Below are 68328 nucleotides of genomic sequence, written 5' to 3'. Positions count from 1 at the left end.
AAAGGCTTCAGTTAAAGTGTGACGGCTTCAGTTTCGGCGTGGAGCCTTTTTCAAACTATTTTTTTTTCCTACTGTTGCAGTTTGGTCGGAAAAAGAAAAAATTTCGCGGAAAATCCAGCAGCACATCTTCCTCAAAAGAAACCGAGAAGAAAGAAGTCAAAAAAGATGAGGAAGAGGACGAAGAAGATGACGAAGAGGACGGTGATGTTTCCAAATACAAATTGGACGTAAGTGGGGTATTTGTTTTATTGTAACAGTTTATTTAAACAGACAAATCACAGCATCAATCGAATCCCCTTTTGTAGGACGACGATGACGAGGACGAAGATGGAGACTTGTCAAAGTATGACCTGGACGCCAGCGACGAGGACGCTGACAAAGCAGCCAAGAAAAAGGGCAGCCACTCCGATTCCTCGCGCTCCTCCTCGCGCTCTTCCAGCTCCAGTTCTCGGTCCAGGTCCAGGTAAAAGGGCAGAGGTCAAGGGTAACTCCGGGCAAAATGTCAGTATCAGCTCAATCTTCTTCTGGTTCACTGATCAACGTCACTGATGTGTCCTGTAATTTTGTGTTTGTTGGTTTCTGGTCTTTTTGTTGTTGAAGGACTTCATATGTGACCATCTTTATTTATATAATAGTCATTTGTTTTAAAAGGTAGGTCATAGGTCTACTTAGCTTTAGCTCAAACACAAATATCACTGCAGCAGTTCTCTGTCCTCCTGTAAGTTGGGGATTGCCTCACTTATGGGGTCCACTTGTGTTTTACCTGCTGAAATTCTCCTTTTCTAATGTGTAAATTAACCTGCAGTGTTTCTGATGGAAGATTATCTCCTTTTCTTTTCTTTTTTTGAGCGTGAATAGTTCGTGTCCATGCCGTACCACAAGGTCACGGAGCTGTGGTTCATGTTGGAGAAAATATTGGAAAGGTTCTGTCTCTTTTTTGTCTTCCAGGTCCCGCTCTCGCAGCTCTTCCAGTTCCAGATCTGGATCTCGCTCCAGGTCCCGCTCCAGGTGAATGAGGTGCCATGCACTCTCTCTGTTAGAGAGTGTATGTAAGGGGACGAAACGTCCACAACAGAACATTCCCAGATTTAAATGAAAGGGAGCCTGAGGAGGGCTGACTGCAGTCCAGCAGCCCTAGAGATCCAGTTTTGTTCAGGAGGTGATATAAGTGTCACCGTAGTTGGTATGGAGAAGCAGAAGATGCTAGCATTTTTCAGACATTTAAAGGAATAAACACGCGTGACGCTCCTGTGTCGCCCATGCTGACCTCACTGCTTGGTTTATCCCTCCAAAAGATCCAGCTCCAGGTCTGGGAAGGGCTCCTCTCCCCAGAAGAGGTCCCGCTCCCCGTCCTCCTCCCCTGAGGGGAGACAGAAGCGGAGCCGTTCCAGGTCCTCGTCTGGAGGCAGAAAGCGAAGGCGCTCTAGATCCCGTTCGTCCGAAAGGTTTGGGTTTCTGTGGAATACCACGCTGCCACTGATAGTTTCTTATCCTCATTACGAACCAAAACGCTCCCTCGTTTGTGACCGTTAATTAGCCGAGATTGCCTCTCATTCTTTTTGCTGCGTGCTTGAAGCCGAGCGAGCTGACCTGGGTCTTCCCCGTGGTGTGTCATGTGATTTCAGGTCCCGCGGCCAGTCCTCCGGATCGTCCCACTCTGGCTCCAGCTCAAAAAAGAAATAACTTAATTACAGTGTTTTAAACAGGAGAAGGAACTGGAGTACAAGTGCATGACGTGTTTCACGGAGAAAAAACTCCCAACAAAAGCAACTGCAGTCGTCCTGTGTTTCATCCATTTGCATAGAAAAGTCCAGAGTGAACACATGAATCCTGTCTGTCATGATCAGCCACACACAGACCTGTTACTGTACCTAAATGTTCCAAATTAACACTTGTCTGGCGTACTGGTAGACTTTGGCCTGAGAAAACGCTGTTTTCACTAAAGTGTTTTTGGTTTTTAAATACACTAGCAGCGCCACATGATAATAATTGTTATAGATACGGGGAGGGGGCAAATCTTTTGATTTCAAGGTAAGTATTTTGTTTTTGATACTGTTAATAGGTTGCAGTGACTCTTAAGTAGCTTTGTTTTCCCGTGTGCCACGTATTTTTCAGAGCAGCTGTTAAAAATGGACCCTTTGTTTTAAATTACACATTAAAAATGAGGATCGGTCCAACTCTCATGAAATTTCATTTTTCAAAGCAGAGGTGTTAGATCAAGTAATCTAAATAGGCCATCCCATGAACTAGTCACGTCCTCTGGCTTTTTTCTTTTGTTTCTGAGGGTTTGATTAAGTTTTGGCTCTTTTATTTTAACTGTCCAAGCCGCCCCGCTGGCTCTGTTATGAGGAGCCTCAGGTGGCTTCACCACATCTCGGCATGGCTGCTCTGAAAAAACCTCAGTGTGGTTTAGTTTTCCAAAAAGGTATCTGCCTAAAATGAACTCACAAATAAGAATTTAGCAGTCCACATCAAACAAGAATAAATGTCCCAGTTTGATGGCCTAATGTGAAGTATCGATTAATTGGTTAAACATCTGAACTATACACGTGTAAATAAAAACCTGTCAACATCGTCCCTTGTACTTTGTGTGTTTCATTATAACTTTTATATCACTTTTGGCTCTTTGTTGAACATCAGCAATTTGAAATATGCATGGAATTGTTAAAGGAATCAAATTATTGAAACTGTCTCGTGTTTAGACTGGATGGTTTCTCAAACTTTTGATGGTTAAATTACAACATCTAAAATATGTCCTTCAGCTTCTTCCGTTTTGTTACTAGTCAGACGTTAGTTTGGGTGTTGAAAAATATTTCAAATTATTTTGTCAGCATTTACTCTTTTCCTTCTGGTGAACAGGTGACGCTTTTTGTCCTTGAGAGTGTAAAGTGCCATAAAGACGGAAAAAAATGTCTCATGAACTCACACGAGGACTACGTTCAAATTCGATTAATTCATTCAACTTTAATATTAAATCCATCAGGGTTTCACTCCTCTATGACGTGATTATTCCAGGCTTTTCTCCTGTTCTCGTTGTTCCAAAGCTGTTTCGAGGGAACCCGACCAGTTCGCCTGTCTGCGCACCTCTGGTCCCGTACGTGAAAGTTTCAACTGAAAGTCAGGGAACTAACTCATAACTCCACCCTACGATGTTTTTAATGAAATGGTTAAAGGCGTCTCTGCGCGCTGTTCCTCCACGTTGCCGGGGATGGTCCCGCCTTCCGTGCGTAAAGGACCCGACGCGCTTTTACGCACCGCACTCCCTCGGAGATGTCTGAGGGTGCCGGACACACGCGTGAGTTCGTCGCTGCGTGTCTGTTTGGCTCGTCGGAAGGATGACCACTCATGCATGTGATTACCAAGCGGACCGACACCCCGCCGCAGGAGGGATGCTGAGCGCCAACGTCTCCGGGGCGAAGCACGAGGGCAATGCCTCCAAGACTTCAGGCTGCGGCTCCGTGTCAGTCGGGTTTCCCATCACCATGATGGTCACCGGCATGGTGGGCAACACGCTGGCTCTTACCCTGGCGTACATATCCTACAGGAAAAAGGAGAATAAAAGGAAGAGGTCGTTCTTGCTTTGCATCGGATCTCTGGCGTTGACGGACCTGTTCGGACAGCTTCTGACAAGCCCAATAGTCATATCAGTGTACCGGGCTGACCTGAAGTGGGAGCGGATCGACTCATCCGGCTTTCTGTGCCCCTTTTTCGGGGTTTGCATGACAACTTTCGGCCTGTGCGCTCTTTTCTTGGCCAGTGCCATGGCCATCGAAAGGGTCCTGGCGGTAACAAACCCCCACTGGTACTCCAATCACATGAAGACCCGTGTGACAAAGCAGACCCTGGCCGTCGTATGGCTTCTGGTGTTGCTCTTCGCCCTCCTGCCCACCATGGGTGTGGGGAAATACACACGCCAGTGGCCGGGGACCTGGTGCTTCATCAGCACCGGAGATGGCGAGGTGTTCGGAAACGCGTTCGCCACCACTTTCGCCGCTCTCGGGATCGTCTCTCTATGCGTGACAGTTTTTTGTAATGTCGTGACCATCCGGGGTTTGATTGTCAGATGCAAGAGCAAGTCTGGAACCTCGCTCTCCTCTAAACAGTGGGAAAGGCTGACCACAGAGACCGTGGTGCAGCTGTTGGGAATTATGTGCGTCCTGCTCATATGCTGGTCCCCGCTGTTGGTATGGTTCTTTTTTCCAGACAACACAGGCTCACACACGCACGCAAACACGCTCGCCACCTGCCATTAGGAGCAATCTATTTAGCCTGGTCCTGTTTGGGGATCTGCTCAGTATGCTATGAGATCATGCATTGTCAGTCACATATTTAATGGTTCCTCCAGGGCTATTAATAGAAGCCCCGGGCAGTGATAGGCAGACCAGTAAGAACCTGATGGATTTGATCCAGCAGCCACTCGGGCTTGGGTCAGTCATATTTTTAAAGCGCTTCAGTGCTACGACGTTGACAAAGAAAAGAAGCAAACAGAACAAATACTGTGAAGTCTTAAATGCGCTGTGGTTACTTTGAATCATTTCATCTGACCTGCACACGCGGGTCAAATCCACTGATGTTCCTCTCATATTTCATGAAGAATGAGTTGATTTCTCTCATGAATAATAGTGAGTTTGGTTCCCGGTACTGATCTCTCACCTGTCCTTCCCTCAGGGTTTGATGTTGAGGATGATCTCCTCCCCGGTCTCCTCCCACCAGTGCAACTCCACGGCCGCCACCAGCCACAACACCAATTTGGACTGTAACTTCTTTCTGACGGCGATCCGCATGGCCTCCTTCAACCAGATCCTCGACCCATGGGTCTACCTGCTCCTGAGGGAGATCCTCCTCCGCAAGTTCTGCCTTGTGGCCAACGTGGTGTCCAACTGCTCCATAGAGGAGCAGAAGGAGCCCCAAACGACGCTGGACGCACTTAACAAGCAGAACCGCAAAGGCGAGAAACCGTTGTAAACTGAGTTGATAAATCCAGCGGGGGTGTGGATTTCTGCCTCCCTCAGGGCCAGAGGCTAGACATGAAAGTGGACACATGGTTGTTTATATAAATTCCAGATGTAACCAAGAACTGACCAGCTGTTCTAACATGCTTTTTTTGGGCTGAAAACAACCTCAGAGCCTCCTAACCAGCATGCAGAAGCAGGACTCGTGCATTTAGCAGCCAGGAACGCTCTTATTGGCACTCCTCAGTGTTATAACCTCGCCCAGGCTTGAAACTACACCCCCCCCCCCCCCCCCAGGGGTCTGAAGCTGGCCATCTTAGGTGGCCAGCTTCATATCATATCTTTCAACAAGATGGAGCGATAATGTAGCCAAATGAATGTGAATAAGTACAAAAACTGTACGATAAAGTTAAACAGACATTGTAATTAGCTTGGCTATTAACCCCTCACCTGGAGCCGGGGTTCGACTGTACAGTTCTTTATTCTGGGTTTGTTTGGTGCCAGTGGTTCAGAAAAGACTAACGTGATATTTTCGAGGCCGCCCTTCATGAAGAGTTGTGAAAGTGTTTTTCGGCATTGCATCCTTATTTTGTTAAAAACAAACAGTCCTTTCTTTCGGCCTCATCGACAGCTTTGGTATTTGTAAATATGGGATTGTTCTGCCTTTGATACCAGCAACGTTGCCTTTGGTTTGTTAGCATGCCACTGCCCGTTCCAACTTTAGGGACAGGTTGATCGTCGTTGCATCGTGGATTTGATGCATGGGGTCTACTTGACCACCTCCTCAACGGCGTGCGTTTGCTGCTGTGGCAACCTTCAGGTCATGCTATCACACCAACCTCTGAGGCTGTCTTCTCAGCAATCATCAGGGGTGCAGGCACACGTCCGCCGTTGCCCTGCCCGGTCTCGCCTTCTGATGTGAACGTGACAACACATGAAATTCCGCCGTTACTGTTACCTGCAACGTGACTGCCTCCATTTTGGATATTATGCCAACTGTGAATGTACAATGTTCTCCGCTCACATGTAAAAACATTCATTCATTTATTCACCCGTAATGGCCGCAATTGAGTGCCCGTTTCACTAGCGTGAGAAGTAATCACTTAAAGTATTACCGCTCTAATTGAGCATGCGTTTGTCTTATTTAAGGCAGCTGCTCAGGTTGCACGACTTAAAAGGAGCATCTGGGCCTTTCTAATCTGTGTATTTTACGCTGATTTTAGATCATATTTCACGTACCTTTCTTGATGGATCCTGTAAAAACTCGAAATCTGTCAATGATGAGGGAGGATTAAATACCTCCTTAAAGAGATAAATGATAGAAAAAAACACAGTGAACGCAAAAAGAATTGGCCTTTTTCTTTTATTAGCTGGTAACAAGCGAGCGTGCAACTCCAGCGCGGGAGGGAGGGAGGGTGTTATTACACAAAGAGCTGAAACAGACCGAAGGATCTGGCCTGGTCAGCCGACGCCATCTCAGTAGAGTCAATAATGCATGATGATGATTTACTGATTGCTTTGTGTGCTGAGAAGGCACCTCTCCATCTGAGATTTAAAGATTTTGGGAGGGGGGGTAAAAAAGAGTGGAATGGGTCACATGTCTTTATTGTGAGATTGAGCGGAAGAACACGCTCAACAGCTCTCTTTGGCCAGATGGATTCCTTTCATATATTTCTTTAACGTTATTATGTGCCCGTCGTCTTCGCACGCTATCGCGATCGCAAACCGGTTTAGTCGACCCGCGTGCATGAGCAGCTCGCTGACGGCTCACGCTCGTCGCTTCATTCCAGCTTTTTATTTTATTTTATTTTTTTAAAGCAGCTTCTAGAGGAACAATAAAGAAGTTCTACCCCAGATGAAGAAGCGCCCGCTGGGCCTACGTCTAAGTTTCATGTTTACAGACGGACTTTGATTTTTGCCAGCGAAGTAAAGAAATACCAGGAAGTTTGTCACATAATTTTTGATTTGTGCCGTGGCTTCTGTAGCAGCTGTGCCCCATTGAGTTTCTGTGTGTGTTGGGCCTTTGTGTTGCTGTGGCATGTTTCTCCTTAAATATTGACACTTGTGTTATCATTAGAGGAGGATGAGGGCCGACCGCACTTGGCCGATGGCTTTGAATCCTACTGTGAGTTTTGCTGTGAAGCTTCACACTAAAATGTGCAATAAAAGGAAATTAAAACCACTTCGTGTGGCTGAGAATTTTATGTCCACGGTTTTCAGGCACAACGTGATGCATTTGACCTTATAGAGGTTAAATCAGCATGTTAAAAGCAATGCATGATGGTCCTGACAGTGGTCACAGGTGGGTTGTGACAAGTTTCATATCCATGTTCTCCAAGTGTGTGTGTGTGTACGTGTGTGTGGGTGTACACAGTCCAAAAAAGCCTGTCACCCAGGGGCTGCTGGGATACCAACACCCATAATGATTTAAGGTGTATTAAAGTCCTTAAATGATTCACAAAGTTGCTGCAAGGAGCATGAAATGCTGCTGAAGGCTGAGCCATGAACAAGACGAACAACATGGACGCAGCCTCTGAAATGTCACCAACAGTTACACAAATAGAAAGAAGAAAAAGAACACAACAGCCAGCACATGACTTTGCTGTTGTCGCCAGTGTGAGTCAGGGAGCTCATTGTTTGGGTTTGTCACACCCCCGGCTCCCATTTCTCTGAGTAAGAGCGCCGCCTGCATCTTGAGTTCCTATTAACGACTTTAGCGCCAGTACTGACTGGTGAGCAGCTGTACTGACTGGGAACGAGACCCATCTGGCCCAGACCGGGGCCGTTCTCTGGTGCTGCATGGTGCACTGTAATGAACTCCAAATGAAAATGGCGTCATGAAAAACGAGAGAGTGAAGCGCGCGGCTCGTTTAGTGTTTTAGGGGAAACGGGCGCAGCCTGATGTGGAAGCATGTGGTCACGGCGCTTCAGATGAGCCAGATGATTGTTTACTGATTGTTTACTGACTATCTGAGCTGCTCGCTTCCATAAACAACAAAGATGTTGATTTAAAAGGTGCAAAAAGGTGAGGAAGACTATGATGAAGATGACGGCCACAGCGATGCTCATCGCTGGGGTAATGATGAACATTATGATGAAAAGGACAATAATAAAGCTGACGATGACAACGAAGTGGATGGCGATTGTGATGATGAAGATGCTGATAATGATGGCGAGGAAAAAAGATGACGAAGGTGATTGCAATGATGAAGATGACGACAGCAGTAACGACAAAAACAGTAACCATGACAAAGTAAAGACAATGAAGAAGATGATGATGATGAGCACAATGATAATGATGATGATGAACATGATGAGAGTCATGACTATAATAGCGACAATGATGATGATGATGGTCTTCCATCTTCATCATCCCTACATGAAGCTCCCTCGTGCCTCTAAATGTCGGCTCCAGCTGAGGAAGATGAAGGCGTGTTTCCTCCGGGTGGCCTGATGGCTGATTGAGGGCCTCTCCAGGAGGAGCAGAGGCCTCATTTGAACTTAACCAATGAAGCTCCTCCTTTGACGGGAGAGACCATCCGGCTTCAGCCCCTGCCCCACAGACTCGGATACAGAGGGGCAACAGAGCATGCGTGCCCCATTCACCGAATAATGGAAGGACGGTTTGACTTCCTGTTCTCAGCCTTTCAGCTAATTTAAGTGTTTTAATCAGCATGAAGAGCCCCAAACACATGATAATAAAGGAATAAATCTATCCCATGAAAGCCATAAAAATGTTCCTTGATTCGTCTTCAAGGCTACTGCCTGATGATGTCACAACAATGTGAATTTGTTTTCTCAGAAGATTCGTGGGAGATTGCTTTTAACTGCTCCTCTGGACCAGTGTCAAATATCTATAATGGGAAACAAAGACATTAATCTTTTTTTCCAGAGTAATTCTTTCAATTAAACGCCAGCATCAATAATCCATGTTGGCATATTGAAAGCAAATATGTTTCCTGGGGCAGCTGTGGGCATTAATGTAACTGTAAATAAACAGTTTCTACATAAATATGTCTCCTCGGTGGGGCCTGGGGCACAGGTCGCCCTTCAGAGGCTCTGTTTGTCTTTTTTATTAGCATGTCAATAAAAAGATGTACGATCATGCGACATGGAGACGACGGCAACGGCGGACAAATCGTGTCCCCTTTTAATGACGGCTAGCAACTGATTGTGTTATATAACTCATCGACAGAGGCAGACTCCATGGCGACGCCCTCTCAGTGACAACACAGGAAGTGGTTCTGTCGCTGGCGTGAGTTGGTGTATTTGCATTATCAACAAACTCTCCCCAGCGTCCTCAGATCACGAGTCTCGTGGGTTGGATCGACCACAGAGCTTTAGCATCCAGCTTGTTTTGAGCCTTTTTCGGAGCACCGCCGGTTCACGCTTATTTACACAGCTGCTTGTAATTATCATCCTGCACGAGCCTCACTGGATACGTGCTCGGATACACACAGCGGCCGCACAGCAGGGATTGGATGGATTCATCTTCCTCCCGGGACAGGAAGGGAAAGTTTGGACTGGTGAAAGTTGCCCACATCATGCAACCAGCAGTTGATGCCGATGGCGGTTGTGGCCGAGGTGGTAGAGCTGGCTGGCTTTTCAAGGTGACCTTGAGCAGGTCGCTGAAGTGAATCAGCTGTGCTACAGCTGTGTTTGAAGGTCGTCCCTGCAAACAGTGTGTGGTCAAATGACTTTTTTACTTTTACTTTTTTTTATGACAGTTTTACTGTTTGATCGATTTCAAAGATCAGCTTCTCAGTCACGACCACGTGTGCAAACAATCCCTCCTCTCTGGAGGGCAACTGATGCCCATCCAGATGGTTTCGCTGAGTCGCTCCCAAACTTTGGAAGGTTAATGTGGATCCACCTGCTCAGTTTCCACCTGCTGCCAAAGAGTGTTACCAATAAAATATTCACTCTTCCCAAAAAGTGGAGACATAATTGCAAAGACGGCAGAGGCCCCACCGTGCTACTGGTTACCTTGAAGAAGAATCCAGACCCTCATCCCACCAGTGTTCTTCAGTGTCCGGGAGGCTGACGGTCTTCTCCTCTTTGCAGGTGAAAGATTCCTCGACTCTGAGCAGTCCATATGTAATCACATGCATCTTTCTTGCAGCGCTACTCTTAAATTGCTGTTGCGGATGTCCTCATAACTATGGTGAAAAATGTCCATAGATTTTTTTTCCTCTCAAGCATCCCTGGCTCTCTCATGCACAGCCTTACCACCAACAGTTTACCTTAATTTAGCACAGCAATAGCCAGCAGGCTAAGACACAGCATAACCCTGACCGTGATGAAGGTGCTTTCCCTTTATTACCTGTCTAACGAGAGGATAACTTTAAACCCGGCCCATCCATCCTTCCTCACAAGCACCAGGCCAGAGGTGGGAATAGGCTCAGGGTTTGGAGGGAAACCGATAAACAGGCTCAGGGAAAGACCACGAGGTGGCTCTGAACCCAGAACCTTCTTGTTGTGAGACAGCTGGGCTGACCACGGCAACGCCTAGGTGATAGCATAATGGGTAAGAACCCAGCAGTGGAATGTTTTTAGTGCCTTATCGTCTTTTTTCCCCTAGTAGCACAGATTTGTTAGTTTGACAGCAAATTGACCAGCCTGCATCTATAATTCAGATTTCTTTAGGTTTTAATGGGATTTCCAATATCGCTGCAGTCACGTATGTTCTCGCTGGGACTGCAGGCAGCAGCAGTTCTCCTGCTCCTCCCCGGGGGGGTAAACGCAGTGAATTTAGCCGTAAATGACATTTTCTGAGCGCTAAATGCATTTTCGCTCTTGCTCTATAATGCTGCACGGTGGAACCGCAGGAGGTCCATTTTTCTTGCTGGGGAACAACAAACAAGTCACGGCGCCAATTTCCAAGAGCGCCTGCAGCAGTTCGGGCGGTAAAACGAGCAGCCAACCATTAACGAAGCTAAAGATTGATCCAGCGGAAGTTTTGCGTGAAGGAAAAAAAAACCCAGCTGTGATTGTTTTCAGGGCTGTGATCTCGGGGAGGACGAACTCGCCCGTCGAAGCGGCGGGCAGTCGCTCCGTTCAAGCGAAGTGTATATCAACTTCAAAATCTAATAAAACATGAGCTCTCCGATGACCTCAGAAATCAGCCACGTATTGTCTTATAGACGGTGCTTGGGGGGGGGGGGGTTGTTGGTTCAGAGGTTTATGCTCCTTCTGCAACATCACGATGAAAGAGGTCAGCTTGTGCTTGTGTTTCTGGTTTTAAGGAGGGCAGTTTCAGCCTGGTCACACGTCCATGACACTCTGGAGAGGTTTGATTTCACTGCATAATAAATATTTACAGCATAGTTATGAGTGTGTTGAAAATGTATTAAAGAGAAATGAACAGATTGTCCCCGTTGTCACGCATGCAGGGACCCAGAGCCTGACCCCTGACCCCTGGACATGGGGCATCATGGTGGAATTCAGCAGAATTTCCTGTAAAAACCCACAACATCTGCGTCCTCCAGTGAATCTCGTGTGTCAGTACTTCAGATCTTCACACAGTCTGACACACACTCCTTGTTCTTTCACACATACTTGCTGGTGACTTCTTATTTGGAGTTGCTTTTTTTACTACAGATTTTCTTCCTTCTTTGCTGTATTTTGTCGCACTTTTCAGTTCAAATGTTACTTATTTACAGTGCATATATGTGCAGACACTGTGTGTATACAGAACACTCAGTTATCTGTGTTCTTCTCCCAAGTGCCAAGTTCACAAATAGCTCTAAGCATAAAAAAGGTTAGAAATTATCTGGTATGCAGGATTTTAAGGTGGCCCTTGGATGCATTTCCTGTTGATTCTGACACAGACTGGTGCTGAGAAGGTGGTTTTTAATCTTTTGGGTTGGGGGGTTAGTGCATTTTCTGCCTGTGTTTCCACAAACAGCTGGAAACCGATTGATTATCGACCAGGAAAGCAAATGAAGGAACGACCGTGAGGTGAAATGTTAGCAGATTCAATCCTAGCACAAACAGCAAATAATCATCTGCGTAGCCTGATAATAATGAATTGGATGAAAGAGGGGCACCTGTCATGCTTATCCGATTTAAAACAACCATGAAAGTGGAGGAAGAAGTCATTTCTCTCTCTGGGTCCTGATAAGCTTCACCCCCCATCCCCCCCCCCCCCCCCCCCCCCCCCCAATGTAATAAATCTGTGACTCACTGACAGGAAGTTGAGCTCTTTTGAGATGAAATGGTGCAGCTTTGGCCAAGAATCACATCAACTATCTGAGTTTATCTGGAGGAGGACGATCTGTTTATAATGTGGAAGAGATTTCAAAATTAAATGTGGTGGCTAAGTGGGGGGGAAGGGGGGGATTCCTCCTCATTAGCTGAAGTTTCAGCCGGATGCCTTCGAGCTGCTCGTCACACCTCCTTTATTTCCTGCATGAACCCAGTATTAGTTAGTTTAATGGCGTAAGTGAGGGCAAAAAGATGAAGTAAATCAGAAAAAAGAAATTGAGCTCAGGTATCTCCTCATTATTGAGACCCTCATTTCAATTGGTGGTGATAATGTTGGAAGTAAATACATCATCCTCCCGTTATTGAAATCAAACAGGTTCAGACTTTGTCCCAAGTTCATTCGGGAAGTTTCCCGCTTCAAGTCTTCATCAAACCGTTTTTGTGTACAATTTCCCCAAAGTTCCACTGGCAGATGTTCAAGGCCGCCGCCACTCCTTTGGAATTTTAGCCACATGAATCCCAAACCTCAGGGTCTCTGTGCAGTTTGGGCTAAACTAACATTGCTGTGGCCTCAGAGCCGATAAGAACATTTCAAGGAGGGCAGAAGTATTTAAACCCTCTGGTGACTGTAAACAGGCTGTAAATCACACATGTGGTCAGATTGTAAAACCGATACGAAATTCTCGAGTTCTCCTGGATCCCGTCTACCGACAGTCAAATTTTTGTTATTATTATTGATCTGCATCATTTGCATCCCACTCAGATTCGCCATCTGATCCACTCAGCTCCGTGTCTTTGCCTCTTTTCCCATGAATTAATAATTAAACTCGCCACTGAAAGCCACACTCGATGATGTCGTCCAGTGATTGGAAGCAGATAACACATGCCTGATGCCCCCCCCTTCCCCCCCCCCGGAGTATGAATATCCATCATAACAACGGAAACATAATCGATACTACAGGACTGAAGCGAAGGGAGTCTGATTCCCCGTGAGTGGAGCATTTGAATCAGCTTATCGGGACCACCTTCCTGCACCTATGGTGACAAAAGGAAGGTGTGCCTGTGAGTCCATTATCACCAGCTCCACAGGAAGCTGCAGGTTAACCTCCTAACCAACTAGATTATCTCCACCGGCTGCATGTGAAGCTCCATAAACGTGGATGAAGGTTCAGCAGGAACCTCTTCTAAACATACTGTTAGAGCTCAGTTTACTGTTCTGGTTCCTGGAACCACCTTCCTCTGATTCTGTCATATCTGGCAAACCCTCCATTTCCTGTCTCACGTTAGTTTATCATTTATTTCCACTATAAACTGTGAACTGTGCCGCTGGCTGTCAGATTTGTCTCTGAGTCTGTTTTTTTCTGCTGAGCAGAGCTGCACTGATACCTACTGAGTTCCTGTCAGCTTGGTGGGGCTCGCTTGTGCTCTCTATTGTGTTCCGAGCTTCCTACTGGTGTTGAAATCGAATTTTCCAGCTCAATAAATAAATTAGTTTTCTGGAGATGGGGTGGGGGGATGAACTCCTTTGCTCTGTGTGTCTTTCAAAATAAAAGCATGGGATTACTGCAAGAAAAATGAAGATTTATCCTTTTAATGGAGCTTCCTATTGCTGTTCTTGCTGCTTCCTGCTCTGGAGCAGTTTGGAGTCTCCTCTCAGTCTGTTGTTTGTGTACTTGTGAGATTGTGATTGAGATTTTTCCACACTGGATCTTTTGAACCTGTAGTCCGACTCATCCCTGAGCTGTTCATTTATTCATGAATAAAGCAGCAGCAGATGAAATGTCCCATCTGCCTGAGAGATAGAGCCGAGCTGATGCCGGTGAACAGACAATGATTCGCCTCTCTTTACTGGAACAAGAGAATCAATTAGTCTGATGTTTAGAAGATTCCACAAACGTGACTTCCTTTAAAAGATGAGGACGGCGACTCTGGAAGAATTCTCCTGGCACGGTTCAATGGACTTTAGTTGGATAGAGATCCAATTATTGATTCATAGCTGTGATTCAACAGTTTTTCCACAGCGTTCCAACATCTTCTAAGATGAGTTTTCTTAAGCAGTTTGCACCACCATTCATGGAAAATGCCAATAAAGGGCAAATCTACTTGTTACCGAGCATCAGCTCACACAAATTGTTCAGAACCCGTTATTTCAGCGTTGTTTCTGGATCGGGAGTTTTCATTTTCCAGTCCCCCACCATCATCACTGGAAGATGTTTTTTCCATCATGTGATTCCACGGCTGTAAACATCCTTTATCTTCCAACACATCGTGCAGATTATTCCGCCTAAAACACACAAAAGTGCAAAATAAAAAGCAGATATACCCCAAAATAGAGATATGACGGTGAAGAGTATTCAGCTGTCGCGTAGCTTCTCTCAGTAACTTCAGTCTAATCATTTATCCTGCAGCTTGGCTAAAAACTCAGAAACGTTTTAGCCCTTCGTTAGCATGCACCAGCCATCAGTGAGTGATAATGTCTGTTCTATTGCATTCTTTATGCCGCCTCATCCTATTTCATTTTGGGAAAAGCTATTAGTGTCCACGTCTGAACATGATAAATTACAGAGTTAAAACGATACAAAGGAACCGTCGCAAAGATTATTAAGTTTCACAAACGTGTGTTGATGTTGGTCCTTTTTAGAATGTTAACAGAAAAGAGAGCTGGTGCAGTGTGCGTTCACATTATTCATGATTACGACGCTCGAGTTGCTGCTCTGCAGCCGCTGCCACAGTTTTATTCATGTTCAAAAGAGAAACCCACATGTCCAGTTGTTACCCAGGTCACAGGGGAAGGGCTATGGTTCTGAGGGTCATCAAGAAGGTCAGGTGACCTCCAAGTGATGAATAAAGGGGGCGGGGCAGCAGTCAGGAAGATCAGGTTATAACAAGAAGGTTCTACAACATACATGTTGCTAAGTCCAGTTAGAGTTTACTTGTTGTGGACAAAACATCAAGAAATCTCACATAGTTAAACTTCTCTATTCAGGAATTTTGAATTTTGATCACAAAGAGTTTCCACTTTTTTAGTTAAACGTTTAAATAACAGTACTGATTAGAAGTGATTCCTTAAACTGTGTTAAATCTTCCCACCAGTTTGACCAGTCATAACAACAGTCATAACAGAGCAACTAACAGATTTGACTTAGAAAGAGAGTCTGAAGGACAGAGGATGTGAGAGATGTCCAAAGGGAAACCAGACTGAGACCCTACAGAGAAATAAATAAACAGGGAATCACAGTCCGCCATAAATCCGTGGGAACGATGAGGCCAAATGGCATAAAAATACACGCACTGGCCCAATCTGGGCCCCCCACCGCGGTTATTACCACTTGCAGATCTGGGCAGGGTGGCTCGATGTTCTGAGGGAGGTAAAGGCTATCTTTCCTGCTACGGCTCATTATATCGATGCTATTGGTAATGTTGCGCAGGGACGCCAGCGCCTATAAAAGCCTATTTCTGTCTCTTTAGTATCCAACAGAGCAACCGTGTGGGTCGTGTCCTCACCTCGGCTCTTTATTGAAGACGGATTTCGCTTCTCTCTCTGCTCAGTTATCTTTTTCTGTGTGTGTTTGCTTTCATGACCAGAACTCACAATTAGCATTCATGTCTCAAAGTTGGTGGGTTCCGGGTTCTTGTTCTGGTTTCCTTTTGCATGATGACCTCCGGCCCCGCTGACCCGCTGTATAGTGTATTTTTGTGTGTGTTTCTGTGCCCTCTCCCTCTCCTCTCCTCTCCTCTCCTCTCCTCTCCTCTCCTCTCCTCTCCTCTCCTCTCCTCTCCTCTCCTCTCCTCTCCCTCTTCCTCTCCTCTCCTCTCCTCTCCTCCCCTCCCCTCCCCTCCCCTCCCCTCCCCTCTCCCTCTTCCTCTCCTCTCCTCTCCTCTCCTCTCCTCTCCTCTCCTCTCCTCTCCCCTCCCCTCCCCTCCCCTCCCCTCCCCTCCTCTCCTCTCCTCTCCTCTCCTCTCCTCTCCTCTCCTCTCCTCTCCTCTCCTCTCCTCTCCTCTCCTCTCTCTCTACCCAGCCCCCCCATCAGCAGGAGGGTCCCCCTACATGAGCCTGGTCCTGCTCTAGGTTTCTTCCTGTTAAAGGGGAGTTTTTCCTTGCTTGTCTGGGGTTAGGCCCTGGGATTCTGGAAAGCGCCTTGAAACAATTTTGATTGTATAAGACGCTATATAAATAAAGATTGATTTGATTTTGATTCTCTGCCCTGATGGATTCTAAATCCAATAGAAAGAGAACTCCTTTTAGTTGATGAATGACTTCTGCTGAATGAAGCGGTCCAGTTACAGCAAAGACAAATGAAGCCACTCTGCCAGAGGCCGGCGGACTGAAAGTTTTACTGATTATATGCTGGCAAAGGTTTGCACTTTACTTCTGATGCTTTACTTTATGATGGCTGACAGACAATAACAAGACAGAAATACACGGGGGGGTTCTGACATGTCCTGGAGCCGCCGTGTCGAGGCTGAGCCCGTGTTGAAGCCTGCAGCTCTCGCTCTGGTGGGGAAGCCTGGGGGAGCCGAGACGCTGTTGTCACTCTGCTCCGTGGCAGCTCTCATTCAAGCCGCCGTGGTGGCGCTCGCTGGCCGGCCAATAGCTCATCGTGGACTCCATCATTTCCATAGAAGGTGGCGTGCTGCTGATGTACCTGCTCACAGACGTTCGTCTCCATCGTCTCCATCCTTTTTGTGTTTACCCAGTCACCCGCGAAAGGAAACACTCTTGACTTATTAAAGCCTCGACTCCGGCAGCTGTGGTTAGACAGCGTGAAGGCCCGAGATCCAATAAACCCAGAGGGCAGCCGCCGCTCACCAGTGGTTGGAGATATTCCAATGTACTATCATCGCCTCTTCTTAATGAGGCTCGCAGGAGGAGCCGGAGTCTTTCACAGTAGCAGTGATTTAGATTCCCCTTCCGCCTGTGTTCGTCTTCCACGCATGGACATACACGCCGCTCACGCAGCTCACTGATTTTGACATTAATTGCTGTGAATATTAGCATAAATGGCAGCACAGTGCTGCTATCTGCCAATAAAGATTATGCAGGTTTCCAGTCATCAACTGATCAGTAGTTTTCTCCTCCAGCTTGGCGGAGTTTGTGTTTCCGTTCGGAGGCCTGAGGGTCGGCACAATCCTGCTCCCACTGTCAAGGGGCTACTACTCTCCCCTCCCTGCTGGCATGTAAGAATGTTAGCAATCCTTCTGCTGTTGCGCAACCTGTCCTGTCCTGAGGGCACGCCAAAGTCGACGTGACACGCGGAATGACAACATGATTTAACTTTCATTCTGAGATCCACTGATGGTTTAACAAGTGCAGCTAACACACCCGGACAGTGCAACAGCGAGTGGGTCAGCTCCTCCAGTTGGACTGGAACGGGACCGGACGTCCCGTAACGTCGCGGAGGCCACGGTTTCGGTTATCTTCTGTACTTAGTCACACAAAAATGCGCGTATCTCTGGGCAGATGGTTCGGTGAAGTAATCAAACATGTTTTTATGACCGTGAACCTTTAACTGAACACAACTATGTCAATAATGCCAATAACGGCGTGATGCCGCAGAGTGCCAGGCTGCCCGCTAATTGGCTGACATGGGGTGAAGTCATGGCAGGGCCGCGGCTTGAGCTCTCTGCCTATTAGCTCATCAGATTCAGTAAACACTGAAAGGAGCACTCTGCAGCAGTGCTGCGGTTTCTGCGGAAATATCAGAATCTCCGCTAACAGAGCAGCGGGATAATGTTGTTCCTTCTCATCCACCATGCGTCTCTCGCTTCAGTGAAAAATCCTTTCACGGTCTTCAGATTTGAATTTAAATATTCCAACGTGAACCTTGAAGTTGTTGAGACTACAAGGTTGCTTGCGTAAGCTAATGGGAGATGGTTGTATTCTGACGGACTTCAGAGAAGCATAGCAACACAATCGCCCTGGCAACAAATGATAGGAGGGCAATGATTAGCCTGTCAGAGCTAAACACTTTGCAGTTTGCCCAAGCACACGAGGATGGAAGTAGGATTTAATGGAGCAGCTACGGCGATCAATCAATAAAGACCGGCGTAGAAACTATAAGCCCAAGTTGTAATGAAATAAATGTCACCTGTCAAAGTTGACCACTGCCCTCAATACAGTGGCGGGTTTTTGATTACAGGATGTTCGGTGTGAGCCTGTGACTGACTGGTGCGTTCAATAAATCATAAAGCAATTATGTCTACAGTATACAGATGACTGGTTTTGAAGATGGAGGTCACCAGGTTTAGTTAGATCAAGGCAGGCCCAATGAGGGTGCGATTAATGCTAGCACTTATGCACCTCATCACTTTTTTCCATCTAGGTGTGCCAGTGCATGTATTTTTTATATACTTCTTATGTTCAGAAGTCTCTCATCCACCCATCTAACTCAGTTATACCGGCGGCAGAATTGACCACTCTGTAAAAGTAGGAGGTTTATTTAACTTAGGGGAGGGCTTTGAACACTTGTGCGAGATCTTGGCGCGCCTCATCTTCTGCATCCACTAACGTTGATGGGTGCAGGAGCCGCAGAACTGACCCAAAGGTGAACTGAATAGCAATGAGCCCAGGCTGCACCAAATGGAAGCTAATTGTTTTAGCTTGTGAATGCCAGCGAGCTGATTGCCGAGGAGACTGCCTGAAAACGGGATGCTCTTATCTGTAAAATGGATTTGGCTCACCGCCAATAAAAATGCCTATTATAAAGGAAATGGAGGTTGGCACATGTATACGGTTTCCCTGCAAGGACTCTAGATTTGGGTTTAATACCATTAACAGAGATGGTTTCAGTCCATATCCGCTCGCTGTGAAGTCCATTTGACTAAAATATTGATGATGTAGGATCAAACTGGAGCCAGGCAGGACGTTTTCCATTCCTGAGACGTGCTATTGAGGCCATAACCTTCGCCGATTAATGTCATGCATGTTAGCATGTATCACAGCCTAACGGCAGAACTCCCTCCATCCTCCTAAAGGAGCGACTGCAATAGGGTTTGTGTTTCAGTGTGGCTCTGTTCCCTGAAAATCAGCTTTCCCTCCCGTCTGATCAACTTTCTACTTTCATTAACACCCAATTTACAGGGAGTCCAATCAGTCAATGGTGTCGATAGATGTGGAGCTGGAACTGGTTCTTGGGGTATTACGAATGTGCTCAGACAGAACGAACCCAGTCAGCAACTCTCGAACATGTACACACCACTTTACATCTATCTTATGTCACTTTTTCCAATATTAACCTGCCTGTTTTGGCCTCTTTGTGTAATAATTGTATCAGGTTGGTTTTATAGCCTGGTTCAGCTCCAGGAGTTGCAGAAACCTGATATGCTGGAGTGTTTCTGAAAAAACCCTGAAAAAGAGAGGGAGCGAGCCTCGACCGAGCAGAGGATATAATCTATTTAAGCCACGTGAGTTGCCCATTGACTCACTTTTATCGATCCAGTTCTCCGTTTGTTTCTCTTAAGAGCTCGAGGTTTGGAGATTGATCAGCGGTGATCCTGGTTCACGTCCATTCTTGTGTATTCTGATCCTGATCCGAGCATTAAAAAAACAAAAGAAAAAAGTGGCCGCCCAGCATCCGCCACTTCTGCAGCTGCTCGTGCTCCTGTTTAAACAAATTAGCCAAAAGCAACACCAGGTCTGTTTTACTGGTGGCTGCACAAGCACGTTCATAAAATCATCCGTATCAATGTTCCGGAGCACGAGCTGGCGTGCTGCTTTGTTTTGGTTTTTTTTTTTACCAGATGTCTCCTTCCAGGCAGGGCCAGATGAAGACAGACGGAGGTTTATTGGCTGTGTCTGATGAAGATAATGGCTGTTTTTTCTGTCACACTGCCAACATCACACTTAGAGAGTTTTGGTTTCCATAAACGGTAAATTACTCAGCAAACATGCTGTTATACAACACTTCAGTTGTTTTGTCACATTTATTGTCAAGACAAGCGGGAGAGTGTTAAATCTGGACCATAAAAGCTTATTCCAATATATTTCAGTACAACTATGAGGGACCAGATATGGGTTCGGTAATAAACACGCTGCCAATATCAGAAGCGACCCTCTGATGAGAAATATGTTTCAGTGTTAAAAACAAAACAGACACACACGACTGGTTGAGGTTGGAGTTAAGAGTTTACTGAAAGTTGGTTCAGGACAAAACCAAGTGGTGCTGGAGGCAGACAAACACGGTCGAACTGGAGCAGGCTGGGCGGCGCGAACAGGCGTCCGAAAGGCGACCTGCAGGAGAGCCTGACGATCGGTCCAGAACTGGAACCAGGAATCATGAAACTTGCGTTCAGAGTTTCAGGAGCCAGGATGTACCACGGGGGTTAACCAATTAGGAACGTGGACCGGGCTTTTAAAGCAGGAGGCAGGTGTGGGTGAGTAGCTGGAGATGAGTTCCAGGTGTGTAGATCACCGACGGGAGAGAACCTGGAAGCAGCCCTGCCCAGCCTGGAAGTAAACAGAGAAGAAACAGAAGGAGGGGGAGACACTCGGGAGCAGCTAACAGGTCTTGGGAGGGCAACAAGTCAACAGCAGGAACAGAAAAATGACCTCAGCAGGACACTCCCCGGCATGTTTCCGCTTCCTCTATCCTACTCCGGGTTTCCTGGGTGCCAGACGGAGGGTCGCTCTGACCCCCACGGGCCAGCCAGGGGTACTCAACTCATCAGACCCCGTTGTCGGGGTGTCTGTCCCATCTGTCCCCCGGATCTGGGTGTGATCAATGACTTCTGGGACACCAACTGTCCAGGAGCTCATTGACACTCAAATTAGAGAATAGATGGGAAAAAATGGAATTTCCAGCACTTGGAAAGTGTGTTTTTTCTTTCCTGTAAGCAAAGGATTTCAAGAGAACTGCGTGCCAGCGAGACCACGTTTCTCTTGCTGGGAAATGAGAAAAATCCAGAGAAACAAGACAGAAAAGACAAAAGCTTGGCAGGAATACTGATGAGGCTTGGAAACCAAAAGGTTGATGACGATGGTGGGCTGTCCTCCTCAGAGAGGCGACCTGAACGCACCGCTGACCCAGGGTAGTACGACTCCAGGTTGCTCGTGTGTGGTGAGCAGTGCACGTTCTTGCCAATAGGAGACAAAAAACAAGAAATCTTCAGTGCATCTTCGGCAAAAATCAATAAAGAGAGAGAAATAAATAAACACCCTCATCCCCCATCAAGATGTGCTTGTTCCCACCTTTAAAAAGAGAATTTTGATTTCATTCTTAAATACTCGACTTCCCAACTCAGTCGGCCTGCAAGTAAACACGATGCTCAGCATCTAAACGGAGTCTGTGGGATCTCGTAAAGATGAAGAAGAGTAAAACAACACTTCCCTCGAGGAAGAGAACATTCATTTCCCTCCTAAAATAAAAATCAATAAACTTCAGACGACACCATAACTCAAGCAAATCCATTTTTACAGCCTTGAATGTCAGAATTGTCTGAATGATGTGGGGATCTTTGAGTAAATGTACGAAACAAGACGTTTGGGCCTCGACGTAGGGATGTTAGCGCCTCGCCATTAAACTGCTGTTCTGATGGAATGAAACGGCCTCATTTACCTCCGTGCTCCCGTCATACAGACAAATCTTATCATCTGTACATGCTGTACAAGTGAATCATTCGCCTCTGTCGAGCTGTTTAACTGAATCTGGCAGCTTAAACGCACCTCTTTCCCTCTCTGGAAAGGGAGGGAAGATCAGACAACAACCTTGAAAAAGTTGCCAGTCTTTGATAGAGGGAAGGATGGATGGATGAAGAGGGAAATATGCTCCCCGTGACAGCCTGGAGGATGATTGAAAAGACTTTTTATCTCATCGTTACTGACAAGGAGACGGTGAGCGTCTGCTAGATGACTTAAATAGTCCCCTCACTTTGCTCCACTGGGGAACGTTAATGATGATTAGTTGATCGTTTAGGAGATGACAGATTGCTCCAGACTGTCTGGTGTCTCCACTGAAGTGGTTAGAAACATGTGCAATTTGTCGTCTTCTCTTTACCTCCACCCAGATCATATTATCAACAGCTTTGCTATCATATTTTTATCAATATAAGCAGCTCATGTAGTTTAGTCTCGGGCTACGGAACGCCAACATCAGGCCCTCTTCAGCTGTGGAAATAAAACCTTGCACATTAATCGTTAAGTGTAGCAAAGTGATGTATGAAATGTGTGTCTTTTATTGTTTTCTAAACCAATTATGCTTTTTTTCCCCTGTGTCCAGCCTCATCGTGCCACCCATTACAGTGAGTGAGGAAAAGGCAGCATCCTGCACATTCGTCCGTTCGTTAGAGCTTTTCTCTGCTCATTACAAGCACTCAGGAAGACAGATGTGGAAAATGCTTTCAGCTGTCCATCACAGTTGAAAGAACAACTTTGAGCATTTTATTTTGGTCCATAATATGTCCTGGGCAGAGAGACATAAAACAGGAAATGATGAGATAATAAAATAAAAGGAAGTCTCATAACAAGAAGTTTCCAGGTTGAGTTCCTGAATGGGGTTTCTCTGCTGAGATCCAGGCCTACAAATCATCTGTCCTTTCATGATTCCTTTACGGCCTCGCGGTTGTTTTCCTTCACTCAGGGCTTCCAGGAGCTGTCCCATTAAGGCCGTTATGAGCTCGGCAGAAGTAAAGGTGTTAAAGATGAGTTCACCTGGATAATAAAGGTCCCAAAGTGAAGTGAAAGTAGCTCCAGGATCCGATTCACTGCTGGTTTTGGCATGACTGCAGCTAAAGTAGGTTCGAACGAGGATTTATGGCTGAAAATTCACCGTCTGCTGATAGACGCATTTCAAACTAAAACTCATTATTTTGACCTTTAACAGCAGTGAAAGGAAAAACACGGCGTTCCTGTGATTTACTGCACTGTCTTGCTGCGACTCAGGGATCTGTGCAACAAATGATCTGTAAATACATCTCCCCCGCAGGACCCTCCCCACTCAGCTCAGCACGTGCACGTGCACACTCCGGGAGCACGAGAGGCCCTTAATGGGAGCCGTAAATTGCTGTTGTCTTGGACACACATTTAGCACACGTGTGGCGCGCGGTCCATCATTGTAAAGTGGATCTTTTCATTATTATACAAGCCGCATGCAGTAAACAGCACTCTTTGTCACAGGAAACGACCCAGAACTTAGTGGAGCCACCAGGATAATGCACAGAGAACATTAATCAGGGTGTGTCAGCAGGACGATGAAAAGGACGTCTCGACCGGGTTCCCTGGGAAACCCAGTTCCTTTTCCTTTGCTTTCTCTTTGCCATGTAAATTTTTGATCGCGGCGATTGATTTTGTGTCCGTAGGTCGGAGGAGAAACGAGCCAAATTGTAATCGCCATAGCATAATCGATGCTGGCGCGTTTGTTCATTATCTGGGCCCGACTTTATTCTCCTTCGCTCTGACTTTGAGTAAAACGTCAGTGCTAAGTTCATTACCGTGAAAACCACAGCTAACCGCAATTCCTGCGAACAGATCTGACTGTTCCAGCATTGAGCAGCTCCCATCTGCCCTGTAAGTTTAGTTATTCAGGTTTGTGCTGAATGGGCTCCGGTCAGCACCTTTACAGTGCCACACACGTGACATAATGGAGTCCTGGGGCAATCTAACACCACAGCACCCCTGGAATCCAGACCCGAGAACACAATCTCTGATTTTCAAATTATTTTTGGACTAAAAGTCTGCAGATTAACCTGAGATTGATTTGGTCTGGTCCTGTTCAAGGTTTCTTCCTGTTAAAGGGAAGCTTTTCCCTTGCCACTGCTGCCTGTTGGGGCGCAGGTTGTGGGTTTCTGTGTCTGTAACAGACACCATGTAAATAAAGATTGTTGTATTGAGCATTTTGGCAGCTCTTTGGTTTGATTTGTCTCCGACCATTCCGTGAACAGTGACATCATCACGCTGTGACCAGGACCTCCTGTTGACGCAGCTGAACGCTGACACGCAGGTCGAATTAGCTCCACCACCAAAAACAAGGAGAATCAGTCAGGCTGTGGTTCCAGGAACTGTGATGTTGTTTCTGCCTTTTTCATATCGTTTCATTAAAAAGGAATCATAAAGTTCAGCCCAACATCGCCGTTCTCTTTTAGGGGGTATAATTTAGTATGTTGAAAAAGGACTTTCTCTTGTTTTTATGCTTTTACTCTGTAAAAACAGGACACACACACACACCCACACACTTCCATTAAACCTAACTGGTCATTTAAGCTTAAATTGTTTTTCTCCGGCTCTTGTTTAGGGAGTCGGCAAATCAGTGTCATTATTTTGACTAAAAACTAAATGAATACATGAAGTGTGAACTTTATATTTCAATAATCTTCTCTGTGATGGATGTTATGGGGTTTTTCTACCTTCCCTGAGACTTTGCTTTAGCTGGATGTAAATTTTGAGGTGGACAACCGATCTAAGTCTGATCAAGTTCATCCTTTGATCCTCGGCTGTGACCTTGGTTAACGACCTTGGTTCAGAGGACACATTCAGCTCCCTCTGAATAACGAGCTGCAAATCTGAGGCCTTCTGTTCCAAGCACGTGCGCTGCCCCCATCCATCAGAATAAACCAGATAATGAATACAAGCATGGCAAACAGCACATGGCAAGAGCGTGTGTGTGTGTGTGTGTGTGTGTGTATGTGTGCGTGTGTGTGTGTGTGCGTGTATGTGTGCGTGTGTGTGTGTGTGCGCGTGTATGTGTGCGTGTGTGTGTGTGCGTGTGTGTGTGTGTGTGTCTGTGGTCTCTCTCCACATCTTAGGAGGTGTCTCTCAACTGTGAGGTCTGTTTTTTTTCAGGCATCTGGATTGACTCATTGAATTTATTCGTTTGATGTTGAGGGTGGTTGTTTTGCCGCCCGGCTCCCTCAGACAGATCTTTGACTCATCCGTTGAGCTGCAGCGCTGAGAGGAGCCTGTCCGCTCTCTGCTAACACAGGTGCCGCGTCTCATCAGGTCCGCTGACCAGTGAATTTCTGCATAACGTGGGATTAAAAGGCCATTAAAACACAGGTGGGATAAAGACATGAAACCTTAAACTTAACAGATTTAACTGTTTTGAGCTGCTTTCACTGCCACATCAGTTAAAAACAGAACAAACCAGCGGACTGTGAGAGACTGAGGACACTGGACGCGACCTTTGCTTGAACAATGTCCACCCCCTGAATTAAATCAAGCTGTTAAAGACATCTGAGGCAGAAAGTGAATCGATGTCTGTGCGCGGAGGATCGGCGCGGCCGCCCGCTGACGGAGCACAACTTCGTCACAGTCCTCGGCCTGTGAGGAATTTCTCCTTAGGAATCCTGAAAATGCTGCGTGCATCGCGGCTACAGCTAAGCTAACCCTTCAGAATGTGTTTTGAAGGAGGCGGCTGCACACGTCACTAATGATGTCTGATGAGCGTATAGCAACCTTTTTCCTTTTTATCTGGACAAGAAGACCCGCCTTCAGACACGAAGCCCCACGGACATGACCTTGTGTGTAAACAAATAGGCTATTCTGAGGAAAACCAGGCCGCGCTGTTTAAAAATCTCATTTCTTCAGACAACACTATTTATATTAGTAGCTTATAGTTGATAACGTGCTGCTTATTCACCAGAACATTGGGAGTGACTAACAGGTTGGACACTTGTGGTCTGGGACCCCACAGTCTGCTCTGTGTGCTTTTCCTGAGTGTGACGCAGCTCTGAGTGTTAATAATTGATTAGAGCGCTCACGTCAGCAGGGTCAGGAGCCGGGGAAGAGTTCCCCCCAGGCCATGTGTCCGTCTTTCACGTGCCGACTCCAACGAACTCATTACCTCAGCGGGGGCTCCGAAACCTGACAGACCTCTCCGAGAGGGCGCCGTCCTGACAGCCCCTCAGAAGAAGCCCGCGTCTGCACTGTGTCTCCAAGACAGAGGTTATAATAACATTAAGAGGCTATAAGATAATAATAAGAGGTAATACGAGGTTATAATAGTCACTTAATTGCAGCACTTTGATGGCAGTTTTATTTTAAAGCTCTTTTTTGTTGGCCGTCAGCTTCAGTTTCAGGATCTTTATGCGGTCAAGGGTCATTTGGGACAGGTCAAACAGGTTTAGGCTGCTGGAAGCCTCCCATGATGCACCGAGCTTCGCCTGCTCACTTTCCTCTCGTGCTTCAACCGTGCAGCTTGACATATTTACCAGTCACCAAATTATAAAAGCTCATAATAGTAGATTCTGGGGTTTTTTGCTTATTCCTATGACGGTAACTTTGGCCAACAAACAGACTTCTGCAATTATTTCTTAAACAGCAGGTTTGATCCAGTCACATATTAATCAGTCCTCAGCCTGGGGTTCATCATATTTATGCATCTAGCGTGTGCTTTATGCTGCTCTGCAGTATATATGATTTTTTTGGTCCTCTTTTCTTCTCTTCTCTCCATCATACTGCCTGGGTTCTGCTCAAGGTTCTCTCATGTTAAAAGGGAGCTCCTCAGCAAGGACAATCAGCAGTTATTGGTTATTAAAATAAATATAAATGACAGTAAATAGATGAATATTTTCATTTTTGCAGAGCCTTTCTGGCTCCACTGAGGGATTTCTGCTGTAATGCTGATTAAGAGGATTGAGACAGCTTCTATTATACCAGCTGACTCACACCTCAGGTCACCGCGGTTTCAACATTTGGCCTTTAAATGTTCATTAGGATGATGGGTACATCTGATTATACCTGCTGTTCTGAGCTTTAATGATTTTCCTTTCCAACCTGGGTCATTATATTTAACAGCGTCTGACTCATCAGACAGCAGAATAGGATCCAAAATTTTCAAAAGATTTTCCTACCTCAGCACAAATACACAAAGTGTTCTAACCAAAATGCACCGATCACTCATTAACCGACTAGAAGATGCTAGAAAAGGAGAATGACGAAACACTTAAAACAGTTTTTCTGCTGCTACGGCATTAGTTACTCTGGAATTTAGGATCTTATTCAATGGAATATCGACACTTTCATCAAATGTTCCACATCTGAGCGCTGAACTCCACCCGTGTTGGTTTTCTCAGTTATTCGGCAGTAAAATCGGTTTATCCACAGCGACAATAAAGCCCAGCACACTGACACGTCGTCTCTGTAAAGCCAAACTGGGCTAATGGGTTCATTATCCCCCTCCAACATCAGGAGGACAAACCGAGATGGTGTTTTATTGCTCCAGATGGAGGCCTTCAATGGTTTACTACTAAAAATGTCACCGCTTTGCAAGCCTGCATGCACGTACGCCGTGCACACACTCCGACATCCAGGGCTCCTACTTCAGAGGAGTGGGCTGAAATAAATAGCCTCATTAACCCGTCCGTCAGTGTTTCGGTGCGCTCTCGCGTTGCGTCTGCAGCCATGGGCCATTTTAAAGAGGATGGTTGAAGATGGTGAAATATTAAATGAGTGTAAATCCTGACTGGAGTGGGTTTATGTTTAGGACTTTTCCTGGAAGCCGCACGTACGTAAAGGTCTCTATCGGTCGCCTGGCAAATAACTGGGTGGACGACAAGCTTGAACATTGTCAAAAAGAGGCAGAGAACTGGGACGTTTTTCACTGGCTGGTTTAATCTCAAATGAATTCTGGAAGACAGGATTGAAAAATTAAGCAGCTTCTTTTATGAATAAGTTCTAAAGCTCATGTCACCTACGCACCGTGACAGCACCCAGTCAACCCCCGCCACTTCCCACAGAACCAGTTAAACAGCTTCCCTGTTCACATGAAACACATTTGCTCCCTGTTTTCAGCTTGAAAATGAGACATGCATTAATCACGCCACAGTCATCCCTTTTTAAGACTTCCCAGAAGAAACATCCATCTGTTAAAAGTTAAACATCAATGGTAAAGGGTTAATGTGGATTACAGTTGCAGACAGGAGGTATCATTTGGTGTTTGTCTTTAACTTTCTTCACCTCAGCACTCACTAAACCCCCTTTATAGCCTGGCAAAAAACAGTCATTCAAAGCACATAGTAACAGAGACAGAAGAAAGCCCTGCAGAAGATGGATGAGAGTGCAGTAAAAGATTTCCAGCAGTTAATTATAATTGTACTCTTCCCTGATGCAGTAGGTGAATCTCTCAGGCTTCAGTCTGGGCTGGATCGACCCGTTTCACTTTGTCTTTGGGTGCTGTCAAAGAAAAAAGGCGAAAGGAAAACAACACGTGAGCGACGAAACGTAGCAGGGGGACATGAAATTACGGGTACAAAGTCTCAGGCAAGGAAGACAAACGCTGAGTAGAGACCACTTTACTCAAGCTGTCTCTTCTAATTGAAAGCTCCATCTGTCATAGGTGCCACTTCCTGTCTCTACCACAGACTTTCGTCCCTGGATAGCTCCCATTTGGAAGGGATGGGCTCGGAATCTGAATGCCGAGGAGAGCACGCGGTTGTCGACAGGAATGCAGACGATGGTCTGATAGCTATTGAACCTATAGTGAACCAATCAATGTGTGAAGATAGAGCCCTCGTCTGAAGAGCCGTTGATGACCCCAGAGGTGGTCGCTTCCGCCAGCACGAGAAGGCGGCGAGTTGTAAAGAACTCTGGATGCTCAAGATAAGAAAATGGCCGCACAGAATAAGCTGTGAGGGGTTTTCTGAGTGAATGTAAAAGGAGGAGGAGGCCGGACCGTGAGAGGGACTCATCCAAGGCTGCAGCTAACATTCATAAAACAGACAGAACAAGATGTATCTGGGGCAGAGAGGCGGGCAGGGCTGGGTCATGGGCAAGGTGGAGAGGTCAAAGCCTTCTGAACAGTCGTCTGCTGCAGCCGCGGGTTTGCAGAGTTGTTCAAACATGCAAACACAAATTTACACAAATTGTTCCATTGCCTAATAACTCTAAATACAACTCTGAAGTGATACATCCTGTTGCTTGTTGAGTACACGGGATCATGCACGTGTTCATTCAGTCCGTGTTTAATCATTAGATAGTTACACGTGTGGCCCCTGGATGTCTCAGTATCGAGGCCACGAGGTTCAGAATGAACGGGACAGTGGGTACAGGAAACTGCACAATCCAAACAAACAACACAGATGCTATTTTAAAATTGTGTGCGTGTGATTGTTATTTACTGCAGCAGCCAGCGCTTGCTCCAGGTCTTTGATGATGTCCGCCTCATCTTCCAGTCCCACAGAGAGCCGGATCAGCGTGTCGCTGATCCCCAGGTTGAGCCTCTCAGATTCTGGCACAGATGCATGTGTCATGATCGCCCTGAGAAGGAACGGAACCATGAGCCATTAACAGAAACACACTACTGTCAGGTCCAAGATGGCCTTACACAGGCGAAGAGCCTCGTAAACTGATCAGAATACAACTCCCCCTAAACTCGGCTGCCACCTTGTGGCTAAAATTGTTAGTTACAAAAGTTAGGGATGGGCTTGGAATCAAAAGTTACTATAAGTTGTATTTATGTAAGATACTATGCAACAATAAGAATGTCGGTTTAAAAAACATTAATTACATTTTTTAAAAATTCAAAATATATTAGCAGCATCAGAATACTTACGGATGTTCAGCTAAACTCTCATATCCCCCCAGACTCTCAGCTATGGCAAACATCTGTAATAAGATGACAGCAGAGATGAATAAAAATAGATTTAATTTGTGTAAACTAGTTCAAACTGCCTCTCTAGTTCTAAGACTCTGGATGATTTATGGCTTTCTGATCAATTCTGGGCTAGTCGATGACTGATTGTCCCTTGAAATACGCAATATATGAAACCCTGCCAGAATAAACACAAAAACAAAACTGAGGCTTTGCAATCATTCAGGGGCTCTTCACCCTTTTAGCAGATGACAGAAAAATGAAATAGTGCTGAATTACTTTGAGGTTACTGAGGAAGGTTGAGGCGTGCTCAAATTTGCCTTTAATGTAAAAGGTGATCATTCCTGGACAGCCGGAGCACTGTTTCTTCATCAGAGCGTGCTGAGGGTGAGAGGGCAGGCCTACAGGCAAATAATGACAGCTGCTTAACCTTCACGCCAGTTATTTAAAACAAAAGCTGCAGGTGAATTGTGTCAACAGAGAATGACAGCAAATTAAACCACAAAAGCAAACAATAAATGAATGACATCTGCATTGCTAATTAGATACTTGAAAGATGGCAGCTAAAAAGATTATAAATATCTAGATTTTGCATGTGCGCTTTGAATGATCTACAATTATAAGCCAAACTTTAGATGATCCGTCTTGTAGACGTAAATGACAGCTAAACTCAAATGACTTTAAATAAAGCGTTGAAGCGTGTTGATAAAACATGTGAAACCTGGAAATATGACGCGCTCCACCCTCGGGTCAGCCTCCAGAAATTTGGCAGCAGCCATGGCGTTCTTGAAATGCCGCTCCATGCGCAAGTGTAGTGTCTTCAACCCTCGGTTGCACAGGTAGCAGTCAAAGGGAGACGGCACGCCACCGAGGGCTGGATGAAGAAAAGACTCAGATGTCACATTAAAGAAAATTATTCCTATTAAACAGCTTCCAGTTGGATTGCCAGTTCAATCCTAAGTGAGGATTCAGTGAGGAGTTGTGCACATTCATAGTATTATTATAGCTTAACTGTCACACTACTCACCATTTTGCAGGAATTTCAGCTTCTCATACAAATCCTCCCTACTCGTCGAGACCAGTCCCATGACCACGTCGCTGTGACCTGACCGGTTAGTAAACGGACGAATAAGGTCACACAATTAATCAATCCAAGAAGGGATGTGGGCATATAAATGTAATAACAACTACATTTAATCTTAAAAGATGTCTTTTAGTGTAAGAATTATGTTAATGTCGTGTTGGGACACGCTGAGATGATGCATTAGAAGGAAGCCAACCTAATCCAAAATCCAGGATTATGAAAGAATAACAGCTTTCACATTTCTCTGGCTTGATTATATCGAATGGAACTTAGAGAACTCTTTCACATCTGTAAAATAATGAGTAACAAATATAGAACCCACCGTTCATGTATTTGGTGGCTGAATACATGCAGATATCAGCTCCAAGCGCCAGGGGGCGCTAAAAATTAGACAAACAGGAGTTAATCATTATTAGATTTGAGTTACATTAAATAACAATAACAAGGAGAGGTGAAACCAGTGATCCGGACCTGGAAATAGGCCGACATGAAGGTGTTGTCTACAACCACCACTATATCTTTATTGTATTCATGGACCAGGTCAGAGCAGGCCTTGATGTCAACGACCTTCATCATGGGGTTGGTGGGGGTCTCGATCCACACCAGCTACACACAGAGAGATAGGATATCAAATTATGGTTGTGCAGGTGTTGAACGTATATAATTAGCACTTTATATGTGCAAATAAAGCACTATATTATGCAACAATCTTAATAAAACCAGACTGGCAGCGACTCATCAATTAAATTCATGTCTTCCACTCCATAGTTTAACCAGAAAAATAGTATTGGCATCTGCCAAAATTACTCAGGTAGAATTGTAAAAATACAAAATGCTGACTAGGTGTCTTTATTTATTCTTTTAACTTACTTTGGTGTTTGGCTTTAGGGAAGCCTTGAGCTGCTCGGGTTTGGTACAGTCGGCCAACACCACCTCCAGACCCAGATTACAGGCAACTCTTTGGAAGTAGCGGTTTGTGCCTTGCAAGTAAGGAAGAAAACACCAAAGCTCTTAAAAAGGTCTTCCGCTTTCCAACCCCCCACCACCACCCAAAAACCTGCATGCATTCAGTGCATCATGTTTCTCTTCACAGCTGTCCGAGCCTCCTCACCCCCGTACACGTCGTCCATGCAGATGACTCCGTCGCCAGATTTCAACATGTGCGTGATAGTCACCGTCGCCGCCAGCCCAGAGGCGAGAGCGAGGCCTGCATGAGAGGAGAGCAGATGTCACGGGAATTCTCTCTGTGGTAAAGAGCAGCTTACTCACAATACTTGGCTCCATCCAGGGCAGCCACGGCCTTCTCAAGACAGTTTCTGGTAGGGTTTCCACTGCGGCTGTATTCAAACCCCTGAAAATGAACAAGTAAATGGGAAAAGTTAAGCTTAAGAAATTGATCTAAAGTTAAATGGAAGTGTCGACACTTTACAACATTTAAAGTATGAGCTCATTACTGTTGACTAGAAGATTTCGTGGCCTATTCTTGAATGACTGGAGGGTTTGTCTGAACCCTCTGAACCCATCTGAACAGGACCACCTGTAAATATTTGAAACATGGTCGTCTCCCTACAGAGGAAACATTAACTATGGTTTTGGCGTCTAAATAATGCTACAATTTCATCATCATAACTATAGGGATCAGAGAACCAAAGTCCTTTTCCAATAAATAAGTAGCATACACCAGTTTATGACTAACAAGATAATACAATCATTGACAGAAGCAGGTCAACTTTGTTCCATTTTGCTGAGATGAGATAATGAGCTGCTTTTTCATCCATCATAAACCTGCAATACGAATCTGACAGCTGTGTTATTACACAGTGTATATAAACTATACAAAACTGATTAAGGAAAACAGCAATAAATGCATGGATTTAAAGTCCTCTTATCAGGACCGCTGTGTACAGCGTGCATTAGTGCTTCACTACACGGATAATTTATTATTTAGAAACAATTAACGATACTTTACAGCACAGACAAGCACGCGGCCCGTGAGCGCGATCAGCTACGCCCACGTGCAAAAGCGCCGCGGATGTTTACTCGTGTCCAGGCGCTGCTGTCCGGTCATTAGCGGACTACTTACCATATGGGTTCCGGGCTCCAGCTGTTTAAACGTGGTGGAGAGCGATATCGGCGGAACTACGGCCATTGAGCTCCACTGCTCCGGCTCCTGGCCGACGTGAATGGCCTCGGTGCCGAACGATTTAAACGCCGTTTTGAAGCCGGCGAACAACTGCTGCTCATCGTTCATGTGATTCGGCTCCATTACGACGCGGTCACGACCCAGCAGCGAGCTAAGCGGAACCACGGTCCGGACGCTCCGGGAGAGGCCTTTTAATAGTAGACACGCGCTGCGCTCGCTCACGTGAGCCAATCGGCGTGGGTCAGAGCGCCAGAGGAGGCGCTGATTGGCGGATACGAAGGGCAGAGCTCGTGACGTCACAGGCACGTTTTTCTTTCGTTCATTCTTGAGGGTGTTTGCGTCAGATTTTTAGTTTAGGGTTTCAAAGGAGAATTTAACTTGGGAAAACAACTTAACATCTTTTTAAAAAAAAATCGAATGATGTATAGATTTGAGCAATGCAGCGACAAGATAAATAGCTCGACAGTGCGTGTTTAGTCAGTTTCTTCCTGACTGTTTGAGAACTATTTAGAAGAGACACAAGCCGCACAGTTTTGGTTACTTTCATCCTGTGGCCTACAGGGGGCTCTGTTGGCCCCACTATCAAAAGCATATCCGAAACCAGACATTACTGGCTGCACTCAGTTTAATTTATGGAGGGTTGATTGTGAATTGTGAAGTACGATGCGATCAAAAAAAAAAAAGTATTAAACTAAGAGAACACTAGATAAATTCCGCTGGTTTACATTGAATGCAATATAATAATCATAGTCTTGTTCCGAAGCACAACATTTTAATGTCAAACCATGCTTTTGTGAATGAGCCTAATGGGTGTTTACAGGTTCAGATAAATGATGTTGCCCAAGTCCAGTCCACGCCTAATGACGTCTCCCGAACTCTCGCGATACTTCCGTGCGGAAAACATCAGCTGAATCTTCGCACTTGTCCGCCGGAGCTGCTCCTGTTCTTTCAGCCGCGCACGACACCTTTTGGCTTAAAAGAGAACGGGGCGTTTCATTTTCACGGCAGTGTGGTACCCGGCGACGTCTTCTCGTTTGTCTCACGCCGTCTAACCTGTCCGTCAAAGGAGGGGGGGAGGAAAAAAAAGTGTTTTCATGTGCAATTCACCGTGTGTGTGGGGAGACTTCCAAGTGGTGGATCGCTTCAGTTCACCCGGAGGGTCATCGTCAGCGACGACGCCCTCTGCTCTCTCAACTTAAACTGGTTTGGGAAAATGACCGGAGAGAAGATCCGCACCCTGCGCAAAGACCACGGGCCGAGCAAGGATGAGGGCTTGCTGGAGCCGGACGAGGAGGCTGCGACCGGGACGTTCACCGCCCCCAAGACGAGCAACAAGAGCAGGGCGAGTAAAATTTTCAGTAACCATAAGCTGATCAAGTCTCCGTCGACACAGCAGCAGCACAACCAACACGCACAGAGCAATGCCAAAACCAGCAGCCTGCAGACGTCCGATGTCATCGACGACAATAACAAAAACCCTCTTCTCCGGACCGGTCCAGACTTCCCGGTGCACGAATGCGTGTTCAAGGGAGATGTCCGGCGTCTGTCGTCCCTCATACGGACGCAGAGCATCGCCCAGAAGGATATCCATGGTGAGTCCTGCATGGTTAAAGACTAGTGTCTTCCAGGAGCCTGCATCTTGATCAGCCTGAGCTGATAAACGAATTTAGCCTCCATGTATTTATTAGAAAGGCCCGAGGCCAGGTGCCAGGCTCCAGGCTGATGCACCAAAACTATTTTTGTTGTGTCTTTGGTTGACTGATTGCACAGAATATGCAGGATTGTCCCAGATAAGCAACCAAACAAAATTAGACAGCCTTTCTGGTTCACCATATAAAAGCACATTCATCAGTGCTGGGATGTGGTTTGTCTGCCTATCAGAGCTTTATTTTATCTTATTTTTTACAAGAGCTCAGACATTCCCACTGTCATCCGGCTCTAAAACGCTCCCGTCTCCTCACATCTCAGCAGGTTTTAATGCCACGTTGACCCCACGTGGTGACCTTTACCTCCACCACTGCTGTCAGTCCCACACTATGGGCCGACCCCCGACTGCCCGTTGGTGGTCAAAATAACAATTTTCCATTGTCAGGCAGACTCCAGGAGTCAGAAACACAACCCTCCTCCTAAAGATGTGCCGTTTGCAGTGGGGAAAAAGGCCCTCCCCACCTGATTATTATGTTTTCCTCATAACTTTTTACATTTTTTGGCAAACCACATCCCTACCTGTGAAACATGGTCTGGTTACCAGGCTGTAAAATAGTGGTAAAGCTCACAGGCTCTCGTCTCTTGTTGGGATTTTCAAAGGCCGCTCAGATTTATATATTTTCCTTTATTCCACTAGGAAACACGCCGCTGCATCTCGCCGTCATGATGGGACACAAAGGTGAGTATATTTAGATCTTCGGCTGATGTGTTTTATTTTTGTCTGCGTGAAGCGAGTCCCTCCAGGTTTGTTCGACTTGGGCTGGCTCTTTTGGCTTTGTCTATTTGTGGGTGTGGGTTATTGCATAATTGTCCGGGTGAACACCCCAGAAGGTGAGAGACAGATGTCGTTGGTATGGATTTTTAAAGAGATTTAGCGAGAAAATCAATTCCTTTCTCTCTTCTGTTTAATCCCAATAGAAATGCAGCAAAGGTAATGAACTAGCAGGATTTCGAAGAGATCACCTCAGTGGTTAAACCCTCTCTTCCTGATAAAAGTGCTGCCACTGGTCGGGCACTCATGGAAGTTGCTGAAGAGCAAATGCGTCTTGGCGTCCCACCATTTCTGTGGACCTTCGCCTTGTTTTGTTTTCATCTGAGTTTGATCACAGCAGCAAAAAGCATGCGCATGAAATATTAACGCCTTGCTCCCGTGGGGGTCGACTCTCGCATTTAATTTCACAAGAAGTCCAGAACATGCTTCTGAAAAATTCATCTCCAGCACTTCGCGCTCAGGTTTACTGGCGCGCACCCATTTGTTTCAGTGCTTCCTGTTGGCGGGCTGCTCTCCATTGATTTCATACTCGCACGTTCAGTTCAGCCAGTGTCTCGTGGTGGTCCACGCGCCAGAGCGCCGAGTACAGTGGCTTATGGGACACCGTGGCATCGATCGGGCTAATGAGGCCCAACGCCTTTTCCAGAGCTGCTGGCGTGGGGCTACATTATGAGATCATAGTCTGGGTGTGGCTGCACTGTTTGGATGGCGAGCGCTCTCATGGAGATGTCTGTGTGTGTGTTTATTATTCACCAGAGCACGGATGACAGCATTGCATGCCTGTCTCTGTTAATGACCAAGAGGAGGGGGGAAGCTTTCCTTTGTTATTCTGCACAGCTACGCTTCAGGACTTGACTTTAGGGTCCAGGTTCACTCTGCACAGTTTGAAGCAGCATTTGGAGGTGGGGGGTAAAATAATCTGACAGCACTCAAGGTGAGGGGGGGGAAGGGTGGGTGGGAAGCCAGATCATTCTGTGTAGTGATTGAACCAGTTCATGCATTTTCACAGCAACACTCCACAATAATGGATTTAAAGTGTGAATTTAAGCATGAATTTAGGGTGTTTGACAGAATTACTACAGTCACCATTTACAGTTTGGCTTAACACAAAGCCTTCGTGTTCATATTCTTAGTAATTCTCACAGTGATGTTAAATCAGCTCTCACAATAACATTTACACGTGCTTACCACATCTGCCTTTAGTTGCTTTGTATATTTGTGAAACACTTTTAAATAGATCTGAAAGTATCACTTCAATGGGTTCATGATGGCAAAACTACTTAAAAATGTCTCTTTCTAAATCATACCAGACCCGACTGTTTGCTTTACTCGCTGTGTCTGATGCCGAGGACGTCAGAGGGGAAAAAAGGAATTATAGACGCACTCGGAACGAGTGGCAATCGTGAGGATTTTAACAGCCCGCAGCCTCCATCTGTAGCCTGGCCACGTAGCAGAGCGTTCCATTAGCGCTCCACTCTGTTTATCCGGCTCCATCCTCGACATTCTTCTGCTGAGTCGTGAAGTGAGCAGGGTTTTCGGCACAGCTGCTGCACGTGCGTTCGGTCCAGATCCTGCGTCATATTTGACGGCAAATGCATCAAACTAGTGATTCAGGTTGTCGGGGAAACATTCACAAATGTCGTTTCGACGTTGCTTTTTCTCAAGTTCAAAACTATTAAAAGAAAAGTTATTCTAATTGTGTTGTTGCACTCTGTGATGAAGAGCGTCGGGATAAAGAGACGGTGATTGATATGCTTGACACACTCCAACTGGAGACCAACCAGTGGCTGAACTATCAGCCACTACAGCAGCAACTGGTTTTCTCACAGCCCAGCTGATTTATCTGATTGTGCTTCAAATATCATCTTCTATTTATCACATGATAACGATTTCTTCTCCCTGAATTCGGTGTCTTCTTCTTTGAATTGGTCACGGATTAATGGCTGTGGTCACATTTGAGAAGAAAACCTGACGATAAACACGCTAATCGAATTCAGCAGAAGTGGGACGGAAACTCGATTGCGGAGTAAATTCAGGCCGATCCACAAACGAAGCCTTTCAGCTTGGCTGTGTGATCACAGCGACTTCCCCTCAGCCCCTCTGCTGTGTTTAGAGTTTTGTCCACCACACACCACATGAGGATGTTGAGTTTCACCACACTGAAAACAAAGCCCAGCGCTCTGCGTACAGTCTCCACACATTCATTTCCTCCCTGCGGCTGATTTTCAGTAGGTTAGCATAGAAAGATGCCTGGAGATAGTACATTGGAAGTAACCAGTTGGGTCTTGTTTGAATGACTAATGTGCCTTGCGATTTCAGGCTTTATGAGGAGCTCCTGTGTGGGCTCAGGCTTTCTTCAAACCTGCCTCATTGTGAAGGAAAATTATGACTAAGTTACTTTAGAGTTGACCTTTATTCTCATTTAGTGTCCTGAAGGAGCTAGTGTTTAGCTTCTGCTGCTCACAGCATGTTGACGGGTTTTTACCGCTGGTCATCGGGAATTCTGGGAAATCGAGCACAGTTGAATCCTCCCCCAGTACATTTGACCTGGAATTCCGAGTTTTATGGGAGAGATTTTGAAACCACAGGAGGTGGTAGGTCAGGCTGTAGAGGGAATGACCTGAGAAGTGGAGGGTTGTCGGTTCAAACCCCGGTGCACACAAAACATGGGAGGTGTTCTGGTAGTAGAAGCAGGTGTCAGGACACCTTCAGAGCGCTGCCAAAGTAGCCGGGACCAAGGTACCGTACCCTCGAATGCTCACATAGGGGCTTGCAAAGAGCTGGCGACTTATTCAGAGATGTACCCTGCCTTCAACCAAATGAAGGATTTAAGTCAGTAGGACGTGGAGGGTTTGGTCTGACCTTCGCTCTTACAGCCTGAATCACCGCCACTCCTGTGCAGACATTTACAGCTGCGGTCAGATAAGTTAGTGATAAAACACAATTCTGTCCCACAGAAGCTCACTGTGATGCAAGAACATTGACTAAACAAAAGCTGCACCCAATCAGCTTCAGCATGTGGGGAAGAGGTTATTGAATGACTTTAGGGTTTAGAAATCATGTTTGCTATACAGCATGAGAAGCTCAATTCTGCTGGCCTGTTGGATACAAACGGGATTTATATCTTCGGACGGAGCTGTAGAGTTTTCAGACTGACATGAGTGTTGCTGAGGATGTTCTGGTGCTGAACGCTTTGTTGTCTCTTTAATTTCTTTTTCAATATCATTTTAAAAGCCATCATTTGGAGTCGTAACCTGTAAACCTGTCTGTCTTATACAGAGTGTGCCCACCTGCTGCTGGCCCATAATGCACCGGTGAAGGTGAAAAACGCTCAGGGATGGAGCCCCCTCGCAGAGGCCATCAGCTACGGAGACCGACAAATGAGTAAGGGCCCGGGACGCTGTCTGCCGCGTGGCGTTACGTCGGAAAAGGACGGCGCCGACCGCGCCCCCGCTGCGTCCACGCCCACGTGGTGTTGGGGTCTGTTCAGGCTTTCCTGTGTGAAAGTGCTGAAGAACTGGGACGGTGCCGTCAGCCGTTGTAACTCATCAGTCACCGTTGCACATTTTTCCACGCTGGTGCCTCCTAACCGACGGCAGGCTCTCTTTCTTTGTCCCCCGTAAAGACGGGACATTCCTCCAGACCCTCTAGCTTTTGTGGCGCATTGAAAGGCAAATGGCTGGTCTCTCCTCTCCTCTCCTCAGAAGCAGATTATGTCCCAGCTTCTCTCTCTCACCCATTTCCAGGCTACTGTTGTGTATTCTAATAATTCTGCAAGTGAAACTGTAACCAGGGAAGTCTGTGATGTTAAATTTAGACTTCCAAGCTAAAAGCTATTTGTTTGTCGAGGAATTTGCAATAACGGTTGAGGACGGGCAAAAGGACATTTCTCCCATTTTTCCTTAACAGTCTGGGAGATAGCGGCACCTTCCCGAGATCTTTAATGTGGGAGAAGTGTAGGGATTTATTCTGGGTGATGGAGAGCTGGTCACAATACCACAAAACTATGATCGAAATATTTTGGGCTCATTACGACAACGCGGGCGCCGGATTGAGCCGGGACAGGTCGCCAAAGCTCCTGCGAGGGGAAAAGAATGTAAAAGCTGAGCGACGCCGAGGAATCGGACGGATCGTGGCGTCAACATCGGCTTCATCCTCTAATTGACTCATTAACGCCACTTAAGTTCACGCAGGTTTATATTGACTGAAGCTGCTAATGAACCCGACAACAGATCTTTATTTACCACTGATGGAGCAGCTTCACTGATCTGAAAAGCGGCAGTGTTCATCTATCGTGACTGCAGTTTGGTTTTTAGGCCCCGTCGGGCACACGCGGGGGCCTGGAGGACAACATTTAATCGGACTTGCTCCCATTTTCTAAGGGAGAGGACTCAGTGAGGCGGCGTCACAACAGGCCCGGCTCTGCTGACTCAGTTGGAGAACAGGTCCGACCTGCACGTGCAGCTGAACTAGAATCCCCAGAGCACATGGACGTTCACCTTGCTGCCATCAGAAAAGGACCAAGTCAACTTCTACAACCCTCAAAAATCAGCAGTAAAGGGAGGATTAATTGAAAAGGGTTCCTCTGAGTCCATTACAGCAGCCCTCCCTGCTGGTTATCCAGCATGAGTCGAGTCAACGTGTGTCCTTCAGAGCACAGGCCCAGGCAGGAAGGCTCCTAGAGACCTAAAGATTAGTGTGTACACACTCCTGACGCTGTTTCTTTGGTGTCGGCACACACTGGAGAACAACTGTAGTGTCAGAAACGCTGCTCCAGTCCATTTTAGGTTTAGTGTTCTCCAATCAAAATGCTGGATGGTGGAGACACGGCGTCCAATGACGGAGAGACGCTAGCCTGATAGGATCCCTGGCTGATGTTGGTCTGTCTTTATCTGGGCTGGCTTCAGCTGGAAGCTTCACCAAACCCGCCTGCCTTTCTTATCAAGCGTTGCGCCATCCTTTATTTGTCATCCCGAGACGTTGCTTGTGTCTTGAACGCAGCGGATGAGTTTTTCCTGCTTTCTCACACACCCACTTTGCGACATAGCTGCGTAAATATTTACTGGTCCTCAGATTCCAGCTCGGGTAGCGCGGGGTACAAGCGGACCGGCGGAACCACTTGACTGTTGTGGAATTTCTATGGCGGCTCGCATCATTAATGCCAGGTGGGCGCCACGAGCGCAGTCTGGGTGGGTCAGCGCCAGCATGGGATGGGCAGTCATGGTCAGCACGAAGGCGGCGGGGTGGTCTGCGGGCAGATGGCACAGTTGCAGGCCTTTCTCCGTCCCGCTGCGAGGCGGCGAGAATCAGGAGGGAAGCCACCCAGAGCTTGTCCACACTCATTAGGACACAAAGACACACTCTTCCCGCACTCGTGTCCGTGCCAACAGGCCTGCATGCAGTGGGCATGTGTGGATTCCCTTATTCCGCCTCTCTTTACGGTCAAACCGCACCTTCTGTGCTGCGTCACACGGCGCGCCTGTAAAACAATATGAACAGCGTGTTTGTGTATATTGAGCCATCGCATGGCTGCAGGAGTTACGCTAATAATAATAACGCCGCGTGTCCTCCATTACTTTTAGTCCTGCACAAAATGTAGCACAGTTTGAATCTCAACTGTGCTTGTAAGTGTTTCCAGTGGCAGAACCACGGCACCCTGTAATCCTCCAAAAGCTTAGCAAAGCACAAAATGCACGCCACTAAATAACCAGCACTGTCAGTCCGGAGGAACAAAATGTCAAACCAGTTTGTCTAGTTGGTTGCAGAGGATTTGTCCTTGTCCTTTTGTCCTTTTGTAAACGAGCAAAAGCAGCAGAACTAAAGAGCTGCAGATTTTTCTTAACTGGATCCATCCTGGTTAAAAACCAGCCGTTTGTGTATCAGCTAAACTGGTTCTGTTTTAACATACTGGAACTCTAAGGTGAGGATCTCCATGGGTCTCCTGATGACCGGCTAAGCCCACTTTGAGGTTTTAGCTGACTTTTGAACCTCCTGTCCTGGTTGTGGACCCTGAAGTGAACTTGCCGTCTGTTCAGTTTGTATTTTTGCCCATTGACGGTTGGGACAGGCTCCAATGGAATAAATAACTGCTGAACAGGATATGAAAGGATAAATAGACCTTCTAGCACACACTGTTGCTGGCTTTGTTCTAATTCTGGCCCTTTAGGTGCTATTTTAGTGGTACAGCACCTTGGTGACACTAAAACAGTTGAGGAGAGCCTTCAGGAGGGCGTCTCAAATGGATTTTACTGGACAAAATGTCTTTTTATTTAACGTGGAACTGGAAACCTCAGAGTGCTGATTCTCATCTGGCTTCATCTCTTTTTTTCAGTCACAGCACTGCTGAGGAAGCTGAAGCAGCAGTCCAGAGAGAGCGTAGAGGATAAGAGGCCAAAACTGCTGAAAGCCCTCAAAGAAGTAAACTTTTCTTTTTGTGCTGTTTATTTCCTGCTTGTTTCATTGTTCCCAGCAGGCTGCCTCCTCACACCACTACCAGAAGGCATGATGATGGTGGCCTGACAACTATTCCATTCATGAAAAAAATGTGTTCCTTTGCAGCTTGGCGACTTTTACTTGGAGCTTCACTGGGACTTCCAAAGCTGGGGTGAGTCGAGCAAACGCGTCGGACTCTTTTAACAGCTGGTTTAAAAACGAGGCCTCCTGCTGCACCAGCAACCCACCAGATTGTGTAATAGTTAATAAAGTTATCAATAATGAAGGGGTTTCTTGTTCCACTGTTCCACACAGCCATATGCTACTGAGGCTTAAGCTGGTGCTCTTCTTTATTATTGAGTGAGTTATTTCTAAATTTAGCCACCGTTTCACGTGTCGTTACTGTACCTTCTCTACAGTGCCTTTGCTCTCCAGAATCCTGCCTTCAGACGCCTGTAAGATCTACAAGCAGGGCCTCAACATCAGGCAAGTCCTGTCGGCAGGTGCAGTGAGTTTTAGCAAATAAAACGGGACGCTTCCTCAGTGGCGAGGGGGGGGGGCATCACCAGGCAGCAGCCTGGACGTTTGGTTGTCACGGTGAGGCTAAATGTACGCACATCAGCACTTTGGAATCTCACGGGCTGCTTGTTTTTGTGCCATGAGTGTAGGTTTGTTCATGACAACCTGTCTCTGTTGATGGATAAGGTACCCGGTTTGTTGAGCTCCGTCTCATTTGGTATTCAAAATGTCCCCTTATTATTCTGGAGCTGGAGGGTGAAAGAGACGGAGAGAATGAAGGAAAGTGGGGGGGGTTCATTCTAGCAGCACGGCGCCTCGGGGCACTCATTCCTTTTATTGCTTTTTTTAAATGTTTGTCGCAACACTTTGTGCCGTCCCGACTGTCTCCCACCATTGAGAGAACGAGGAAAAGTTCTGGAAACTTCAAATTGGTCCCCCCCAAAGTCACAGAATCCCCTTTCATAAATAGTTTTTAGGCCGCTCTCCAGGCATTTGTGAGTAATCATGTGTTTTCAGCGATGTCAGACACTATAACACTTCCTGTGTTTACAGATTGGACACAACCCTGACGGACTTCACCGACATGAAGTGCCAGCGCGGTGACCTCAGTTTCATTTTCAACGGAAACGCCGTCCCCTCCGAGTCTTTTGTAGTGTTGGACAACGAGCAGAGAGTCTACCAGCGGATACACCACGAGGTGCGTGAGGCTGCACAAGCAAGAGTTCCGAAAGTCTCGCTTTCGCCCCCTACAGCCCGCCGTCTTTATTACAACACGGCGGAACCTGCCAGTGAACCGTTTGGCGCTGCCATCTTGGGGACATCGATTAATAAATGTCTTTGCTAACGCTGCATCCAGGAGTCAGAGATGGAGACGGAGGAGGAGGTGGACATCCTGATGAGCAGCGACGTGTACTCGGCAACCCTCTCCACCAAGTCCATCACCTTCTCCAGGGCGCAGACAGGCTGGCTCTTCAGAGAAGACAAGACGGTGGGTCTTCTCTGATCGCCGTCCCAGTTCCAGCACCAGAGCCCCGTTGCCAAGGGGCACACATTTGGGACATTCTGGTGGAAACACGCTGAGGTTTTTCAAACTCCCGGGTGAAGTTTGAATGTTCCTGTGGTGGAAAAGGGGCCGTAATATACAGGCGTTTATCTCGTTTGTTGTGTCAACAGTAAAGACTAATTAATCACGTTTGCAACAGGAGGTCGCGAAGCCTCATAAAGCGAAGGATAAATCTTTTGTAGTTCCTCTTTCCTTCAGCAACCTTGCGAGTGTTGTAAACAACAGCTACATGGGAGAGGCCACCGAAGCTGCTACAGATAGATGGAAGGTCTCCGAGAGGCCTCATCAGGCACCTACTCCTCACTAATCTCTGGAAGAGCATGAAACAGTTTTCATTCCTGTTTTTCGTTTCGGACTTGGGGGTTTTACTTTTCCATTTAAGGCAGGAAAGACAAACAGGCTTGAGGAATTCAACCTCAGGAAGGAGCCACGGGTGATAAGCTCTAAGAAGAAGAAACCTGTTTTTTTTAAAACAGGAAGACAGTGACTCCACAGGCGGGCACTCATCTGTTTGCTCTTCCTCCAGGAGCGTGTGGGAAACTTTCTGGCAGATTTCTACTCCGTCAACGGCCTGGTGCTCGAGTCCAGGAAGAGACGCGAGCACCTGAGCGAGGAGGACATCTTGAGGAACAAAGCCATAATGGAGAGTCTGAGCAAAGGGGGGAATCTGATAGAGCAGAACTTCGAGGTGAGTCGGGGGAGGGTTATTCCGCCACCAAGAGCAGGCTGACTCCTGTCAAACATCCTGACTCTTTCCCTCCGGGCTCAAGTTGTTTTGGATTAGCTTCTTATTATGTTTACACATGCTCATGCACTCTATCCGCTGGGGAGAAACCAGTAATAATGAACATCCTGCTGAAAACAAGCAAAACTAAAAATATAAATATTATTTTGCAATATTCATTTATTAAAACAGGGTTAACAGGAAGTTATTAGTAAAAAAAAACAAAAAATCCAAACCAGTCGAGTTATCGCTGTCATTAAAGGTGTTTACTGACCTCTACAGCAAATCTACCAGTCCAGTCCAGAAACTGTCCTGTCCCGCTGGAATCTTGGGGTAGGACCCGGGTCTCGAATATATCTTTTTCGTGACTTCCTGTCAGACTCTGTCCACGCCATCACTGCATGGATCATTGGAAACCGATTCCCTGCTGCTGCTTCTTCAAACTTTTATCTGCTCCCAACCTGGAAACGAAATTAAAAACAGCCCAGACTACCCCGTGCCCCCCCCCCCCCCCCCCCCCCCCCCCTCCTGTGCACAGTGCATGTGTCTTGTGTCCTCGCACCGCCACCTTCTGATAGCAGCCGCAGAGGTGCAGCTCATCCACGGGGGCGACGGGCACCCCTCCATACCTCCACTGCCGTATGTTCTAGAGCTAACTCACAAAAGCCAGGGCCAAAACAGTGAGCATAAAGCCCGCGGGAGGGAAGACAATACCTGCCAGCACTCTATAGGTGCCCTTGACCTGCCTGTTTGGTCCATGACCTCGCAGCTGTGCTGGGGTTCGTCTCATCTCCACATATTTTAGTCCATTTCAACAACTGAAGCGAATGCATCTGTGTTTAAGTTGTTAAAACTTCTCAACTTTGACACACGCGACAGACTTCAGATGAGGTGGAATGACGGAGGGGGTCGGCCGTTGCGGGAGCGCGCACTTAGCAATGTGTTTGAAACACCCAAACAAGCGTGCGATGATGCGATGGAATGAAGGAAAACAAAGATGGTCTCCACTTTCATTCGCACTCCAAACACCTGACTCCTGGCACGTCCAGGCGTCTCCACAGCATTTTCCACCACATTATTCTGCCCTAGTTACCGTTTTGATCCACTGCTTGCAAAAGAGCTCAGCTGGTATAAACCCAGAATTGTTTTTTACTTGCAAATTGGCGTAACGGGGAGAAAAAGGTTAGAAGATAGAAAATGGAGTTCATTTCCAGCCAATATAAGATGAACGAATTGACCTTTACCTTTTGTTATCTTCACTTTTGCATTTTAATATGAAATATTGTGGGAAAATGCATTTTGTTGCGCGTTATTGGAAATTAAACAGAAATTGACGCCCCCTGTGGGTTTATTTATGGTGCGCTGTGGCCCCCTAGTGGCAGAAAGTGTACATGGCACCGCTCAGCAGCGACGCGATGGAGGAAAACTGAACCGTCTTTCACACATGGATGAAAACTCTTTATTATGTTACATTCGTGTCACTCGGCTGTTTCTTTTTCTCCTTTAGCCGGTGAGGCGTCAGTCTTTGACCCCACCTTCACCAAACATTATTTCCTGGGAGGAATACATCACCGCTGACAACGGAAAGTACGTATCCGAGCAGGTTTTCTTTGGTGCATCTGCGTAATTATTGGTGTGTAATTATGAGAGCACATCAGCTGGTTGACAGAAAAAGATCGTTTTGGCATAAATAGCAGATTTGCACTCAGATCCTGGGGTCTCTGACGGGTTGCTCGATGTCTCCTCAGACCTCCTCACCTCGGGAGGGAGCTGGTCTGCAAAGAGAGCAAGAAAAACTTCAAAGCCACAATCGCCATGAGTCAAGACTTCCCTCTGGGCATCGAATCGTGAGTCGTTTCTCCAGCTTGGCGCCATGCTTGTGCAGACCTGCTCGTGCGTAACCACGTGCTCTGTCTCAGGTTGCTGAATGTTTTGGAGGTGATCGCACCCTTCAAGCACTTTAATAAACTCAGGGAGTTCGTTCAGATGAAGCTCCCCCCTGGTTTTCCCGTCAAACTGGGTGAGGAAACTAGCTGACAGTGCAGCTTCCAGGTCCTCGGGTGTAAATCTAAACACCGACTTCCTGTTTTCCCTGCAGACATCCCCGTGTTCCCCACGATCACTGCCACCGTCACCTTTCAGCAGTTTCGTTACGACGAGTTCGACCAGTCCACGTTCATCACTCCCAGTGACTATAAAGAGGACCCCAGCCGCTTCCCCGACCTTTAACCCCTGGAGACGAACGCGCAGCCACAGGAAAAACCCGTCGGGGGATCCCAGCAGCAAAGCCTAACTCCACGTGAAAGAGGTCGCCGTCTCTTCTTCGCCTCTTTTTTAAAGGCGCACCTTCGGATGGGATTCCCCCGAGGGTCGCGACCTCTCCGTCCTGAAGAGCGGATGCGTTTTCCAACCCGCAGACGTCGTGTTTTGATAAAGGGAACGTTTTTACCTGTAAAGCACCGATATCGCCGTGTTCATTGAAGAACACCCAAATCCTGACTCTGGTTCCGTCTTATTTCTCTGGCTGCTCAAGTCTCAGTCCCATTTGTGATAGATTGGTGATGCTGAGAGGAAGCCTCGCTCTTAACGCTCGCTTCCTTAGGATCATCCGATCTAGCCATATTCTTAAAGATGTTTGGAAAAACATCCCTTTTCTTTTTTTTTCTTCCCACAGCTGTCACGGGGACACGCACCTCCGACCCAAATGCCCAGTCCATTAGGTTCTACATGTTAATCAAGGGTCTTTTATCTTTCTTTTTACGTGCAGCTGCTGAAGAAACCGTCTTTATTGCAAGTGTTGGTGTGGTTTTTTTTTAAATGTTCTGGTGTCAGTCAGTTACTGAGACCTAACGACCCTTCGGACCTGTGGGAGGAGACGCTGCAGCTCACCGATCGCCTCCATCATGTCTGGTTTTGTGTTCCTGCTGCTGTAGTTTAAAGGGCCAGTTTGAACCAAAAACCGCCAGTAGCCGCTCGCTCCACCGTCGACCATCCCGCCAAAATAAAACTTTCAGATGAGTTAGTGGCAACTTTTAATCTGCTTTAAATCCCTTTAAGCTAGCAGCGGTGCAGTATTGATTTCAAACTGCCTGGTGATGGGTGCAAACCCCTCCCCATGTCTTCATCTGTTCTCTCCATGTTTCATATGTTCGAGTCTCGCCGCCGGGTGACCACAGCTGGAAAGTTTAAATTTACATTTTGATATAAAATGACTAAAATAAAAACATAGCTGAGACTCTGAAGTTTCCGTCAGGTTTTTCCCGTTTGAAACGCGGCATCGAGGGACGGACTCTCACAACGCCATCGACAGTTTGACTCAACTTTATTAGTTTTCCATAGAAAACCAAACGCAGGATTCCATCGCCAACAACACGGTTCGGCCTACAGTGAACGTTTACAAAGAGGATCAACAGAAACACCAGTGGGTGACAAAAACAGGCGGGATGAAGCCCCACCCTCAAAAATATTTACAAAAGGGGGAAATTCCGTGACATCTACTGGGAGGAGTAAACAAACGGGAACAGCAAAACAACAGGGGCGTTTAAAAAAGTACAGCAATGACAATTTAAAACCATTTCATTTTAATGTAAATCCGACTTTTCCCTCCTTTACAAAAAGAAAAAAGTCTGCTTTCCTTCTAGTTTTCTCCACGAAGCTTCTACAGCTCAGACGAAACATGATCAAGCATATTAAAAATATAAAAGGGGCACGAGGTCAAACGGGGGGCGGCTCTTAGTCGCTCATCTCCATGTCCTCCTGGTGGTGATCGTCTCCGTTCAGCTTGGACTTTTTGGGCATCGGGCCCTCGGCCCTCTCCTCCTCCTGGCCTTTGGGGGACGACGCTGAGTCGGAGTCGCTCTTCCTCTCGTCCTCCTCCTCCCCTTCCTTCTCACTGTCGTAGCCCTGCTCCTCTTCGTCGTAGTCTCGGGTCACCTGTCGGAGGGTTCAGACGAGCTTCAGACTGCTTGTTTGCTGCATCGCCCCCCCCCCCCCCCCCCCTAAAGAAAAAGGCACCAACCTTCAAACCAACCTTTGCGTCTCCTTTATCGCTGTCAGACTTGCGGTCACGCTCCCTCTCCCGTTCGCGCTCCCTGTCCCGCTCTCGTTCCCGTTCCCTTTCCCGTTCTTTGTCTTTGTTCTTCTTGCCGCTGGAACGTTCTCTTTCGTCCCTGCTTCGGTCTCTGTCCTCCCTCCTCTCTCGATCTCTCTCCTTCTCACGCTCCTTGTCCTTCTTTTTCTCTTTCTTGTGTCTGATTAAGGAAAGGGGGATATTGCTAAGATGACAGGATAGAACGGTTGACATCTGGGAAACTTACCGTCTGGGAGACGGAGACCTGGACACCTTCTTCCTGGGAGATCGTGACGCTGACCGGCTCCGCCTGTGTCTCCTGTTCAGGAAAACATGATGATTAACATTCCAGTGCAGTGCCGTATTTCACCTGAGGCGCCTTGAAGCCGGCACCCACCGGGTGATGCTCCGAGACCTCCTGGCGCTGCTGTAGCTCTTCGGAGGCGTCTTTGACCGTTTTTTCGACTTCTCCTCCTTCCTCCTGTCCCTAAACAGAAGATGGAGCAGCAGCTCAGCCCAGTTAGTGTCCGGGTGATAAAACCTGAACTATCAACACCAGCGGACGACGCCCACCTGGATCGACTGCGGCGGTTTCTATCCCGGGAATGGGACCTCCTCCTTCGTGGACTCTTGGACCTCCTCCGACTCTTTGAGTAGGACCGTCGGTGAGACCGGCTCCTGCTGCTCCTCCTACACACACACACACACACACACACACACACACACAGGAGTCCCTCACAGGTTAGAAAGGAACACGTCTGCGGTCCTTCCCGGGGTCGACCACGGGTCCAGACAAACGATCCCCCCTCTTTACCTGTGTCGAGAGCGAGAGCGGGAGCGTCTGCGTCTTGACCGCGAACGGGAGCGGGAATGTTTGCGCTTGTCATCTTTCTTATCTGTAAAAACATTTGATTAATCCGTCAGCCGGCCGACACAACTGGACAAATATTTAAAAACAGACTGAAATAAAAGTGATTTATTGAGGAACAAAGACCTCCGATCAAAAAAGGTTTTAGACCTGATGGTAAAACCGAGACAATGAGAAACAACGGTGTGACAGCGGAAGGAAGAACTCACTGCCTGGCTCAATGGCCGCAGAAATGAGGGACTGGGCCTCGCGGACCCTCTTCATGGCCTCTTCGATCTCCTTACTGGAGGCGTCGGTCTTCAGCCCCGGGCTCAGGTTCAGTCCGGCCGCCAACGGATTCAATCTGCAAGAATCCTCAAGAATTGAGACTCCTGCTGAATAAAGTTCACCTGCTAGAGGAGAAGAACGTTTCTTACTTTGGATCCATGGACTGCATGAGCTTCAGGAAGTCTGCAGAAAGAGCCTGATGAGGAGAGAGATGAAGATTTGAAGGAATAAATCATCAGTCAGTCCAGCATGCAGAGAACATGGAGCAGAGCCGACGCCCACCTGGGGGTTCATGTTGGGTCCCTGTATTCCCATGGCAGCGATCTGCTCCATATTTGGAGCTCCGAGGCCTCCGAATGGCGTTCCTGCCATCTGAAGCGACAATAAAAGGAGAGTTTAAGAGAAAACAAGCTTGAAGGTAAACACCAGTGACATTAAATCTTTTACTACTCACTGTTGCCAGAGGGTTGGGGGTAGGCAGAAGACCTCCACCGGGCATCATTCCTGCCACGGCATTGGCTGGAGCCAGCAGGGACATAGCTTTAGATTCATCGGGAATCACTCCTGGAGAAAAAGGACATTTCAGGAGGGGCTCCGAGCCACCGTCGATAAACACTGAGACAAGACTTGCAGACAAGCCACCTCAGTCTAACTACTCTGTAACAAAAATGATTCAATCATCTTTGTCTTGTCTGTAAATCTTGATCCCTCACTTTTTTTTTTTGTGTGTGTGCATGTGTGGAAAAGTATGTTTAGGATTAGCAGCTATGAGTTTAAATGTCACAATACACACTGTGGTCAACACTGCCAAGATTTTATCACCTGTACTTGTTTTTTAAGTCATGAACCAAACGTAAGCAAGCACAGCCGGTTGTCCCGTGGGATGTGCTCTCAACTTTCAATAGATGTTTTAAGAACAAGCGACTCGCGCCGGCTGCTTCGCTATAAAGCACACAAAAACATTGAGATACAGAAAACATAGTTCATGATTTGGATGTAGACACATATATACATTTCAACATCGTTTACCATTTGCTTTCAAAAGGAAAAACAAGGCTTTTGTGGGTGGTTACAACAACTCCACCCAACACAAACACTTACTTGGGAACCTGATTATTTTAAAAAAATTGATACATTCGCCAATAAAATGTTAAAAATAACTATAAAGCTAAAGGCAGCTAACACTTAACTAAACTGACGGTAGCTACATCTGCGGCTGTATTTGTATCCTCCCAGATTTGTTAGAGCTCACAGGCTGAAAAAGTGCAAAGTGTGAGGTGAAAGAGTCTGACTTCCAGGTGATCAAGTCAAAATCCTTTGGATCTTATGTGCCGAACTTTAAATGATCCTCCTACACGCCCGGAAATGAGACTCAATCACGCACACACAGCAGTGAGCCAAATCCATACCGCCACATTACTGGCAACACTGCGATTAAATCCATGAAAAAAGGCCCAAAGCTGAACAAAAACAACAGAAAAATAAAGAAAAACAGATGATCATCCATGGTTGTACAATCTGAAAACTCATTCTGCCATTTTACATTCTGAATGGGGGAGAGGGAGGGGGGGAGAGAAAGTGAGAGACACGTTCATGCGCACTTACACGCTCTCTCTCTCACACACACACACGCGCGCACACACACACACACACACACACAAACAGAAAGAACACTTGAGAAACAGGATAAGGCTGCAGAAGACAAAACTGTTGGTGGCATTTTCAGCAGGGCCTGGTATTTAGGGCTGGCTGAACCAGGAAAAAGAACTGTAAAACACAACAACAAAAGAAACACCACTGTTAACGGGGAGTCACTCAACTCTGTCAGTCATGTGTGGAGAGGCTTGACAAAAGCATTTCACTACATGGGTTTTAATCATTGCATCTGCACAGCGTTAACTAGATGACTGTCACCACTTCCACGTACTCCACCATGCACAGCTGAGGGGTGTACTACAAAGTAAGAGTAACGGTTAGCATGGTACGGTAAATGTAAAACTTCATTTTTAATGCCAAAACCATCTAACAGGTGACAAACTCCCTTCCCACAAGCTTAAACAGGTTGCTAAAGGTACATAGTGAAATTGTTTCTTTCATCTTAAGCATTATAAATGCTGCTAATCACATGGTCTAAAATTAGAAGCAGGACGTTGGTATCAGGTCAGTGGCTGCGCTACAAATGTCAGGGAACTTTTCTGCACCTGCACAAAGGCTGGAACTCTTCAGTATTCAGAGCGGTCCACAGGCTTAAACATGCCCCAATACAGTCAAATAAGAAGCACACTGGCACTAATACCCAAACTAATGAGTAAGTGAAACCACATATATAGATGGATACAAAACATGAACAACCCCAGTTAATATTGACACTGACATTAATTTTATGCATAAGCTTTGATTCAAATGTATTGAAATTGACAGTCACACTCCCAGAACTGAAGATTTTACTTAGATTCCTGATGAAAAATTCAACACCTGCATTTTTTGGAACTCTCTGGGTCAATGCCCTGCACCTACTTCATAGTATACCCCTCTGATTTTATCCTGCATGCGATGCTTAATGTACAGATGCTCTGATCATGCCCTTCCCATATTTAAACCACTCACATTAGACCTGTTCATATAGATTGATGGTTGTAATGCAGTTCCATAGTAAATACACTGAACTGAATTATACAGCACACTGATGCAGTTAGATTCACCTCTCCTTAGCCTGTTATGCCCAAAGGGGTTTTCTTAAAGGAAATCCACCTAAAGATGAGCCCAAATTAGACCAGCTTTTCAGAGGGGAAGGGCAAAGGATTCTAGAAAGTGAGCCCCTGCCAGCGAGGGCACTCGGGCTTAACAGGTTGAGGAGATTTATAGCTTTTCTGTAGGTACGGTGACACCTGGGAAAAATCTGAATTCATGTTTGCAACCTCACCTCATCTCAGATTTCAATATCAAACTGAAACTATCAGCTGCCTCTTTAATCTTTCTTCATTCTGCCATTTAAATGGAGCTCAGAAATTCCCGATAAATGGTCTAAAACAGGAAATCTCCATCGGTTTTACCCACTGGTGTGTGCAAATGTTGCAGGTAAAATCACTTTAATCTTTCTGGTGCAAATAGAAAGTAATATCATCCCCAGAAGGAGGTCGACCCTAGATTAGTTTAAAAAAATATATTGAAATCACATAAAAACCATCTAAAGGTTTATAATATTATGTGTAATACAAGTTATATTATAATATGTCAACCCACATCCCCTGATTTGTAAAGGCTGTATGGTTACGGCTTTAAAAGGAAAGATACATTAAACAGAGACAAAACAAAGACTTAATGATTTACTCCAGAACAAAAGGGGCTTGCGAGCCTGGTGCCATGACAGCAGACGACCAGTTTCGGCCAGCAAGGAAGGGGCTCTTCAGCAAATGACTTGTATGCTATGAAAACCACAACACAAATAACAAAGAGAGAAATTTACAGCTAGTTTGGAAGACATGAACACAAATGAACATCTCCCTTTCACATACCTGGAATGCCAAGCACTCCAGGCTATTCTGCTTGATAAGAAAAAAAAAATCTTTGGTGTTTGCACTTCTATTGAAACGGACCTACACATAACGCTTTCTGGGAAGGCTCCAGACACTCACCTTCAGCAAAGGGGACCACGATTAACGCTCTGTCCACAAAGACGGTGTTCGTCAGGTGTTGAGAAACTCCGACTGACTCAGACTCATGGAACTTTACAAAACAGACACGTGAAGTCACAGGCAAGGGAGAGTCACTGGAAGAAAAACAGAGATGTTGTGCAAAGAGAAGACAAAGCCACAGCCAGAACAGTTCACCATCAGTATAATCTGTGCAGCTTCAGGTGTGGGACAAAGGAAAAATGCATTTCTTTTTGCTTGGAAGACTTTGCACAGCAGACTGACAGCCCCTGTGAATAAAATAATGGATGACAGCATGACGATTTAATCCAAACTGGGTTTTTTCCAAGAAACTGATGAGAAAGCAGCCGTTTAAAGTGTATTTGTGGGTGTTCAATAGTACAAACCAACCACAGGGACGGGAATTCGGGGACATTTCATGCCAATGTTGTCGTTTGAACGGTGTTTCAAACGTAACCCGAAACGGACGTGTAGGTTTGAAATCCTTGGAATATGTCAGCGACCTCGATTGGACTTTCCCGGACGTCATATGACTATTATCATATTTCTAGATTTCAGATGAATGAAATCAGTGTCGCTGGTGGACTAAGGTGAAGCTGCGTGCTTGGTTCTGCATCAGCCAAAGAGGCGGGCAGACGTTCGCATCCCCAGGCCCCGGAGCGAGGCCTACTCGACATGCGAGGCCTTATTAGAACGGGCGCGGGCTACACAACAGCGTTTCACAAAAATTAAACAAATACTCACTCCGGTGGAAACAGTTTTAGTTCCTCTATGTTTCCGAGAAATCCGAACAGAGTCCTCATTTGTTCGGATGTCGTACTCGGGGAGACATTTGTCACCTGAATGACGTGAGTGTTCGAATTCATTTTTGCGGACGCAAAATAAGCTAGTTAGCGTTATGCTCGCGGCGTGTCCAATAACGGCAAACAATGGGATTTGATAACTTTTGCAACGAACGGATCAGGCCAATACAAAATCGGGCATGGTTTTTCTCCCCGGAGATGGTGGTTACCAATAAAATAGACCAAAATACAACAGCCCAGAACAGAGACACAATGCGATGATGAAAATGTCCGCCTCCTTCTTCTTCTTCGTCGTCGTCTTTTTCTTTCGTGTTGAAGGTTGGAGTGAGTGTTCTTCTTCTTTGAGATTTCTGGCGGCATCTCATTGTAAATCATAAGACGTATACTGCCACCTACCGCCCAATTATAAGTACAGCCAAGAAAACGTAGAGTAAGAGGAAATCCGTTAAATAGTGTGGAAAAACAAAAAGTTCAAAAACACAAACTGAGTTGTGTGGTTCAGTTCCTTTAATTAAACTGCCAATTTTTAAGTTCCGCGAATTTGGCGTGTTAAAATTCGGGATTTACGTAATCTTCCCAGTGGGTGGCGGTGTAGCTCCATTGAAGCAATACAGAAAATTCCAAAGAAGAAGCTGAAAAAACACGAAGAAGAATCTCAGCTCAAGCTGTCAAAATAGCATTTCAGAGATAAACTGCACGAAACAAACGAGTGAGTCGATTTATAAAGTTTCTTTTTTTTAAAGTTTGCGTTTTGTGCATGCAAATAAACGACAAGAAGGCACCAGATATGTGCCGCGTTGCGATTAAGGTGCAACATTGGCGCGAAATATACTAAAGCAAAGCTCCTCATACAGCTTAAACTGGGGCAAATCCGTTTCTGATTAGACTGTAAAACGTCTTCTGTGCAAGCATCCAGGCTCTATTTATTCAATCCTATTGCTATAACACAACCTGTCTTCCCGTTATGTGTTTTTTAAATACACCTTTTGAGCTTTTAGGTATTTTTAAATACGAGTTATTTTGAGGAGGCTGAAATAGTGTTGCGTTTCTGCAATAGAACGTAATGCTTTAAGATGAAATGGTCATTATTTGGTTAGTTGTTTGCACATATTTGTGCAAATGCGTACGGAAATATCTTCCATGTTACTGAGACGTTACGTTTTTCTTCCACAGGTAATAAAAACTGGTTTAGGTTAAATGGATGCAACGATGTAAACATTGGCCCTCCAACCCCCTCACATTCTCATGAGCCCTGTAGGAAGACATGGCCTTTTTACGCCTGGTAGCCAGAACCATGGGTAGGATCAGTACGTTCAGGTCCTATCAGTTTGTGCTTCTCCTGGCTGCAGCCCTTGCAGTTGTAGCTTTTTACTACTTTGCCTCAGAGAAGCAGAACTTCTCCAGCACCACGAAAAGGATTAAGCAAACCCAGGCAAGCCACAACATTAACAGGAATGGTCCAGATCTGAGTGTGGACATTGGACTTCCTCATGCTGAGGAGCTGAGGAGGGAAGAGAAGGATCTAAGAGAGAGTGATGGTAAAAGTCGCTATCATGCGCTCATGATGTTTACCAAAGTGGACAAGAGCCGGAGTCTGCAGGATAAATTCAGAGTGGCCATGTTGTCCATGGTTAAACATGGACGTTTCCTGGAAGGGGAGGTGTTGGTCCTTCACTTTGTCTGTGACGACGCCAGCAGGGAGCTCGGAGAGAAGATGCTGCAGGAGTTTCTCCTGGATGCAAAGTTCAAGTATGAGGTACGTTTGCTGAACATGGTTTCAGTCCACCAAAGTTCTTTAGTCTGTTGGATTCAGTGTTTTATTATGTACTGTTTGGTTTTGAAGTCCAACTCAAACTACGGTTCAAATACAAATAATAAAACTTAGTATAACGTTCCTTAAAACCAATTATATTCTGCTTTAGAGTAAAAAAATGAAACGAAAATGTGACAATTGAATAATTACAGTCTATGTATTGGAGAAATAGCAATTCTAATAACGATTCTTTGATAAGTTAAAGTCCATTACGTGTATAATTTCCTTGTTTCTAAAGTGAACCACAAGGGGACAGTGTTGTCCTTCCAGACGAGCCCCTCATTTAAATTTCACCAACCAACTTTTTTATTTTTTTAACTGTTTACGTCATTGAAACAAAAGGTTATGTCCCCACTCTGGCTGAAGTTGAGGGCATCCTCTTTTATATTCTTGAAAATGTCTCACTTTTTACCCAAAAGGCTTCTGCAGTACAGTTTTCTGACAAATTTCTTAAAGAATATAAAAGTCCAGCTGTGATCAGCCGGAAGCTTGTCTGACTAATATGACCTGGATGACTGAGGAGATATACAGACACTTCCCCGCTCTGCTGTGATCTTTGTCCTGGCCTGGTTCTATCCTTTTAATTCTCTTTGCACGGGTGATATGTCACATCACAAAATCCACTGATTTGCTAATAGCTACACTGCACATGGCCACATGCCATTTAAGTGCTTACCCAGTGCGCCACCTAGTGGCCACGTGAAATAAGACACGTAAATCATGCAGTCATCTGTATATGTGAGGTTATAAACCTCTCCCACAGATTGGGCTTGAGGAGATTGGTAGCTTGTTCTATGTTATTATCTTATTAGTAGTTTTCAAATTAGTCTTCCAGCAGCTCTACCGAAGTCTTCAAACTTTCTACTGAAAGATTTGAAAATCTTCCATGATGGAAGTCAGACGAACAAGTCTGGTCACGAGTCAACAATCTTCAGCTGGTGTTGTGCGATCCAATGTAGCACAGTCCCAAATAGAGTAAATACTAAAACTGTCACACGCTGAAGCCACAGAACAGGAAAGCCTAGCATCCACAAAAGAATAAACAATGTTCTACGCCCACTCGGCTTAATTTTGTGTTTCTGTGGTTTTAAGGACAGTTCAGTGAACTCTTCCGTTTGACATTTTCCTCTGTGTTCCTATTGAGTTTATCTTAATCTCTTTATGTTTTTAATGCTGAATTACATCCAAAAATGACCAGCATCTGTCACGGCTCAGTAAATGGTGTCTGATCAGTGCAGGTGTCTCCCGACCTCATACACTGATAATTTCTGATAAAGTTTCGATTGCTGATGATCGTGAACTCTGTTTTCACATCCAACTGTGGCGTTTGCAGGTAAATCTTTATCTTTGGCTGCCATAGTTTAGCGAAAAAAAACCCCCAGACAAATGCTATCTTTGGCAGTTGCCACCGTTGCCCAGGTGACCGTGGTCGCACTCACGTGGAACTGCCCCTCCCTATACGCAGGTGTTATTCCACGACGTGTCGGCGCTCACGCGGAAGCTGTTCCCCATCGTGGAGGCCATGCAGAAGCACTTCAGCTCTGGCTCCGGCGCCTACTACAGCGACGCCATCTTCTTCCTGTCTGTTGCCATGCACCGCATCATGCCCGACAGTAAGGAACTGCCGCCGTGTCACGTCTCTCAAATCAACCTTTGAGTTCTGGATGATCAACACTGTGCATCTGTGTGAATCACCTCTAGAGAGGAAAGATTAGTTATTTATAGATGAGTTATAAAGGTTATTAGATCATTTACTATCATGTAATCATTCTTTCCAGATGCTCCAAAACATGAGCACTGGGTTGAATGAAGACTCTAAACTAGGTGTGTGTGTGGTGTGTGTCCTGTGATGGTCTGGTAACCTGTCCCTGTTGTTCACCAACGTCTCACTCAGTAACTGCTGGTACAGGCTGGTCCGATTCCACTCAGACTCAAATGAGGGAATGAACCTGGATTCACTGTAAATATGGAATATTTGACATGTCGCTGGAGCCGCCGGGCGAATTTCAAATCAAACTTTGTCGGAAAAATGAAAAAGAACACATTTCAAAGAAACGCATTTTCCAAAACCTTCGAACGCAGGATCGTCTGATTCCGTGATGGAAAAGGTTTGAAATCCAGTCAGACCTTCTCTTCTCTTGCGGTGCGGTTGGGACACAGCTGGAACTGGCGGCGTGGGCAGGTATCAAAGGGACACGTGGCACGCCTCCCGGGCCATGAGCGCCCGCGGCAGACGGATGCGTTGTGTCACTGCTGCCCACACCGACGCCCCCCCGGGCCGGCTGACCGATGGCAGCGCTCCCCTCCGGTGGAGACTGTTGACGTTCAGTCAGATGGGCAACGTGTGTCGTCACTCTACACATCTAAAACATTGGCCTTCAGGGTCTGAGCACACACACACACAGGCACACACACACACAGCTGCTGTGTGTTTGAAATGAATGTTTTTACTGTTAGAAGGTTTATACCATTTTGCTTTAGTTCAGAAATTAAAAACGAATTCTCAGATACGACAGGAAGTTATTTCAGCCCTCTGCTTCTGTCTGACAGCATCTGTCAAATCAAAACCTGCCGTTAACAACATAAATGAATCATCTGCCGCCACAGAGGCGGCAGATTGAAATCGTGAGCAAAAAGAAAGTGGATGATGAATAAATGTTCCATTTGTGACAGAACGTGATTATTGTCAGTTTTCTCTAAAAGGATTCATTTATTTTTTAAGCAAATGTGACTTGAATTTACACAGAAAGAGGCGTCATTGACACTTTTTAAAGGAAATTTTCCCAAGCAGCTCCTTGATTAAGGAGCCATGTGATAGAGCGTCACGTTGTTGAATTGATCAGACACGTGCGCTAACGTGAGGGGTTCATTTGAGCGCTTTCATCTGTAAAGGCCAGCGCGGGCACTGAGAGGAAGCAGCTTCCTGATGGGACTGTTTCTGAAATGGGAAAGAAAGGAATCAGCCGGAAGTGCCTTGGCGTCATCGGAGGTTGTTTCTGTGCAATATCTGTTCGTATGTTGTTGTCCTGGGTCAACTGAAGGACTGGAAGACTTTCTCATCTGGGATTATTAATGGCACGCTTTGGTTGATGGAAAGATTGCCTGTGTTTTGTTTTGTTTTTTAATTCCCACCAGAGTTATCAACAAGTTGAGACGCGACTCCGACCCACCTCTACCTGCGGAGGATCCAGGTCATGAGAGCTTTCCAATACGTGACATCAAGGATTCAAAGCTCACTGCTTTGTCGTCCTTAACGTTCCTATTTTATAGTCCCTCTCAGGGAGGACCATCATGTGCTAAAGAGGACTTGTTTTTTACATTGTTTTGATGGGGGGGGGTCAGAAGGGGTCAAAGGGTGAGAGGCAGGAATGCAGCCTAGACGGGTCAGCAGTCATCACAGGACACACATCCACCTACCTTGGGGGGAATTTAGGGGCCCTAGTCAACATAATGCGGTTGTTTTTGGACCGAGGGAGGAAACTGGACAAAACCCACTCAGGAACTGGGAAGATTTACGGTGTGTAGAATTACTTGATACACACATTCAAGTGTAGTAGTAAAAAAAGTAGCCCAACTTTCTGAGTTGTCTGGTTATTTAAAATGTATTGGGTGAAAGGTAGGAAATAACCATAATTATAAATAATGAAATGAAGTAATGGGGGTTTAAAAGAACACAGTGAGCTCCTTCCTGCTGTTGACAAAAGCAGCACCTTCAAATAGGCCATAAGTGCTCACATGCAGACTGATATTAGGGCCTAATAAAGTTGACCCAGTTTCTGCCTGAAAATGTGACGTTAGACAACATCCGTGTGGACGTTTGTGAGCGCGCAGACCCCCGGGCGAGCGCTAACAACGTTACCTCTACAATATTGATTTTCAAGCCCTTCTTTTACTCAAACACTTTGTTCACATGGGACCAAAGTGCTCGTTCTTCTCCGAAACGCTGAGAATATCTGGGGGGGGGGAGGTTGGGTGATTGAAACAAAATTGTTTTGCCTGAATGGTAATCCGGTTAACTCTGTCAGATGCTGTCCAGATGTCCTCTGGTCGGACTGTAGAGCGTCAGCAGGTTGTATAACATCTCAGAATTCAGCAAAACTTCCCGTAGCGCTCATCTTTTCTTTGTTCTGGAAGCGCCTGCGTCCTCCTGTGATGACCCGCTGATGTAACACGCAGCCCTCTCGGTGTTGTCACAACGCTAAGGCGCCCTTCCTGTTCCACGCGCAGCAGCTAATCCCAGCCAGCGTCGACCATTCTGAGGCCTCCCGCGAGCGCCTCTCTGTTAGCACAGCGCAGGAAGCCATTGTGACGGCAGCTTCCTTGTTTGGAAAGCACAGAAAGCAGGTCGCCGCCGTGCCCCGAGTTGTCTTTTTGATCCCCCCGACACACACACACACACACACACAGAACACACTGTTCAAATATTTTTACAAGACAAACCTGTTGAATAAAAGTACAGTAAAGCTCTCTTTGCTTCGCTTCTACAATCGATGAGGAAGTTGTGGATGAACCTGAAAGAATATTATTCTGTCAAACACCGGCGGGGGCAGCACCAGGACAGTTTCCATGGTGACACGTGGTAGTTGTCATTTGCCAAAGCCAGCGGTTAAGTTTGATTTAGAAAATTACAACCTTTCTGAAAGGCAACGTTATCAATGAGAAGTGTAATGTGTCACCTTGGCATCTGATCAAGAGAATAAAAGCCCCAAACCATCAGTTTTACCCCAGAAATCCAGCTTTTTGCCCCGTTTTACTCACTAAGAAGGTTAAAAATGACTGACTGGAAATCAGACTTTGCCTCATCCTTTTATTGGCATGCCAACCAGCAAAACATAGGAAGCAGAAACAATGAACTGATGAGGGCCCGAGCATCCTGGATACTGCCGCTGTTGCTATTTTAAACAATTCTCTCTGTTTTTGATATATTCAGTTTTCGTAGCGCCCTGGTTAGTTGTAACACCCAGAAAAACAAACCCACTCCTTCAGAGAAGCGCTCGTTCCAGCAACACTAATGATCGGACAGGCAGCGGTGAATCACAATGTCGGCCCGAATCTGAGGCCGTTTCAGCTCATAGAACGGCGAACAGAAAAAGTCAGCCGATCTTTCTCATCCGGAATCGCTTCTTATTGGTTTTACAGAGGTCTGGTTGATGCCTCTGTCTCCAGGCGCTGTTCTCTTCTTTGTTTTCAGGTCTGACACGCATGGTGCAGCTTGACCTGGACCTGCAGTACAGGGTGAACATCAGGGAGCTTTTCCAAGAATTCCACCAGTTTCCTCCAGGCGCCGTTATAGGCATCGCCAGAGAGATGCAGCCAGTCTACAGGTAGGAAAGGTGAAGCAGCCGGATGCTTGGTTCTTTCCCACGAAGCGGCCAGTTCCTCTTCCTTTACGTGTTGTTCTTATCCTTGTTTCAACAAGCATGACCATTTTTAGCATTGTTGGCCACACGCACCAGCTGGATGAACTCTTTGATGAACCCATTTAAAAGGAGCTTCCACGCTGGACTTTGGCGTTTGGGACACGTTGCTCTCTCCGCTGAAGTGCTCCGGCACCCAGCGAGCCAGGACCCTCTGCTCCCACACTGTTTCAGCGCTAATGGACACGTCCTCCCACCAGCCACATTCAGAGAACATCCTGCCACTGAGAAGTTTATTAGTGATTTTATTATTGGGGAAGAAAAAAAGGCCCCCGTGTGTTTTCGCTGCAGCTGCAGGTGCATCTGTAACGTTTTAACCCCAGGAGAGCAGACCCACTTACACAAGTGTCACTGCTGGAGCCCCCCCCCACACACACACACACAGTGATATTAACCTCGAGTCATTCTCAAGTCTATGTCAATTTATCTGATGCGTTTCCTGTTTTTGTTAAACCAGATGGTGGCTTATGCAACAAAAAAAACAAAAAAAAAACAGGTCGTGTTTACTTGGTTTCCCCTTTAATGTGGGATTTTCTGTCGACTTCCTCCACATTGAGGATAATACAGTGTTATGGTGTTCCTGCTAAATGGATCCCCCTCTGGTTTATTTCAGGCTGTTTCATGTCCTCACCAGAACGGAGGACACATTTGGTTGGGATAGCAGAACAGAATGTCCCCTCTCATTCTTTCACTAGAAGAGAGAGAGAGACACTTGAAGGAGTCACTTCAAGATGGCACTGTGAAGACAGCAGAAGAAGAGGAAGAGCTAGCCGCTGCGCTGCGCTATGCTGCCGCGTACGTTTGGACCGGACCGAGTTAAACTACCCTGGTCGAAACGGAGCAGAAGACCACTTTCTTCTTGTCCTCCATATTATCAGAGCGGCCCGTTTTATTGAACTCTAAAGAGAGAGGAGCACGAAACCACAGCAAGCTGGTTTAAAACGAACATTTGATAAAAGCGCATTAGCTTGTACGTTCCAAACATGGCTCGGGATGAGTGCGGCAGAGAATCAAATTCATGGAGGAATACCTTTTAGTTCTGAATGATGAATGAATGCGTTTCTGCTAATCGCAGCTTTCTGTTGCCTGCTTGGATTCGTGGTTTTACCACCACGACACCTGCCCTCTGTCAAAACTGCCCAATGAAACGAAGCCCCGAGTGCCGAGCGGCCTGTAGAAACCCGTGTGGCAGTGAGTGTGCGTGAGTCCAGCTTCTCAACGCACCGACGGTAGCAGACGAAGGACAAGCTGCAGCTGCTGAATGTGGGTCAGCGACGATATGAAAGGGTGATTCAGAGAATCTGCTTCTCCCACCGTCAAAGTCTGCTACACACACAGTTCGCGTTCAAGTGCCACATTTCACACTCGCGTCGAACGTAAGCGCGGGTCCAGGCAGACAGTAATGATAGCGCTTCCCACCGAAGGCCTTAGGCTGCGAGCACCACGGCGTCCAGGCGGCGACGAAGCTCTGTCATTAAGAGCTTTTGGCGTTGGGGTGCAGAGTTGGCACGAGCCTTCTGGCACAGCGGCGGGTTCTGCCGGGCCTGCAGCAGATCCTCTTCCTGTTTTTCAGCCCGCGGCGCTGTTTGTTCAGCAACGCGGTTGACCCTTCACACATGAGACAGACATTTCACTGTCCCCCTTAAACCTTCCGGTTAACATTTAGGAAGGTGTCTAAAAGGGCAGATGAGCCGCTTCTGCACCCATGTGGCCTTGTTTTTTTTAACCATCTGAGTTATAACTGCCTTTCTAACCTGATTTCCTCCCCCCTAAAATTCCCCTTGCTGTGAGATGACCCTGTTTTTACCCCCTGAGAAGGTTCTGCAGAGATTTGCTGTGTGTGTGATGTTGGTATGTTTACAGGCACTTCAAGGTCCAGCTGTAGTCAGATTGATGTGATCATTTGATTCTTTTTTTTTTTAAAGACTTATCTCGACCTGCCTCTTTCTCCAGACACACCTTCTGGCAGTACCGTAAAGAGAACCCTCAGACCAAGGTCGGAGAACCCCACCCCGATGGTCTCCCGGGCTTCAACAGCGGGGTGATGTTGTTGGACCTGGCTAGCATGAGAGCGTCGTCTCTCTACAACCAGCTGTTGGAACCGGACCATGTGGCCAAATTAGCTGACCAGTATCGCTTCAGGGGCCACCTGGGCGACCAGGATTTCTTCACCATGATCGGCATGGAGCATCCTGAACTCTTTTATTCCCTGGCTTGCGGCTGGAACCGACAGCTGTGCACCTGGTGGAGGGAGCACGGATACGGAGACGTGTTTCAGCTGTACTATCGCTGCAACGGACCTGTCTATATTTACCACGGAAACTGTAACACACCCATACCAGATGGCTGAAGGCGGAACCGAAAACAATCTGAGACTTTAAGGATAAATGTGTGACTTTTTAATGTTTCACTTTCTACGTTTTGTGGAATTTCTGATTCTGACCATTCCACTGTGCACAGGATCGCCCCCTGCTGGCCAAGGGGCTGCTGGCAGGTTTGTCCAAAAGTGATATCGGGCTTTGTTTATATCTGCAGGATAATTTGTATTACTGCACTCATGTTGGTGTCATGTAGCAGTTTTTCCACGGATGGTAATAAAGACGGATGACACTTGCCTACTTCATCCATGGCTGACACCGTTGCAGCTGAAGGAGCCACAGTCAGTGGAAAACATATTTAAGAAATATTTACCTTTTACAGCAGCCTGCCAGCAGAGGGCTGTCAAGAAGCACAACATATGGACTTAAAAGACTATTTACCTCCCAAATTTGTGTCATTACATATGCTTTGACATCAGGTCATAAGAGGTTATAAAAGTTTATATTTAATAATGGGAAGAAAAGAAGTTAATAGGCGTTTAAACAGATTTAAAGAAATTAAAAACCACCATCTTTCCCATTTTTTAAACTATGTTGTCCCTCTGTTGCTAAAGTTTCGAGCACTGGAGTTCTTACTTTCTCTCCAGCCACATGGAGACAGGACACATTTTTCCTGCAGGTCGGTTTGACAAAAAGTCCCAACAGAGGTTGTCGGAGGGGTCACAGCAATGACTGCTCACAATGGGGTTTACAAAAGCCTCGCTGAGGCCAAACGCATTTTCCAAGGGGGCGGAGACGGCGGGAACGTGACTGCAAACACTGACCCACTTTCCCGTAAACACCGAACCGACACCCGGATTCAAGAAAGCCGGCGACGTCCCGTGCTCCTCGGCCCAACAATCGTCTGAGGTGATGTACACGTGCACAAAGTGGCGGCAGGGTCGATACGCCGCCCTGCTGGAGATCAATACCCTCCTGCAAAACTCTCCTCACGGCATAGTGCTGAGGAAAGAAAACTCCTGGATTAGGACACATTTCTGAGCTTCAAATATTTAAAAAAAGAATGGATTTATTAACCTAAACGTCAATGTGGGATAATTGATGAAAACATCAGCTTCTTGTCTTTGCCTGTCGACTAATTTGATCTTCATGCAGAGTTTAAACACCCTCTGAGCCACGTTAGCTGGCTATTATTAGAGCCAGCAGGCAGATAATCTTAAGGGAACCTGTAAATCAAAGTAGTTTGAGAGCCAACATAGTCACTGTGTTATGATTGGTTTGTAACAATTTAAAAAATGACCTTTAACCTCTAAGCTTCTATTAGATGTTGGTCCCTTTTATTTCAAGGCTGCCCTCCGTGATGTGTTCAATGGACTGTGTTTTTATGTTTTTTTATGCTTTGTGTCGCATTCACGTTCCAGCTCGGGGAGCTAAAAGGACTCCCACCCTCGGTGAACGGCGGGTGCTTTTAGCCGCCGTGCGCATGTTAAGGGGTCGCACTCGAATTTGTGGCTCTGACGCGCTTCTGTTTGCTGTCTGCTACAGGTTAGACCTGACCCATATCTGCCACTCAAACACTCCACAGACAGAAAAACATCAGTCAGTCACAACCCACGGATGTGTCAGCATTAAAATAACCCACTTATTCCTGAAAATCACGTGTCAGGAAAAAAAAAAAATATGTCGACATCTCGTTAATCACGAAATTGTTCATTTCTCAGGCAGCAGGTCAGTGCGACTGGTTCATTTGTTTATTTTTTCCCCCTTTTAATGAGTTCATCCGACAGCAGAGGATAAAATATCTAGAAAACATGCATCCATCATTTGTTTTCATACACGTGCGTGGAGTTTGCACATGCAAGTGGATCAAACAGCCGTTTCAAAACGGGCATGAAGCTCTTTTATAACAGCCCCCGCCCTGATGAAATTACTGTTTATTAGATTGTGCATAATGATCCAGTGCCTCCGCTGCTGCCGATTTCTGAGGCCCCTGAGTCCGCATTCGTCGACCAGCACTGCCTTCAGGGCCACCGTCACCAGGATCATGTAACACGGCTGATGCCTTTCCAGGAACAGCAAGCAGATCAATGTAAAGCTCCGCCTCGTATGCCGCTCTGTCTGCGGCAGCCACGCGACAGCCGCCTGTAAAAATGTTGTTTGGTTTATTTTTAAAAAGGAGACAGAAACCTGTCGCTCGGCTGTCCTCGTTGTGTATTTTTATGTGCCGTCTAATGGCCCGGCAAAGATTAAATGGTGCCAATGTGTGGAATTCCGTCATTTTTAGCTCCAGTGGCCTTTAGGGCCCTTTTATTGAGACACCTTAAACACAGGAAACAAACAACATCCTCATCAGATTAGCATACTGATTGCATTTTGGTCATCATCAGGCTCGGTGATCCTTTTCTGAATTGCCGGCCACTGCTTGCTAACTTTTATAACCCGGCTTCCCCCTGCAGCCCTGAAATTGCAGCCTGATCTTCCGATGTTACCACGGCAACCATTGTCTTCTCCAAACTACTCGACTTCTGAATATTCATGAGTGTTTCATGTCAGAGCTTTACTCCAAAAAGTCCCCCACAAAGCCCCGTCTCCCGACAACCCAGCCTTCCACCAACCTCCCCCGTGGTCATTTTTACGTTTGTGTCCAGGAATAAACGTCAGTAAAATAAGATGACCCTGAATTTCTCTCTCATTAAAAGCATGCTCCTGCTCCTGTATCAAACCGTGTGCGCACATAATACTTTTGTCATGTTTATTTCTGCATTTATTTATTTTTAAGAATCTATTCAATCAAACTTTATTTTTAAAGCTTCTGTTGCAAAACAGGATTGTCTTTTGGTCCTTTACCGGAACCCAGAGCCTGACCCCCAAACAAACAATGGTGGCAAAAATACCCCACTTTAACAGGAAGAAACCTTGAGCAGGACCATGCTCATTTCCTGCTGCTGAACACAATAATGTTTTGCACCTGAAACAAACTGTAAAAGCTACTTTATAAGGTCCGTAGAACGATCTTTGAAATCGTAACCACGTACGCGATCAGGCCTGAACGGAGTGCAAGACTCCGGGAGCACAAAAGGTGGATTGGGAAGGTGCGTCACAATCCCCAGGGAGCGCTGCCTCTGGAATTGAGCAGACGGGGACGTATATGAGAGCCAAAACTGGACATAATAACATTTATTCACAAGACATGCAATCACAAAGCCTCAGAGATGCAAACTGTGATGGCTGGCCGGGAGGCTGACCCACATAATATATGGTGCCGTCGAACAGAAATTAGGTCTCTGTGTCGCCCTGCTTCAAAATCCAGAGGGAGACACTTTCATGTGAAGATCTAATCTTGTACTCGGCCTCTGAGTTCGATTCAGAGATTGAGGCGGTGAGCTTCTCTCAGGGTGGACTTTGATTAAACTCGACCCAAATGCAACAGGTTCAGAGATTTTGCAGACCTTTATCAAAAATGTATTTTCAAGGAGAGTGCACCGCATTGCACTGTCAAATATTGGTTTTAATGGTTTTAATATAGGTAAAACATACAACAGCCACATAAAACATTGGCCTACTGTACATGCCGCTGTTGCTTCAGCAGTTCTGGCAAAGTCACGCTCCATCTGATATTTATTCAACCATTATTGATTCGATTCATTATTGATTATCATTTCGAAAATCCCCCCTTTTCCTTTTTATTGATGTGGTAAAACAAAAATTAGCCACTGGCGTGGGAGACTGTAACACAAACTGGGCCGAAAATCTTGTAGATTCATTTCTAGACAACTGCAGATATTTTTACGGGGAAATTTCTGGTGGGAAAACCATTTAGATTTGCCCAGTTGGAAACGGATCTTTCCTGTCCACATTTGTGCTGTGTGATGACACCCGTCAGGTTCTCATTACAGCCGTCTAACCTCCTGTTTTATATGCAAGCAATAGCGCCTACTGGCCCCATTTTCTTTTTTCTTTCTGGTATTTGATGTCACTGTGACGTTTGCAGAGACCCTGCAGATTAGCCCTGGCACAATCATAAGTAGGTGACTATGCTGTCATGCTAACTTTAACATGCGGTGTTGAATTCACCGGCGCTGATTAACGGACGCCCTGAGCGTGCCAGTGCATGAGTTACTGCGGCTGACCTTAACAGGGCAACGACCCTCTGTGGGGAACGCTGCTCAATTACTGTTCAAACGCAAAACATATGAGAAAAACACTAAAATAAAAAAAAAGACAGACAGCTCTCTGTTCAAAACTCACCCTGAACACTGTGTCGCCCTTCACCAAGTGGGGACAGACCGTCGGCAGTTATACAAAGTTATGAGGATCTAATAAAGATAATTAAGTGATAATTAAGTCAGTCTCAGCTGCAGCCTTTAAAGTGTCCCAAATAGCAGCGTGTTGAAAATGCAAAGAAACCTTTATGTGAGTGCAAAAACAGGCTAGAAATCCGTGTGGCTCCAGGGACAGACCCTTGGGGGATCCCACATTTGATACCCCGCATTTATGCAGCATTAGGTGAAGTGAGTTTATGTGTCAGTGAATGTGAGAAAATAATACATTTATTTCTGTCTAATGGTTGTCGTGCTTTCTGGGTCAGGAGGAAACGGTCTCACTGATGTTTATACAGAGCTGAGTTTAGAGACTGTTGCTCCAAAATGTTCAACTATCCACGTGTTAAATCTGACATCAGTAAGGGGGTTCTTGACAAAAGAATGTTTTATCAGCTTTTATGCTTCTTTCAATATATTATAGAAGGAGCTTATTTAAAGATGACTTGGAGCCAGTAAATTGTTTGTGAGAGTTACTCTGTGTCAGATCTTTATATTTCAGTGTGACTGATGCCACAAAGCGCCACTTTGTCCACACATGTCAATATAATTACAGCCGTCTGGAGTGTAAGAGTCAGACATTCCTCCATAAAAAACAAGATTGAGAAGTTAGTAAGTGCAGAAAAAGGGAGAACTAACTGAGAACTCTGGCAGACTCCCATCGAGTCTGCCCGCACCAA

General features: G+C 46.2%; 6 protein-coding genes and 1 long non-coding RNA gene across 17 annotated transcripts in view; 5 read left to right on the top strand and 2 right to left on the bottom strand.

Moving 5' to 3' along the window:
• Positions 1–2575, top strand: part of zranb2 (zinc finger, RAN-binding domain containing 2) — a 3915-nt gene extending 1340 nt beyond the window's left edge. Inside the window, exons 6-10 of one of the 2 annotated variants that reach the window (XM_003974268.3) lie at positions 81–227; positions 306–463; positions 949–1008; positions 1296–1445; positions 1626–2575. In XM_003974268.3, the coding sequence (XP_003974317.1) occupies positions 81–227; positions 306–463; positions 949–1008; positions 1296–1445; positions 1626–1683 (573 nt within the window). In that variant the 3' untranslated portion in view covers positions 1684–2575. Of the gene's footprint in view, positions 1–80; positions 228–305; positions 464–948; positions 1009–1295 lie in introns of both variants that reach the window. The other variant, XM_029828233.1, reaches the window with a different exon arrangement.
• Positions 2576–3271: 696 nt separating this feature from the next.
• On the top strand, positions 3272–7129 carry ptger3 (prostaglandin E receptor 3 (subtype EP3)). The gene is made up of 2 exons (XM_011614954.2): positions 3272–4184; positions 4669–7129. Exons 1-2 carry the CDS (start codon positions 3336–3338, stop codon positions 4963–4965), a joined length of 1146 nt encoding a protein of 381 aa, XP_011613256.2. The 5' UTR covers positions 3272–3335; the 3' UTR covers positions 4966–7129.
• Positions 7130–27677: 20548 nt separating this feature from the next.
• Positions 27678–33104, bottom strand: LOC101064271 (cystathionase (cystathionine gamma-lyase)). The gene is made up of 12 exons (XM_003974211.3): positions 32845–33104; positions 32031–32112; positions 31873–31968; positions 31632–31741; positions 31233–31367; positions 31084–31141; positions 30705–30782; positions 30399–30551; positions 29957–30078; positions 29639–29691; positions 29205–29343; positions 27678–28260 (listed from the first exon to the last, which is right to left on the bottom strand). The coding sequence occupies exons 1-12, from the start codon at positions 33025–33027 to the stop codon at positions 28243–28245; spliced, it is 1227 nt and encodes a 408-aa protein (XP_003974260.1). The 5' UTR covers positions 33028–33104; the 3' UTR covers positions 27678–28242.
• On the top strand, positions 33086–47356 carry LOC101064499 (ankyrin repeat domain-containing protein 13C). Of its 2 annotated transcripts, XM_003974212.3 has the most exons (13): positions 33086–34496; positions 35249–35290; positions 38663–38767; positions 41715–41800; positions 41942–41987; positions 42235–42301; positions 42887–43031; positions 43191–43322; positions 43924–44085; positions 45629–45708; positions 45870–45968; positions 46041–46141; positions 46220–47356. In XM_003974212.3, the coding sequence occupies exons 1-13, from the start codon at positions 33635–33637 to the stop codon at positions 46348–46350; spliced, it is 2058 nt and encodes a 685-aa protein (XP_003974261.2). In that variant the 5' UTR covers positions 33086–33634; the 3' UTR covers positions 46351–47356. The 2 variants fall into 2 exon arrangements, with proteins under 2 accessions (XP_003974261.2, XP_011613195.2); XM_011614893.2 differs by lacking the exon at positions 38663–38767 and having other exon boundaries at positions 33153–34496.
• LOC115247285 (uncharacterized) lies at positions 35304–38112 on the top strand. Its single transcript, XR_003886341.1, has 2 exons — positions 35304–36317; positions 36694–38112. It is a non-coding gene; the product is annotated as an uncharacterized lncRNA (long non-coding RNA).
• Positions 47357–47426: 70 nt separating the features above from the next.
• LOC101067958 (serine/arginine-rich splicing factor 11) lies at positions 47427–54106 on the bottom strand. 9 transcript variants are annotated; one of them, XM_029828495.1, is made up of 13 exons: positions 52961–54103; positions 52841–52867; positions 50148–52750; positions 49780–49889; positions 49608–49697; positions 49475–49521; positions 49268–49401; positions 49005–49086; positions 48764–48880; positions 48588–48677; positions 48438–48509; positions 48140–48371; positions 47427–48054 (listed from the first exon to the last, which is right to left on the bottom strand). In XM_029828495.1, exons 4-13 carry the CDS (start codon positions 49861–49863, stop codon positions 47854–47856), a joined length of 1149 nt encoding a protein of 382 aa, XP_029684355.1. In that variant the 5' UTR covers positions 49864–49889; positions 50148–52750; positions 52841–52867; positions 52961–54103; the 3' UTR covers positions 47427–47853. The 9 variants fall into 9 exon arrangements, with proteins under 9 accessions (XP_029684355.1, XP_011613198.2, XP_011613201.2 ...); XM_011614896.2 differs by lacking the exons at positions 50148–52750; positions 52841–52867 and having other exon boundaries at positions 48152–48371; positions 52961–53094; positions 53723–54106; XM_011614899.2 differs by lacking the exons at positions 50148–52750; positions 52841–52867 and having other exon boundaries at positions 48152–48371; positions 48764–48877; positions 52961–53094; positions 53723–54106.
• Positions 54107–54375: 269 nt separating this feature from the next.
• xxylt1 (xyloside xylosyltransferase 1) lies at positions 54376–63634 on the top strand. The gene is made up of 5 exons (XM_003974229.3): positions 54376–54490; positions 54955–55537; positions 57060–57207; positions 60786–60918; positions 62965–63634. The coding sequence occupies exons 2-5, from the start codon at positions 55046–55048 to the stop codon at positions 63359–63361; spliced, it is 1170 nt and encodes a 389-aa protein (XP_003974278.1). The 5' UTR covers positions 54376–54490; positions 54955–55045; the 3' UTR covers positions 63362–63634.
• The last annotated feature ends 4694 nt before the right edge of the window (positions 63635–68328 follow it).

The sequence above is a fragment of the Takifugu rubripes genome, chromosome 20 (assembly GCF_901000725.2).
Source record: "Takifugu rubripes chromosome 20, fTakRub1.2, whole genome shotgun sequence".
Classification (NCBI taxonomy): domain Eukaryota; kingdom Metazoa; phylum Chordata; class Actinopteri; order Tetraodontiformes; family Tetraodontidae; genus Takifugu; species Takifugu rubripes.
This window is presented reverse-complemented; position numbering and strand designations above follow the sequence as displayed.

Excerpts from the sequence above, each read along its gene's own strand:
- ptger3 (XM_011614954.2), top strand. The coding sequence starts at position 3,336 with ATGACCACTCATGCATGTGATTACCAAGCGGACCGACACCCCGCCGCA. Across the intron at positions 4,185-4,668 it reads TATGCTGGTCCCCGCTGTTG|GGTTTGATGTTGAGGATGAT; the intron begins GTATGGTTCTTT and ends TCCTTCCCTCAG.
- xxylt1 (XM_003974229.3), top strand. The coding sequence starts at position 55,046 with ATGGCCTTTTTACGCCTGGTAGCCAGAACCATGGGTAGGATCAGTACG. Across the intron at positions 55,538-57,059 it reads ATGCAAAGTTCAAGTATGAG|GTGTTATTCCACGACGTGTC; the intron begins GTACGTTTGCTG and ends CCCTATACGCAG. Across the intron at positions 60,919-62,964 it reads GAGATGCAGCCAGTCTACAG|ACACACCTTCTGGCAGTACC; the intron begins GTAGGAAAGGTG and ends CTCTTTCTCCAG.
- LOC101064499 (XM_003974212.3), top strand. The coding sequence starts at position 33,635 with ATGCAATATAATAATCATAGTCTTGTTCCGAAGCACAACATTTTAATG. Across the intron at positions 35,291-38,662 it reads CGTCATGATGGGACACAAAG|AGTGTGCCCACCTGCTGCTG; the intron begins GTGAGTATATTT and ends TGTCTTATACAG. Across the intron at positions 43,032-43,190 it reads ACCAGCGGATACACCACGAG|GAGTCAGAGATGGAGACGGA; the intron begins GTGCGTGAGGCT and ends CGCTGCATCCAG.
- LOC101064271 (XM_003974211.3), bottom strand. The coding sequence starts at position 33,027 with ATGGAGCCGAATCACATGAACGATGAGCAGCAGTTGTTCGCCGGCTTC. Across the intron at positions 31,142-31,232 it reads TCATGTCGGCCTATTTCCAG|CGCCCCCTGGCGCTTGGAGC; the intron begins GTCCGGATCACT and ends TCTAATTTTTAG. Across the intron at positions 30,079-30,398 it reads GGAGCGCGTCATATTTCCAG|GCCTGCCCTCTCACCCTCAG; the intron begins GTTTCACATGTT and ends ATTTGCCTGTAG.
- LOC101067958 (XM_011614894.2), bottom strand. The coding sequence starts at position 53,844 with ATGAATTCGAACACTCACGTCATTCAGGTGACAAATGTCTCCCCGAGT. Across the intron at positions 48,510-48,587 it reads AGGTCTCGGAGCATCACCCG|GAGACACAGGCGGAGCCGGT; the intron begins GTGGGTGCCGGC and ends TTTCCTGAACAG. Across the intron at positions 48,372-48,437 it reads AGGTCTCCGTCTCCCAGACG|ACACAAGAAAGAGAAAAAGA; the intron begins GTAAGTTTCCCA and ends TTCCTTAATCAG.